The sequence below is a fragment of the Netta rufina genome, assembly GCF_964035555.1.
Source record: "Netta rufina genome assembly, chromosome: 3".
Taxonomy (NCBI): Eukaryota; Metazoa; Chordata; class Aves; order Anseriformes; family Anatidae; genus Netta; species Netta rufina.
This window is the reverse complement of record NC_140125.1, coordinates 106,064,859-106,122,359: the sequence shown is the minus strand read 5'-3', so window position 1 is coordinate 106,122,359 and position 57,501 is coordinate 106,064,859. Positions and strand designations below refer to the sequence as shown.

General features: G+C 50.3%; 1 protein-coding gene across 4 annotated transcripts; it reads right to left on the bottom strand.

The window, feature by feature from the left end:
• Positions 1 to 10,172: 10,172 nt before the first annotated feature.
• Positions 10,173 to 54,231, bottom strand: HPCAL1 (hippocalcin like 1). 4 transcript variants are annotated; one of them, XR_014618284.1, is made up of 6 exons: positions 54,112 to 54,231; positions 42,881 to 42,927; positions 13,727 to 14,129; positions 12,474 to 12,579; positions 10,916 to 11,396; positions 10,173 to 10,541 (listed from the first exon to the last, which is right to left on the bottom strand). XR_014618284.1 is itself a non-coding variant. In XM_084283923.1 (5 exons), exons 3-5 carry the CDS (start codon positions 14,102 to 14,104, stop codon positions 11,299 to 11,301), a joined length of 582 nt encoding a protein of 193 aa, XP_084140049.1. In that variant the 5' UTR covers positions 14,105 to 14,195; positions 42,881 to 42,927; positions 54,112 to 54,231; the 3' UTR covers positions 10,173 to 11,298. The 4 variants fall into 4 exon arrangements, 3 of the variants coding, with proteins under 3 accessions (XP_084140049.1, XP_084140048.1, XP_084140050.1); XM_084283923.1 differs by having other exon boundaries at positions 10,173 to 11,396; positions 13,727 to 14,195; XM_084283922.1 differs by having other exon boundaries at positions 10,173 to 11,396.
• Positions 54,232 to 57,501: the final 3,270 nt, after the last annotated feature.

The window sequence follows — 57,501 nt, the reverse complement described above, 5'->3', positions numbered from 1 at the left end:
ATACAGCCTGTGTCTGATGCCAACGAAACTCCCTGCAACCAAACCAGGGGTTTTCATTTTGGCTTCTACAGATTCACAGAAACTTGATGATTCCTAGTGTGAAAGCAGAAGTAATGAATGGTAACCAAAAGTCAGTACTGTAACAATTTCACATCTAAATCTTGCTCTGTAAGAGCTAAGTGTGCTTGAACTGGGGAGAAAAAACAGGACATACATAGTAAAAGTACTCCTGGAAGGTCTGCAGGTGTCTGAGGGAACTGTTGGTAAGCCTGTCAGTGGGAATGGGGACGGAAGAGCCAGCTGTAGGGCTGTTGTGAGACCCTAGGTGATAACATCTGCACCATCAGCCAGTGCCAGCACCGATTCTCCTGCCCCGATGGGCAGCCAGCACAATCTGGCTTCCTCCACTCTCAGCCAGTGGAGACTGTTCCCAGCAGGTAGTTTGAACACAATAGGGTGTGGAAGCTAATTAGTAAGCTGCCTGAGAGGAATTTGTCAGGCTGCCAATTAGTTTCTTGATCTGCACTTAACTTGATTAGTTGTTCTAGCTGTTTCAATGTCTTTTGTCTCAAAATTCCATCTGCTTCTCTCTGCTGGAGGCCGGAACAGTGGCAACACGCTAAGCATTTTGATGAGCTCGGTGATGTTCCCTAGAAGAGATGTAGCTGGCCTCAGCTCGCCACCTTCTACAACAGGTACATCGTAGCTTCAGCTGCAGCTCTGTAAGATGCGAGTAAGGAGAAGAATATCGAGTGCTTAAGAAGAATGTTGGTTTTCTTGTGCATCTTGTATGTAAAAATCAATGGGTTTTACTAGATTATTGCTAGTACTTGTAGGAATAATAAATCTTCACAGTAACAGTGGTGTGGTTTTAAGCAGGACACAACTTTGTCATCTTAATTTGGATTGTGTTGAGCAGATGTTCTAGAACTTCAGGTGTTGACTGTATAAACCTGATCTCACAGCAGCCATAGCCCGACTTCCATAGGATCTTAGTGCTCCATTTCCACTTTTTTTTATGGACATTTTATGGACAGAATACCTGAAGTGACAGCAATCTGTTGCATGCTAAATCAGACTGTCCTGACTGTGGGGATTACCTGTGTACCATCCACACTGGGAATATGTTTATTACAGCAAACTGGAGCACTGTGTAGTACAGCAAAGCTGTAACCAAATCAGCAGCCAACTGCTGTGGTTTATTTTTCTTTCCTTTCCCCAAGTCCTGGGCCATCAGAGCCTTTGCTCTGGTCAACACAGCTCTCCTGCTCCTAACGTTTCTGGTGGTCACTGCTCTCATTAACACCAGTAGTAACATTTGGGGTCACTCTTTGAAAGAAGGGGCAATACCTCAATGAAATACAAACCCATCGCCCTGAGATCAGGCTGTGGCTTCTCAGCTCCCCGTTCCTCACTGAGCGGTGAAGCTGCCTGAGGTCTGAAACAAATCTGAGACTCCTTCCATAAACCCACCTGTGGCTCTGCCTGGCCTGTACTGGAGTCAGCCACCATCCTTTGGTGCAAAAATGGTTTCATATAAAAAAAAAAGAAAAATAGTTGACAAACACTGATCCTCTAAAACTGCATCCTCCATCCTGGCAGCTGGAAAAGCAATGGTGGGAGCGTGTCAGCGAGGGTGGAGAGTACCGCAGCTGAGGGAGCAGATGGGGAGCAGGCTGTAAGAGACAAGCAGGTAGTGTGCTGTGGAGCAGACTTCCCTCATGCTATTGCACAAGCACTTAACTCACAATTAAGCTGCTAATTTGTGGGCTGCACATCAAAACCCTGGCCTTACGGACAAGCAGTGGGTGAGTGCAAGTCACCCTAGGCCTGCGGAGCTGCTCTGGGCACAGCTCCTGCAGGCTCCAGGACCAAAGCTGGGGCACAGCTCACCTCACAGACCTCCCCACCAGTGAATGTTACCATTTAAACTGGTCTTTCGTGGCTAAACACAGCATCAGTTTGCAGTGAGACTGAAAGGGAAAGATTTTCCCTACCAGATCAAAGCCCACCCTCTCCTCCATCCCCAATAAAATAAAATCATTACTCAAAAGTATTGTGTGAAGATCTTAGGTTAATACGTTATTTGACTGTCAAAAAGGAAAAGGACATCAGTAATTGCAATGGTAATAATTATTAATTTTCTCTTGAAATAAGCATTGGCTGGTGCCAGAAGAAGAAAGAGTGATTTGCTTAACAGAAGTGTCCCTGCTTTGGCCATGCCTCCTCATCTGGTATTGAAGGCAATTGGTGTCCTGTTGGCTCTGCTGTGGTTTCAGTACCATCATGGTTTTGGCTGGGACAGAGTTGATTTTCTCCATAGAGGCTTGCGTGGTGCTGTGCTTTGGGTTTAGGGTAAGAATGATGCTGCACACAGGTGGCTGAGCTGTGCAGAGCAGTGCTCACACTGCCCGTGGCTGTTCTGCTCCTCACTGCCCTGCCAGCGAGTACCTGAGGGGGCACCAGGAGCTGGGGGGCACACGGCCAGGACAGGTGGCCCAGGCTGGCCAAAGGGATGTCCCACACCACGGGGTGTGATGCTCAGCAACAGAACTGGGGTTTTGTCTTCCCCCGAAACCGTTCCACGCACTGAGCCCCGCTGGCCAGGCAGTGGCTGACACCTGCCTGCCGAGGGGAAGCAGCGAACGGGTTCCCTGGTTTGTTGGCTTGCACAGGCAGCTTCTGCTTGCCCCAGTAAGCTGTCTGTGTCTCAACCCATGAGTTCTCCCACTTTAACCTCTCCAATTCTCTCCCCATGGCACCTGGAGAGAATGAGCAAGAAGCTGGGTGGCGCTGAGCTGCCTGCTGAGGCCAACCCAGAAGTACCCACATCACAAATGCCTTCAGTATAAATTCATCCTTAGCTATTTAAAACACAGCATTTGGCTATACTGGAAACAGACTAAGAACAGAGAGCACATTTGGGGCTGGCACTTATATTTGGGCAAGTTTTGCTACTGGTTTTCAGCTGACTTTGTGGTCCTCTGTGCTGAAGCCAACCCTCTTCTTCCTTTCCCTCATTTCAGGGAGCTGTTCCCACAGTATTCCACAATAAAAAAAAAATAATAATAATGCTTCCCTTCATGGTTATAGCATTCAATTCACACTCAAGGGTATCATCTTATTACCACACAGTGGCCAGCTTCAGGAACAGAGCTGGATATGGGCACTTGGTGGGCTTCAGCATCACCCGTCTCTTTGGCTCCCAAGCTCGGAGTCTGGGAAGCAGCTTCGTGGTGGCAACAAGGTATTGGCCCTATGCTGGCACTCTTGCAGCAAATGGGGTAAATGGTTTGCCACAATAGTGTGGATGCAGTTTTCAATAAGGTAGTGGAGGTGCTGCTGCCTTTTCTGAGGACAAGAAGGAAAAAAAAAAAAGACATATATGATGTGGTTAAATAAAAAAATTCCTGCTTAGAAACTCCTCTTCCTCACTGTTAATTATAGTTCATAAGCACTTCGCTGTCCCATCCCAGTAACTATTTCTCAGCAATGACTCTTCCTTCCAGCTGAAACCCACATTAAACCATTCGAGCATCCGACCAAAGTGAAAAGCAGAAGAAAAACCCAAGTTGCCACCGAGACCTGCTGATTCTGGGGAGGGAAATTCCTCACTCAGCCTCCCAGGCTGGCTGGGGCCCGTGTGCCTGTGCCACGGGTGTTTTGTGCCCCCGCGGGGCAATGATGCCCAATAGAGAGCAAAGCAGGGGAATCTCTCCCTGAGATTTGGGAGATCCGCCCCGAGATAAGGCCGGGCTGAGGAATTTACCAAGCAAAAGCCCGCAAGATGGAGCTCGGCTCCAAAGGCATCAGAAAGTTTGTCTGATAGAGGCAGGGGAATGTGGAAAGCTTTCAGCCGACTCCCACACTCCCAATGCAAGACTGCACCACGAGCAAGAAGCATTAGAGGGAACAAACACAAATGAGAAAGTGCAAGGGAAAAGTGCACACAAAGGAGTCATTAAGCTAAAGTCATGGCTAAAAAGCAAAAACCCACGCAAAAATTCCCCATCTTTTAACAGAAACGGGAAACAGAGGGTTTGGGGACTTTTACTATCGGGACACTTCAGAAGTGGTGACTTTTATTTGTGTAAGGCTGTTACCTCAAATATCCCCTCATTTTCCAGCTTTCTGCTTGGAGTCCAGCCCAAGGCTTGGCTCTCCCAGTAGTTATTTCAGCGATGTTTTAATTTGCCTCTATTGCTCCTGGGCTTAATTTAGGCTCTCTGCTGTCAGGGTTTTTTGCTGGGGTAAGTACTGACTCATGCCATCTTCCTTAATGCAGCTTTGGGGAAACAGCTGATTTAACCAAGAGGCAGAAGACACAAGCTGGGACCATGGTGGTTAGGCTGGGTGGCAGAAGTCTCCACCACGAGGACACAATGCTCAAGAAGGTTCCTCACCCAGGAGTCCTGACCCTCACAAGGTGGAGATGAGCCCTCCTGAAGCACTTTCCATGGGGCTCTCCCCTGTCCCCAGCTGAATGTGCCACTCGTGAGATGTGGAAGCACCATTCCCACTCCCTCCTGGGCCAGACAGTGGCTACAGATGCTTCAGGGAGCAAAAGGCTTCAAAAGCAGAGACCCGACCTGAGCCTCAGGTTTAGGATGCTCGTGAGAGTGAGGTGCTGGGTGGAGGGATGCAGCTCAGCAAGCACAGCCCCAAAATTCTGGCTAGATCTGAGCCCATGGCCATGGGGAATGGGGGAAGAAGTGAATTCTCCTGCTCTGGTTTGCTGGCTGAGCACCCTGGTACGTTCACCATGAAACAGAACTGGAAGGGGGATGCCCAGAGGCACTTGAAGATTTAGGAAGCAGCCCATGAGCAGCATCTTCAGGACACCCCCTTTGAGGAGCTAAGCTAGGGAAACTCAAGCTCACAAGTTTAGCTTGTAATGGAGAGCTGGATCCAGGCACGTCACTACCTCATCCCTCTCCTCCTGCAAGGTAGCATCCATGGGAGCTTCTCTTAATGAGCATTTAAGATGACCACGTCCTGGCCCTAAGTACTGCAGCAAGCAAGGCAGCATCCTCAGAAAAGGAGGTGAAGAGAAAAAAAATTAGACCTTAATTATTTTCTTTCGGTGGCTGGGAAGAGGAAAGTTGCAGAAAACTGGCAATGTGAAGGGGAAAAGCAGCAGCAGGTGTGGGTGCGAGGGCTAGGTGGCAGCAGCAGCTCATGGGACCGCCTGCCTCGCCTCCCTGCTCACCAAATCCCGGGCAGCCCCAGCACAGGGAGGGAGTTTGGTGCTATCAGCACTGATCTCCTCTGGTCCTTACCTCTCCAGCTTTGGTGGTGGTGGGGAGGGAGGAGGAAGGCAGGGAGCACCAGGAGAGCTGGTACCCAAAAAGTGGCCTGGGAGAGGCTGGGCGCTTCCCCATTGCTGTCTGAGGGGGTGATGCCAGAAGGCCTGCAGCAAGGCTGAGCACATCTCCACCAACCTGGCTCTCCAGCACCATCCCCAAAAATGCCCAGGGGCACAGAAGTACCCTTTGCCACCCCCTACACTCCCCAAACCCCTCCATGAGCCTCCTGACGCTGGGGCTCCTGTGCCTGAGCAGCAAGTGCCAGCAGGAAGCGGGAAGGGATAAAAATCTTCCTTGACCCTGCTATTTCTGACCTAGAGTTTAAAGTACTACATTGCTAGTGCCTAGGGAGATGTTTTGTGCTGAGAAATGGCGGCGTGTTTATCTGTGGGAGAGGTGGAGCAGCCAAGGCGGTGTGGGCTGAAGAGAAAGGAGCCCTCACACACCACCAGCGGGTGTTTGGCGCCCTCAGGCCAAAGGTGCACAAATTCCCCAACTGGTGCCATCTGAAGGGGCAGATGGGCTGACCGAAATGTCCCCTGCCAGTGTGGAGCAGATGGGAAGCTCTTTGGCACGGGCGTGACACGACATGGCCATGGGTACCAGCTGCCGAGGCCTGGAGGCTCCGGGCCCAGGACACTGCCATGGGGGCAGGTCCGGCAGCCCTGGCTCTGCCCCAGCAGCTGAAGGAGGTTTTGGAGGCCACTGCAGCCCTGTGTGATGTTTGGTTCACAACTGAGTAACATCCCAAACCCAAAGGCACCCCAAAAGCCCAAAGCATGGTATAGATTGTAGGGGGCCTACAGTAAAGCTGGGGATTGACTCTTTGTCATGGGGTGTAGTGATAGGACAAGGACTATTGGCTTTAAACTACAAGAGGGTAGGTTTAGATTCGGTACTAGGAAGAAATTCTTCACTCAGAGGGTGGTGAGGCACTGGCACAGGCTGCCCAGAGAAGCTGTGGATGCCCCCATCATCCCTGGAGGTGTTCAAGGCCAGGCTAGAAGGCCTGTGGTTCTGTGACTGAGAATTTAGCTGATACTTTCAGATCTACCCAAAGTGATCCCAACATCATGCTTATTTGGCCTTCTTTATTGTTTCTGAACAGTTAGGACTTTCCTTTGTTTCTGACTACTTTTTTTTTTTTTTTTTTCTAGTCAATACTAGGCAATATAAGTTATATTTTCACTGTCCAGTCAGCAGCACCGAGAAGCACCAAGCTTTCCACCAGCTCTGGTTTTATCCCAGACAATTCTGTATCGCTGGAAAACTTTATCCCACTGCCTCTCTCCATCCCTTTCCAGATCATTTAACGATGCCTTACTGTAAAGACCGCTAACAGATTAATGAGGCAAGACCTTCATTTGTAAAAGCCCATTTTGTCTCTTCCCTAATAAATCAAATTTATCCCACGATCTGCAATGTCTGCACTTGGCTGCAGTTTCCACCAGCTTTTTCTGGTTCAGATATCAAGCTTAATGCTCTGGAGTTTCTGTGACTGTCCCTGGAGTCATTTTAAAAATATATATATAATAATCTGGTATCGTATTTGCCAAAAGCTGATAAAAATGAGAGGTTACACTTATCTTCCTGCACTTGTAGTGCACTCAGGTGGATACCACCTGATCCCAGCAATTTGCTGCAGTTCCTTTTAACGGGCTGCTGTAAAACCTTTCCTGTGGCATTTCAGGTTGGCACCGCTGCTCTGACATCCACAGTTGGGGGAAATCGTTGTTTCCACCTGGACGCCTGGTTAAAGAAATAATGAGTTTTTGCAACTCGGCTTCTCACTTCTACGCTGACTTCCTGAGGTGGCTCCTCACGTGCACTGCAGCAGGATTTGGTCCCTGCTGGAGGCGGGGGGCTACAAAGTCATCCAAAACGGAAAGTAAGGTTTTTCTGCAAGAGAGTGGAGAAGAAAGAATACCCTTTGGTCCTTTTTGGGTGTTGCCATGGCAACTGAGGCTGCCCCAGCCTGTGCTGCCTGGAGAGCATCACCTGGGTGCCAGGCGGTGGGCGCAGGAGGGGCCGTGCAGAGGCACAGAGTGGGCAGCAGCTCCCTTACAGGCATCACGGGAAGGCACCTCACTCCGATGAAATCAATTACAAAACCACACTTTTTCTGCTTTTCTTTTTCATTTTTTTTTCCATCACTCCTGCAGCTTTCAGTGGTGCAGCCTGTGATGCCTCGGCCCCAAGTGATATTGGGATTTCGGCAGGGGAGCGGGTGACCTGCTCAGGTCGTGGGGGGACACTGGGCTCGTGGCAGTGTGACTGCTGGCCAGCTGGTATCACCCGAACCTCAGGGAGGGATGGCTCTGAAATCTCCTTCCCCAGGTCCCCCAGCAGGCACCAGCCCTGCTTGCTGGCAAATATCAATAATTCAGAAGGGCAGCAAGCAGCACAGGAATACCCATGGCTGCGCAACACTAACATCTGAATTAGCCGAGTTTATTTTATTTTCTCCAAGGAAAGAGTGTGCAGTGTTTGTGTTTTGTTCCTGGTTATTAATGGCAGATTAATGCAGCTGCGTTGCGCTCACCTTTCCCCAAGGAGCGAGCTGCCAGCGCTGCGCCTGCTGCCAGCCACAGCCACTTGGATGTGGAATCGGTGATTTACCCCAAAACGGGTCCAGGGAAGTAGTGAAAAAAAAAGGAATAAAGAGAAGGAAGGAAACCTAAAGGTTTGGCAGCAACCTGGCTCGTGGCTGAGCGGGGCCAGGTGGGAGGAAGGCGTCCTGCGGGGAGAAGTTCCCAGCACGGGGTCCTGCCGAGGTGACATGTTTGCACTTTGAAAGAAAAGAGCAGGGGAGGTTTAGCTCGGACATCAGGATGAATTTATTCATGGAGAGGGTGGTGAAGCATTAAAAGGGGCTGTGCAGGGAAGTGGTGGAGTCCCCATGCCTGGAGATACTCACTTCTCACCTTCAGAGAAGAGACTGCTCCCTCCAGCTACATCCCAACCAACAAAGACTTCATTTAGGATAAACCACTTCTCCATCAGGACGAGCCCGACTGCTGTCCGTCTGTCCAAACACCCCACGCTGGCTGTGGACTTACCCCTTCCGAGCCTCCGGGACAGCTCCTCGCCTCCTCCTTGGGGCTGGTGGCTCCTGCCTTGTCCCCACACTTGGCAGGAACCCAAGGACCCCCAGGCTGGGACCTCCAGGAGAGCCTCTGTGGGTGCTAACTTCATTCGGGAGGCGATGGCATGATTTAGGATTAGCCTAACGGGGCCTGCGATTCCTACAGAAGAGCCTGAATTGATGTGGTAATTAGCCAGAGCTTTCAGAGGCAGTGCTGGGTATCTCCATGGTGAGAGAATAATTACGCAGCTTATTAAAGCGAGGTAAAAATGGACCTGTTGATGGGGTTTTATTTCTTTATTTTGAGCCAAATTCCACTTTTGCTAAGTTAAACTCACGGCCTCGGAGGGGCTCGTCCCAGCAGAGCCGAGATGTTCGAAATCAGCTAGCGGCCGTGGGTGCCCAGCTCCAGCATCTGGAGCAGGTCTGGTTAAAGGCTGGGAATGTGGTGGAAAAAGCAAGAAACAACCTAATAAAAAAAGAAACATGGGACCAGAACCTGCTTTGGCTGATCAGACACCTCCAGATGTCCCTTCCGACCTCAGCCCTGCTGTGATCCTGTGGTTCTGTGAGAGGCAGAAGGAGTTGGGCTGGGGGAGATGTTGGGGAGCATCACCATGTATGCTGTGGAGAGATGCGCAGGCAGATGGACCCAGCTGTAGGGCACGGTCCTATCTGCACATGGTGGCTGTCAACAAGCCTTCCCTCCAGGACATCTCAGCACATTTTAATACAAAAATTGCAAAGCCAAAGAAATAGGATTTTTTTTTTCTCACCACTAGAAGTCAGCTTTCGTTTGTTTCCCCCCAAACACATAAAATGGGCTTTTTGTAAGATTTTTTTTTTTTTTTGAATGAGAACAGTTTGGGTTTTGTCAGTTACTCAATCTTGCTATTCACCAAAGACAGAGGCGGAAACCAGGACAGATGTCAGAAAAACCTGAAAAAAGGACCTCCCAGACTCAGACAAACGACGAGAAAAAAGACTTGATGCATTTCTGAATGCTACATCGAGACAAATTTTAACATCCTCGCTACCCAGAGCAAGGGGACATGGTGCAGCACCCGAACAAAAACACGCCTGACTCATTTTAGGATCCCGCAGACCTGCCGCGATTCAAATGCTGCGGTCCCCTCGGGGGCACGGTCCCGCAGCAGGCACAGGGACGGTTCCGCACGCTCGCCCAAGTGTGGCTGCATGGCTGAGCCCGGGGTGGCCGCTGCACCTCTGCCGCAGCACCCTGGGGTCCCCTCGGGACCTCCATCCCCCAGCCACCCGTCCCCTGCGAGAAGAGCCTCTCGTGGAAGCTCATCTGTGGTGAATTCAGTGCTTTAGCACTTCCCTGCATGAGCAGCGAGGCTGCCGACGGGCTGAAAGCAACCACCAGACTCCGTGTGTTGTGTTTTTTTTTTCCCCAATACCTTTTTTTTAATTTTTCCTTGGCTTGCAGATTCCCAAATAGCTTCGGTTTCAGGGCTGCGTCCATCCGCAGGGCGTTGCAGGTGGAAGGCAGGTTGGTTTCACGGCTCAGCTCTGAATTTCTGCGGAAACAAAGTGATGAAGGCGCTCCTCAGCACTGACATGAGGCTGTATTTTGTGCTGTACTGACCTAACAGTGCAGTTCTATTTGGATTTAGTGCAAACACAACTTTTTTATTTATTTAATAGTGAAAGTCAAAGCAGCCAAAATGTTTCCAGGACAGGGCAGGGACGGGGAGCCACCTTCCACCAACTAGGTGACGACACAGATTTGCTGCGGGGGTGAAAAGAAGACAGCTATGGACAAGAAAAGTAGTCTTTTATTTCAATTGATATTTCTTGGCATTAGGCAGATATTAAATAACACTGGAATGCACGAGACTAGTAACGTATCGACAGCGAGAGGGAGGAGGAGGTGCAGCGAGGTCGGGAAGAGCGGTGCGAGTCACATCACCTCATGTCACTCAGAAGCCATTTCACGCAGCGACCACCATAAAGTAGGACTCCACTGAGAAATACAAAACGAGGATTGCTCCTTTCGGGGCTGCCGCTAGGACAGCAAGGCCGGAACAACCGACAGCGAGAACGAACGAAGATTGGCATTCAGTAATTAAACAGAGTGAGATATCCACGAACTGCGAGTCATGCATCTCTTCTGGAACGGCGGCGGGCTAATGCATAAATACCACGAGAAAACAATCATCTCCAAGAGCGGAATAAATCACAGACAACTAGAAGAAACAAAGCTTGAAGTCTATTGTATGCCTTAAATAGATGACCTAAATATTTAAAATTTTACTTCACCATATATATATAATTTATATATATATTAAAAGAAAGTAAAGACCATTAGATAAGTGCAAGCAATTTTCCTCAAAAAGAAAATTGGAACCATGCCCAGGAAAGCTGCGTTTTTGTTGTTTTATTTTTTTTTTCCTTTTTTTTTTTTTTTAAACTTTCTACTCCGTTCAGTCCACCTTTTTTTTTTTTTCTTTTTTCTTTTTTTTTTTTTCAACATAGTCATTTCCGAAGCAAAATAAATTACCTGCCATCTGCTACGTCGGGTCAAAGTCCTACCTAGCATCTTCCTGGGACGAGGGGAACAACCATCTTCCTTCCAGCAGGCTAAGCGAAGTGGTATCTGACGGGAGATCGGAACCCTTTGGATCTGCATGTAAACATACCTTCAATTTACCCTTAACACGTGCAGAGTGAACCAAAACATTACGGGAAAGCAGAAATGGAGCTGCCGAAGGAGAGCTGCACTGGTGTTAGTGAGGGGCGCGAGGGCTGTTTTCACTCAGACACACACAATCTGGCAATGGTATCTTATCCGCTAACTGTTGAGGAATGATTGAGAAGGCATCCATTTGCGAGCAAAGCTTGAAGGACAAGCCGAGATTCTGGTTGCAAACTGTCCGCTTTGTATCAGAATTGACTCGCGCTGCTGGGGTCGCACTGTAACAACCGCACGATGGAGGGATCGCTCTTGGCACCTTTGATGAACTCCTCCAGGGACAGTTTACCTTCAAAGGAGGACAGGCAAAACAGAAGAGAGGAAAAAAAAAGTCATTCGTTGCTGCCACTCACTGTAGATTAAAAAAAACCCTGCACAGAAGCAATGCACGTATATTTAATCTATTGCAAATGCATCTCGGGGAATTTAGTGCAATGCACGGCAGCCAAATCCTGCTCAAGCCCTTAAGCCTGGATGCATTTTTCTTCTGCAAAACAATCTAGCGTAAAAACCTGTCATTTCTCATTTAAAAAGACAGCGCCGAATTAAAAATGAAATAAAAAATACAACTGTTGTAGTATCAGCAGCTTTCTGTCCCAGCACTGGGCCGTACAAATGGCACAAAACAAGAACAGGAGGTGTGGTACCTGCCTGTGTGTGCGCTTTGCACGCAATGCTCCCAGTGCTGTGCTGTGTTCAACCTAACCGTGCCAAATCTCTCTGCTTTCACCGCTCGGTGTGAGCAGTGGCAGCCCCTGCTGCCCCTCCAAGCCCCTCGCTGCCTCCCTCCTGCTCCAAGAGCTCAGGGTTCAATCCTAGTTTCTGGCTAATGTCTCCAAAAACATTGTTTTCTTCACTTTTTGTAGTCTGAAAAAGAGCGCTCCTAACGATCAGGCAGCTTATTAGCATTTCCCTTTCCTTGCAGTGCTGAAAAGCAGCACACAAAGAAGCTTTTAGCCGTGTCCCACGGCCGAGTGGGGCAGAAGGAACATTTCAAGTCACCGAGAGGTGCAGCAGATCCATCCCTGGCTCCCCGGCAGGGAGCGAGCATTGCTAACGTGGGAGCCTGCACCAGCCTCTCTCCGTTACCTTTCCCCCCTGCAGATTTTGTTGTTTGGCAGCGCGTGGCTCACGGGGCGATATTTTACCAGGAACAAGCTGCCTTTATCTCAGCGACAAGGTGCAGCAGATGGAGGATGCATAGAGCAGCTTTCGCTGTACATTTTGTCATGAAATGCTCTAAAATCAGACACAGCCTTTCTAGATATAAAGCCGCATCGCTACAGGTCTCTGTGTCAGCACGAGAACCACATCCTCGCCCCGCTGAGCATCTCCCCCCTCGAGCAGGACGAGGCTGAGGCCGTACCGTCATTGTTCGTGTCCATCTGTCTGAAGATCTTGTCTGTCCGCTTCTCTGGAGTGGATTCGTCTTCTGGCATTTTCATTACCGATGAAACCATTTTGTAGATTGCCTGAGTATTAAAAAAAGAAAAAAAAAGGACATAGGAAAAACATGACCCGAACTACAAAGCATCAGGACTGAGAAAAATAATTTAAGCTTGCAGCAATAAAAAAAGGGCAGCTGACCCAGCAGGCAGCTGCGGGACTTTATAAACCAAAACAAATACGAATTTCTGACTGCGGGGTTTTTTATTTTTCTTTCCTGTGTTCAGTCGCACTTCAAAGAAGCACCCACGCTGCCGGGTCAGTTTAAGAGAAAGTCAGGGTTCGGGCTAACGTGCAAGTGGGTCTGAGCCAAAATACGGGAGCAAAGCACCAGTGCACGGCTCTGCTTTTGGAGATGAGACCTCCTTTATCCTCCTGGAATGCACTGGGGACTCCAAGCTGGTTTGGACCCACCTCAGCTAGGGGCTGGACCACAGGGTGATGGTGGCTGTGGTGGGAAGGGACCTCTGGAGGCAGCTGGTCCTACCTCTGCCCAAGCAGGGACACCTGCAGCAGGTTGCCCAGGACCATGCTTTAGTGATGGGACTCGGCAGGTCAGGTTGGATCTGATGACCCTGAAGATCTTTTCCAACCCAGACGATTCTATGATTCTATGCCCAAGAAGCTTCTGAGTATCTCCCGAGGAGGGAGACCCCAACACGTCTCTGGGAACCTGCTCCAGTGCTCGGCCACCTGCACAGAAGTGGCCCCTGGTGTTCAGAGGTACTCCGGTGTATCAGGATGGAGAGCATCCCGCTGCCAGGATGGATGTCACCAGCCCCAGAGCCAGCCGTAGGGCCATGCTCCCAGCCTTCAGGGGATGAGGGCATGATACAGTCCTCAATTTTGAGCTCACGTTGACTCCGATTTGATGTTTCAGAGCCTGTAGTATCAATTTTGAGGTTAACCAGGTGAGCAGAATCTGAATTTAGGTCTTTATGGCCCCACCAAAACCCCACCAAGGACTCCTCGGGGAGAGCCACAAGAGTTAGGCCTCAGGGTGGCCACAAGGAGCCTCGCTTGTCTCCCAGGACCATTTGCACCTCCTAGGTCCCACCGTGGCCCCAAAGTGCCCCTTGGGGACACGGCAGGGACCCATCCCCACACACCAAACACCGCCAGCCCCAAAGGTCTCGAGCTAAGCCCATCAGATTGGAGACGGAGCCTCCTCACCTGCACGATTTCCAGCATCTCCCCGCGGCTGATGTACCCGTTGCCGTCCAGGTCGTACATGCTGAAGGCCCACTTGAGCTTCTGCTCCAGCTTGCCCCGCGAGGTGACGCTCAGGGCGATGATGAATTCCCTGAAGTCGATGGTCCCGTCGCCGTTGGTGTCGAAGGTGCGGAACACGTGCTCGGCGAACTTGGAGGCGTCGCCGTAGGGGAAGAAGTTGGCGTAGATTTTTTTGAACTCCTCCACAGTCAAATGGCCCGTCGGGCAATCTTTTAGGAAGCCCTTGTACCACTCCTGCAGCTCGTGGTCCGTGAACTCGGTGTTCTCCCGCAGGTCCTGCAGCACCTCGGGGCGCAGCTTGCTGTTCTGCTTCCCCATCCTCGCCCGGAGCCCGGCTCAGCTGCTGCCAAGCGAGAGAGCACCCGCGTCAGCTCCAGCCCCGCGCGAGCCTGCCTGCCTGCTGCACAGCCTGTACGGGGCAAGGGGACAAGGGCAGAAGGAGCATGAGAGCACAGAAGGACAGGATTGGAGGGTTGGAAGGGACCGCCAGGCACCATCGGGTCCAACCCCCCTGCTAAGGCAGGTTCCCTAGAGCAGGCTGCCCAGGCAGACGTCCAGACGGGCCTTGAATATCTCCAGAGAAGGAGACCCCACAGCCTCCCTGGGCAGCCTGTCCCAGTGCTCCGTCACCCTCACAGTGAAGAAGTTCTTCCGCATGTTGGTGCGGAACTGCCTGGGCTCCATTTTGTGGCCATTGCCCCTTGTCTTGTCCCCACAAACCACTGAGAAGAGGTTGGCCAAATCCCTCTGTCTCCCACACCTCAGGTATTTGTAAACCTCGATAAGATCCCCTCTCAGCCTTCTCCAGGCTGCACAGCCCCAGGTCTCTCAGCCTCTCCTCACAGGGAAGATGCTCCAGGCCCCGTATCATCTCTGTGGCCCTCCGCTGGGCTTTCCAGATGCTGGATTTGCCTGTCCCACTAGGAAAGCACCCTATTTTGTTTAACCCCCTCAGTTAATGCGATCTGGGACCATCTCCTCCCTCCCCGTTCCTCCCTGAAGCAGTGTCACAGGACCCCAGTGAGACTGGGTTGGCACAGCAGCTCCTTCCACCTTTACTGGGGCTGCTGCACCTCTGTAAGCCTGTTCGGTAAGTTCAGTACTCCACAGCACGGGCAAAAGGAGAACATCACGCTTTTATTAGGGTTTTTAGGAGCGGGGAGGATTGTCCCCTGCTGTGACAGTGCCCGTGATGTGCGGGTGGCCTGCACAGGCCTAGCGACAAGCAAGAGCCTTCGACACAGCAAAAGACAGTCAGGGGGGACTTAGGAGAGGAAATAAAAGGATATCCCGATGGATTTTTGGATCTTATCCCTTCCAGGATAAGGCCTGGGAGGCCTTTTTTGTGGCCTCCCAGTAATTCCCAGGCTGAGCAGTGCTGCTGCCTCTCCGCAGATCCACGGAGAGGCTGAGGAGCATCTCCCACCCTGAGCCCAAAACACCCAGCACAACAGGACCACAGCCTGAGAGAGCCCCACTGGAGCAGCAAAACACGCAGAAACCAGCACCAGGGAAAAACGTAACGGGGCTGAGCGCTTCCCAAAGAGCAAAACATCCCAGGCATGCGTAAGAACCTAAAAAAATGTTAAAGGTCAGCACAAAATAAGTCGCAGTGCAGCGGAGGGCTTGTCACCAGCTGCGTTTAACCTTGTTTTATCTGCATCCCACTTGTGCTCTCTGTTGCCTCGGCAATGGGGAAAATCCCTGTCCTGCCCCGTGGCTTGATGCTCGGAGACAAAAACCAGCCAGCTGCTCATTAGTGCAATGCGTCGGGCGTCGCAGAAACCTCTGTTATCATCGGTGCTGCTGCTTTCTAGAAAGCTGCAGCTATTTCAGCTCCCAAGCTTTATTTCTGCTCCTTTCAGGGCAGTTTTCTGCAGGTCCCATACCTCTGCGTGCGGGGAAGCTGCGGCTCCTGGTCTCTGCCAGCATCCCCTGCAGGAATGCCCGGGACAGTTCCCCTTTTTCCTAAAATACTTTTATTATTCCATTCCCTTAAAAAGAGAGGCAAGAAGTTAACCTCATTTATCAGGCTTCAATACTCTTAATCACAGGAAGATGCATCCCGATATTTGGATGGATGCTTATTTAATATCAGCCTCGAAAGCTTTATACCCCAGCAGTCTTTGCATTCAACAAGTGACGCTTTATTTCCACCCTCCCTCCTCTTTTGGGTCACGTTATATCAGAAAAGTGATGTGCAACGACCTAAACACCTTTTTTTTTTGCATACGAGTTTTCTGAAAGGCTCGATAATGTGCTCAACCCAACTCCAACCCTGCCGTTGCTGCCAGCAATTTGCTAGGAATAATTAAACAACCAGCGTTAACATTAATTTATTAAAGCACGCCTAAAAAAACCACCTTCGACGTGGATCGAGCTTCAGGTAGCTGCTACAAAGCGAAACAGCCCATTAATGATGACAGCCGCTGGCCCCCAGCTGGCATTTCACTCGATTGCTGTGAAATGCTTTCATCAAATCACTTCCCAGAGGCTCGGCGGCTGCTTTAGCCGCGAGACCACTCGGAGGAGGGCTGCTGATGGAAACGGCAGGCAGCGGGCTCGGGACGCTGGGCTCAGCGCCGTGATGAGGGCTGCGGGTCGGCGTGGTGCTGGGTTCTTGTTCCTGCCAGGAGCAGGAGGTGTTCGGGGCTTCCAGCGCTGTTGTGCTGGCTGGATTGCCCAGAGGAGCAAAAAGAAGTAGAGAAATGCCCCTGAGTCCTACCTGAGCATGAATATCTTCTTCTTTCTGGGCTCACAGCAAAATCCCAGCGATGAGCAGGTCACCGAGGCCAAGCCAGAGAGCTCGGTGCTGCCCCTTTGCCACAAGCCCTATACCTACCACCAGTTACGGCCAGAAGTGATGTTCCTGGCACACACCACCCAAAAAAAGCAGAGAGCAACCCAGATTTTTCACTGCAAACCTGCTGAAGGCAACCCCCTGTGAGCAGTGCTCCTGAGGGGATGCTCTCAGAGCATCAGTGACGGCTGCAAGAGGAGGAACAACTCCCCAGAGATGCCCTGCCTGGTCCAAACCTCCTCGGGAATGGACTTGGTGTTAATAAACAGCCCCAGCACCCCACCGAGGGTACGCCGGCAAAAACCCCAAATTGCTGCAAAATGAATTAAAAACGGGCTCTGGGCAGGAAGGGAGACCTGCGCTAGGACCAGCGAATCTGGCAGCTCCTCGGGGAGCTCTCTGTAACGTTTTCCAGCTCAGAAAGGAGAGCTTATTACTGTAAAGGGCAGCTATTCCCCAACGCAAGAAGAAAAGCCCAGAAATATTTCGAGCAAATGAGGAAATTAGGTTAATTTGGGTGGGAGCAGTTCGGGCAGGGACACAGCTTGTTACTTGAGACAGGAAAAGAAAACCGTGAGTGGATTTTCCTCATCTCCTCCCTTTGCCCTTCTTTTTTTTTTCTTTTTACTGACACCAAGGGCGAAGCAGGCAGCCTCCTTCTGTCTTTAGGTGCTGTGCGAAGTTGGCAAGGCTTAAAAAAAAAACGAACAGTTTGTTTGCACAGGATTACACGGCGAGGAAAACGTGTCAGCACAGTGCCTGAGCGTACAAGGTCTGCTTCTTCTGAGCAGGTTGGGCTGCGCGGGGAAAAACCCAGGTCACGGTAAGGCAGGGAACAGTTGTGATAGCTGAAAGAAACCTCTGGGGGAGCAGGCTTATAGGAGAGGTGCCTGCCCCGAACCAGGAAACCAGGGCAATGTTGCAATTGCAATGTTCCCAATGTTCCCAAAGGTCAGGGAGGGAGGAAAAGCGGCAAAAACCTGTAGAGGGCAGGGCTGACGGAGAGATAAAATCCCAACCACGGACTTGGCATGGCTGGGCAGGCTGGTCACTGGGTTTTAGACATTTCACGCGAGGTGTTTGTTTAATTAATTAAGCTAAAGCACATCCTGCTCCGGTGCTGGCCACCAAGGATCAAATTCCTCCTTCTGCACCACCTGAATGAGCCGAAACGTGGCCGCGCCAAGTGCCTGAGCACCTGAGCAAAGCCCGTCACATCGGAGAGGAGATGAAGAGGTTGGGGACAGTGACACTTGCAAAAGAGATGGTGACAGGCGATAATCAGCCCTCAGAGATCATCATCGCTGCTAATGATGCTTAAATGGAAATAAAAGTGAGATCTGGCATCCTTCCTCTCCCTGGCCGCAGGTACCGTGCTGAGACAGTGGGCTCTGAGGAGCCCGGGGGGTCTCGGGGTAGCTGATCGGGGTTGTCTTCTTTCAAAGACTGGAAAGAAACTCTTATTTTTATTATTATTATTTTCTTTAATCCTTCCTTTATCTGACATCAGAGTTTTGCTTACTAAGACGACGATGAAAACTGTGGTTTTGGAGGCACGCCAACCGGCTACCTCGAACAACAATTCAGCTGACATTTGTTTAGATGCCTAATTAAAAACACCGAACCACTGGGGGGAAAAAAAAAAAAAAAAAAAAGAGAGAAATCCTGCTTGTCACTGAGGTTTTCCTTGACCAAGTAACACGGTTATTGCTGACAATTTCGACTACTCAGTGTTTGCTTCCCCAAACCTCTGATCTAATAACACCGCAGCCGTTTCTTTTATCCATCTGGCTTTCTAAACAAACTTGCTCTCCACTGCCATTTTTTTGGTGGTGCTGGGGTGTTTTTTGGGGGTTTTGTTTTTAATCCCCATTTGAATAGAGGACAAAAGCCGCTGGTTAACTTGCTTGCAAGGATACACTCCACGGTGAACAAATCCTGGCAGCCTGCAGGACAGGGAGAGCTCCAAACCCGAGGGATCGGCTGGAGACCCCCTTGTCCAGGCCCCTTCTGACATTTTTAGGGGGACAAAGAACACCCAGGTGAAAATCCCCTCTCTTCTCTGGCATTTCTGTGCAGAGTTCAATGGGGCTCATAAAGGAGTTACCCTCTAAGATCTCCCTTTCAGATAGCACTATCTTTGTTGTCCCATAGATAATTAACGTGTGTGGTTAGGTTTTACTGCATCAGGCCCTGGACGGCCAAGCTCTTCTGGGCCTGCCCCCTGCTGGTTTGGGATCCTCCCTTTATTATTCCGGCCTCTGCCGAGCCTCTGGGCTGTGCCTGATGTCAACCACCGGTCAGCTCCGCTTCTCACCCCGCCAAACCCAACCTTTTACCCACTTCTCCACTACCTTCCACAACCCAAGGCCCACCCTAGCCAGCGGGATGGCATTTTTTGGGAATCCCCCTTTTCCCAAGGGCGACATTTGTGTTTCCCTGGAAATCTGCAGCGACTTTTCTCCTGGGTGAGGAGCCGTGCCAACCAGGCCCTTCCGCGAGCGCCCCGTTTGCGCAACATCAACGCGATCGTTTCTCATCTATTTTTTCCTCTTCGGAGAAACAGGAAAAAACTGTTTAAAGGACGTGGCGGTGGTTGAAAGGAGGGGAAAGCTGGTGCAGGGCCGGGTACTGACTGGAAGTTTCTGAAGCCGTGCGCTCTCCCAGCCTCTGCAGACATCTCCTTTCAGCACACGCGAGCGAGGCTCCTTCCCTCAGCCTTGAAGCCTGCAAAGAGCTCTTTGCTTGTAGGATGCACGCTAAAAAGGCAAGGCCAGTGAATATCCAACCTCTGGGGCCAGGAAAATCAGCTGCAGGTTGATAGAAATATTTGGGGATGTGTAAGAACAGGCAATAATTTGAGAGCATTTTGGGTACTCATTCCCTCGTGGTCAATATTTTCTATTTTTCAGCTTCTTGACCCCGAGAAGACAGATCAGGGCTTGCCGAGTGTATCCGGAGACCTCCCTGTCCCCCCTCAAACATTCAGAGCTCCCACAAAGGGAAGGAGACAGCTCTCAGGACGGCCGGGGCGAACAATAGGGCGCTGCCCCGGCGCGCGGGGCTCTGGAGCGGCTCCAGGCAGGGTGGGGACTGCACGGAAGCAGACGAAAGCGTCTGCGGGGTTGGGAGAGAGATCTGCGTGGAGGAAGCGCTTCCTCCGTCCTGCAGCCCGCAGAGAGGGCGAGAGCTTTAAATAGCCCTCCTCCAGGGCGCTGCTGAAGGGTTGTCATCGAAAGAAAGTCCCATCTGGTGGCGTGCTGGCACCCAAAGGTCCAGAGCCCCAAGAACATCCTCTGTAGGACAAGGATAACCAGGGAATTGGGGCAGAAGCTGGAAAAAGCCCTATAGTTACCCTCAGCGATGCCATCCCAGCATCACACTGTTCCTCAGCCCCATTTATCCGAAGGCATGGATGCATCCCCTGCTCCACCTGCCCCTCTCGGAGCTCCTCACCACCCGTGGATCCATCAGCCTGGGGCACAGCAGACACAGGGACTGGTGCTGAGCAAAAACCCACCCCTTCCCCGATGAATATCCATGGAATATTTGCTTTTTGGGGGCACAACGGGATCACAGAGCACAGAAACGTGGATTTGCAGACCAGCCAGGTGTTTTCTCTGCATGTTATGGCACCGGGTATCGGAGCTGACCTGGAGCTAGAGGAGGTTTCCTCTGAATATCTGGGAGCTGGGTGGGTGATGGAGCCTGGGCACGGGGCTCTCAGTGCGTGTGCTTGGTTGTAGCACTGCTCGCGTGCCCTATTCTCCATCCAGAGCATCAGCTTATAGGAAGGGAGCCTGGTTTGCTGTTTTCCAGCACATTTAGTGTCCCAAAGCACACTCGCTGCCTGTTAGCCCAATAGGGGAGGGCTTGAGCTGTGCCCAAGTTGTTAAAATCGACTTCGCCGGCGCCTTGAGTGGGCTGCAAGATGTAATAATGGAAAACGAGGGAGAAACAGGAAGGAAACCGACGGTTTGGAAAACATCGGGCTAGACAAATTGAGGAGCAATGTGGGAAAAATCCAGTCCAAAATCTATTCAAGAAACAAAAACAAAGCTAGAGGCGGGTCAGAAGGAGCAGAGCTGCGCACGCAGCCCTGCCTGGCTCCCGGGGAAGGAAAGAACGAGGCTGCTCCGAAACGGGACTGAGCAAACAGCCGGCGGCTTCCCGGAGGAAAAAATGAGATCGTGAATGGCTTTGCACAGAGCAATTACCCACCGGCGTGGAACAGACGGCTGTGGTTTCAACCTGCCGAGATAGCCATCGAAGCTGCGCTCGTGCCAAAACCGGGGGAAATGGCTTATCTGCTCCTCCCCGCTTTTACAAGGGAGAGAAGGAGCCGAGCTATTTGTCACAGCAGTTACCTGCCTGGATCTGGGTTCACGGGACGGCAAAGTGAGCTCTGTAGAAGTGCAGAAGTTGTAAAACTCTCAGGTTATCTCCGGTAATTCGTATTAGTGTGAGCACTCGGCCGAGGAGGCAGCTTTGTTGTGCTGAAATTGGGCAAAGCGCAGCAAGGAACCGCCCGGGGCAACACCAAATTCATGGCCTGAGTGCCAAGGGCTAACCCACAGCCACCCCAGTCAGGCTTCCACGGGATCTGATCCCTCTAACAGCTCCAAATCACCTCCTAACACCCAGCCCAAAGGCACCCACTGCTTGTGGAAGGCTCCTCACCCCTTCCCAGGATGATATTTTCCTCTCTCCGTGTCCCCGGCCACCGAGACGGCACAGACTGCCCCCAAATTCTGTGCATCCTCTGACCCAGGGTCACCCACCTCTCTCAAAACATCCCGACCTTTTGTGTTGATGGCAACTCCGTGGCAGCAGACAGTGCAGCTACACTGATCCTCTGATAAGGTCTAAGGGAAGAGATGGGGAGCTCAGTGGAAGAAGAGTGTAAGAAATAACGTCCCGGCTGGCTGCTGGAACATCTCCACGTGCAGCACGAGTTGCACAAGGAGTTTCCAGTCCCTTCTCCAGCTCCAAGTGTCCCGCGACCAGGGAGGACCCCACTTGCCACCGCGAGGGCAGGCAATAGCGGCGCATTTGTTTAAAATAAATAATAAAATAAAAAGCCAACACCCGGGCTTGTAGGAAAACAAACAAACAAATCTAACCACAGCTTTCACTCCGGGAGACCACAATCGCTCTCTGTTTGCTGTTCGCTTGGATCTGTGGACTGGAAAACATCCTCAGCAAGTGCAGCTCCTCACACCCACGTATTTCTATTTTATACATAATCCAGCTGTTGTTGTGGTTGTGTTTTTTTTATTTCTTAAGTGGGAGATTCGGGCCTGACCTACCGGAGGAACAGCTGTAACGAGTGGAGAGGCCATCAGGCAGTTTGCTTGGGACATGAAAACGGCCCTTTGCTAGAGCAGCGAGCACCAGAAGAGGTGCCAAGGACAGCTGGGGAGCACCCCAGGGAGGTGCTCGATGCCTGGTGCCATCAGCAGCCCTCAGCAAGCTGCAGGCCCCCTCCAAATCCAGCCCGGGTGTCCCAGGAGAGGAGCCAGGGACAAAGAGGAGGTGCCTGAGAAAGAGCAGCATGTGGTAAGGCTAAACAACACCGTGCCTGCTTGCTCTGCCTCAAAAGGTTGCAGAAAATCGCCTCCCAGCCCATAAAACACCACCCAGTCTGTCCAGACTGAACACACTAGATGCCTTATGTCTGTAACTCGACGAACACTTTTCCCCCTGTGGACACAGGAATTCTGCTTACCTTCGTCACGCAGCAGCGCCAGAAGTTGCTTCGAGTGCACCACAAAGAGCAGCTAAGAAACATCACCGCCTTTGGCAACAAGCAAATGCAGATTTTTGGCACCGGGCCTCCCAGGAACGAGCTGAAGCACAGCACAGCAACCCACGAGGAGAAGCTGGTGACCTCCCGTGCTTCTGCAAGGACCGCAGCAGGCTGTACGCAGGCATGGCGAGGCCGACGCCTGATTTCTAGAAAATCACCTTCCCTGCTTTATTTTTATTTGACAAATTGAAACCCTAAGTGTCGATCTTCAGGCTCAGTCACAACTCTCCCGCGAACCAAATTGGCTGCTCGGATCATTAGTGCACTTGAGGCCAACTTCACATCCTTCTGTTTATGCTCTGCTAATCTCTGCATTTCTCTAGGTCTGATAATAATGTAAAAAAAAAAAAAAAAAATCCATTCCACTTTCAGTTTCTGGCTGGAGAAAGTTTCGAGAGTTCAAAAGCTACGGGGACTTTTTTAATTAGAAATGTTACTCTCCATCTATTTTTGGTAAATAATTCCACTGGGGTTAGGCAATTAAATAGATTGAAAAATTCAACGTGCAACAATTTAAAGCTACTATCTCTGCTTCTACCCGCTCCCAGCCTCGCCTAAGGAGCAGAACTGCAGGGAAAGTTGTTACCCGAAGAAACGCAGGGCCTGAGTGATGCCGAGGTGCTAAAGACACAGCAAGGAGAGCAGGGGAGGTAATGCCTAAGTCAGTTATGTAAGCGGGGAGGCGCGGGGTGAAAGGACAGGAGGACGCTGCGGGCCGGCCGGCCGAAAGCTGATAAAGAGCTTTGGCAGGAAGCAGCCGTCCCGCCGGAGCAGGCCCCAAAACGGCCATCGATGCTTTCCCTGCGCTCTGTTTTTTTCGTGCTGATGTATTTTTGTTTTCTTAGTTTGCTGCCGAAGTGCCCACGGACGGACAATGATGCCATTAAGCTCTTATTATAGCACGGGATTAGGCTGGGTTTCAGTTTCTGCTGAGCCAGCTCAGTTCCTTCTACATTCGTGGACAGGAACAGATGCTAAAACACAAACGGGCAGTCATCATCAGAGCATAAAAAAGAAGATTTCTTCATGTACCAGCAGTTAACATTTTTCTTTTTCAGTTTCAGCCACAACTGCTCAATAGCCTGCTCCACGTCTAATTACAGTGCGTGAAAGAGGTGCGGAGCAATTGCGTAGACTTTCCTTTAATAACAAAAACACACAACACACCCCAAAATATCAAAAAAACAACAACGAAACTGGCCCAACCAGGCAGATGAGAAGCCTCCAGAGAAACCAAATGGAAAAATGACCTTATCCCCCTGCCATCCTGTAAGTGTGACTGCGGCACTGGCTTCGCATGCCAAATTGGATTGCAATTAGCCACAGAAGTTCAGCACGAGTTAAAACCACTGGATGGACCTGAGAGCATCTCCCCCCCACCGGGGTTTGTCCCAAATGTCCCCCACCAAGCCACCGAGGGAGCATCTCCTCCCAGCACGCTGGCACCCAGTGCTGGTGGATGCACCCCTGCGAAGCACAGGGCCCGGCAGCACACGCAGCCACTTCTCAGGCTTTTTTGGGGGAAAACACGACAGAAGCTGGCGAGCTGTGAAGTAGAAACACACAATGTAAATATACAGCTGATATATATGCCAGCAGGAACCGAGTTATGCTGAGAAATCGTTGATAAAACTTAGAAGGGGGTTCCGAGCAATCTTTCCAAATCATTGGCTTCTGGATTTGAGGGAAGCAAGGCAGAGCAATGCGCAGAGTAAAATTCATTTATCTCCCAGGGATAAGAAAGAAAGGGTCCCTGCTGGCAGCTTGGACAGAGCCCTGTGCTGCCTGCATTTCTCTGTAACATCTCAGTGACCACAGGCACTGACTAAGCAAGGGAAGTTTCGATCCTGCGCATACGGGGCAGCCAAAACGATGCAACTTCCTATTGCATTCATCAGCCTATTCGTAAGCACTCGATTATTACAAACGTTTTCAAGCGCGTGTGTCCACTGTGATATTATTTCCTTAAAAAAAAATGAAGAAATAGACAAATAAATGAAGCAACACGTTAGGGGCTGGTGCGGTGTCACAACTGAAAGCGAAGCTCCTGGCATTCCCCACTGCATCACCTCTCACTTCCCTCCGGCAGCGGTTTCAAAGCCTCCGAGCTCTTGGGGTCAGCACACCCAGCTGCATGGGATCCCCTGCCACAAGGCCACGGTAGCACCGCAGGCTGCCGGCTCTTTGATTTTGGGTTCATTTCGGTGGATTTCCGATCGCAGCGCCGTTGCTGTGTTACTGACCTGCTCTGCTGGCCCCTCGCCTGTCCCCTCGGTGTCCCCGGGTCAGGAGGGGGCTTCTCGAGGCGGACGCAGGCGGCCCATGGCTCTGGCTGCCCCAGCCGCCACAGCCCTGCGCTCACCAGGAAGTGCAGGCTTGTGGGGAGCCTATTTTTAGCTTCTTCTTCTTTTTTTTTTTTTTTTTCTAATGTACAAAGCCACTTGTTCGTTCTCACTCCGCCCAGCGACGGGTTTCACATTTTCCTTTCTTACACTAGTCAGAATTTGGAAGGAACCGTAAGATCCCATATACCTACATCAGCACCTTTAGAAGCCCCATTGCCACCCAGGCAAAAGAGGAGCCTCTAAACACCAAGATAAGTCTTCTGTGAGGAAATGTAGAGAATACTGCACGCTGTGGTGCTGTGGAAACCTACCTCCTGGCTCCCACCTAGGACAAGACACAAAGCAAGGCCCAAGGAGGAACCCCAAACGTTTATTTCTGAGGTGCAGGATGAAGATTCCTGAGGTGATTGAGGACTTTGCTGCTGGCTGCTGCAATATGCTGAGTTGGAAGGGACCCACAAGGATCACTGAATCCAACTCTTGGCTCCTCACAGGACCACCCCACGATCAGACCATGTGTCTGAGAGCGTTGTCCAAACACTTCTTGAACACTGCCGGTCTCAGTGCTGTGCCCACTGCCCTGGGGAGCCTGTCCCAGTGCCCAACCACCCTCTGGGTGCAGAACCTTTCCCTAACACCATCCTGACCCTCCCCTGTCCCAGCTCCATGCCGTCCCCTCGGGTCCTGTCGCTGTCCCCAGAGAGCAGAGCTCAGCGCCTGCCCCTCCGCTCCCCTCTGAGGGAGCTGCAGGCCGCCATGAGGCCTCCCCTCAGCCTGCCCTGCTCTGGGCTGAACAAACCCAGGCACCTCAGCTGCTACCTACATCAGCAAGATGTCCGCATTAAAGAGAGCAAAACCCTCAAGGAAAAATAAACTTACTCAGTTTGTGCCCATGGACTGACGTGGCTACACTCCCAGGCTGTAACCGCAAAATCACCCATTTTACAGACAGCTTCAGCTTCACCTCAAAGAGAAGCCCCATGCCAGAAGCAGGCCACTTAGACAGGGACATTATAAAAGAGGAACGACTGTTTCAGAGCTCTGAAAGCCCCAGTAAATCAAGGCACTGTTTCTAAGACCAATGATTAACAAATGCTGTACTGGTTCCTCTACAGTTTGCCCTGACGTGCAGCACCAGCAACACACCCTCTGCTTGGTGGGCACGTGCTGCTTGGACAGCACTTGTCAGACAGCATTTGGATGACACTGAACTTGAAACATAAAACTGAGTCACTTAAAATTGCAAGAAGGTGTCTGCCTTGGTTTTAGTATCTCACTATTGTGTGTTTGTTTTTTTTTAACCTCCAAGACAAGAGAAATTCAGTAGCTGTCACTGTACCAGTGCTCTGGGAAGGACAGGGCACCTTCAAGTATACCAAGCGGCTGCCAGACACATAGGCATTGCTTCCAGAACCTTAACAATAGTAACGTGTTGAATTATGAATATCAATGAATATAAAATTAATGGATGCCTCTATTTAGTAATATAAATGTATGAATTTATATTCCTATTAAAAAGGGTGGAATCTAAGACAGTTGGGCCACTCCAGCCATTCAATGGTCCCCCACACTAGGACAAAACGTAGACTCACTGAAGCCATTTACATGTATATAACTTTAATAGTTCAGGAATCATAGAGAATCTTCTGTTAAAGCTGGCAAATATTTCTGTGCATTTGAAGCAGCAGAGCTGACTCACGAGTATCTTTTCGCAGCCCAGTCCAACAAATACATGGTGATACCCAGCATTTTATTTTATTTTATTCATTTAATATTTATTTTGATTTATTAATTTAAAAGTGTTATTTTATTGTAATTAAGAAAAAAAAAAAAAAGAGGATAGTGTCTAGAATGGCCCTGGGCTTTTGCTGTACTGAAGACATTTCACACAAATATCACAACAAGGCTGAAGGTGTCATTTAGTCACCTTGCCAGTATTTTATCAGCTTCTGCACACAGCCCATTCAACACCCCCTGGAAATGCAACAAGGCATCCCGTACCAAGGTCAGTCAAGAAGTTATATATCACCTTGCCTCAAAAAAATAATGTTATTTGATTTAGGGCAATGGGTGGCATATTTGCTGGCCAAAGGGGAAGCCTCATGCTGTGCCCCCGTGCTCCCTGCCCCTTGAATGCCCATGCGTTCAAGTGCTCTGGCATTCAAGCATCAAGCCCTGTCCTTTCCCACTTCCAACAAAGCCTACAGCCTTCTCCAGCAGCAGCCTAATGGACTGTGTTTATTGCTGCATCCTTCACTTTATAGGTCAACATATACCAGAGAGCTAGCAATTCTAAGCTAATCAGATTTCTGTGCAGACTGACAAATGGCTCCCAATAAGAATATAAAAAAAAGCCATAAAATAAACAATCCCTGTAATCAAGTAGCTCAGGGTAATGCAGTAAGTGTGCAGAAAGCTCTCACGCTTTATTAACGCATTTGTTTGCACTTTGCGGTAGCATCCTGGGGGCTGGTGGTGCTGGAGGGACCCCAATTTGAGCACAAGATGTCTGTCCATATTCTTGCTGGTCACTGCTCTCTGTGCTCCAGCAACAGTGTGATATTTTAAAACAGCATTAGTGACAGTTCTTTGACATACCATTAGCTCACTCACACAGTGCCAAAGCCTGAACTAAAAACAGTGTGAAGATGCTTGCAAAGAAGGTCTTTGCAGCTCTGCTACATTTGGTCCCTTTGAACTCCAGATCCTACGCACACAATCATACACCTTACTCCTAAACAACCTTCCTAGGGATGTGGTAGAAGCCCTATCACCAGAGGTCCTCAGGATGCAATTGGACAAGGTGATCGATAATTTCATCCAGGTTCCCTTTTCTAACAAAAGGTTGGACCTGATGATCTTTCAAGGTCCCTTCCAACACGGGCTGTTCTGTGTTCCGTGTTTCAGAGAGACCATTCATCACTTAAGAAGTTTAATGAGATCACTTCCATATATCCCATCTCTTCATCTCACCTCGGGAGCACTTGTGGTGGCTGTGGACACTGCACACTCCAAGAGCCAAACTGCTGAGCCCAGTGAGTAAGTGAGCCAGGAGAGGAGGAGATGCTGGACAAACAGGCAGGTAGAAAATCATGAGTCCCTGCTCCATGATGGCCCTCGGGTGGCTTTAAAGGATGACCAGGACTTCCAGCTAAAACACCAGTGTTCCTGGAGGTCTGACACCTGAACTGCTGCACAGGTAAAGGGGATGGCAGATTTCTGCCAAGGGCCCAGATTAGGAGTGAAAGAAAAGCCCTGTGTACACAATACTCTTAATGCAGCTATAAATACACCCCTCTGAACCAAAGTTTTATACGCTGCATTGACACTACTGCCTTAATAGGATTTGCTGGGTAGCCTGAACCAGTTCTGCCTGTGCAGAGCAGCCTTGTGGAGCACTGCAGCAGCATCTTCGCAACTCATGCACGTGGGCACAATTGCACATTTTTGGTGTCCCATTCACATTAAAGCAGGAGAATGCTGTGAGAAACTCCTGAAAGGGTCTTTGGGACCTTGCAGGTGGAGAAAACTTTCAAAGTAAGAAGCTTACCTCAAGGGTAAGTGACAGATTGGTCCATTTCTAACACAAATCCTGTTTCTTTCTGCTTTCTAGTTACCCTTTTCTATAATGGCAGAACAAGAAGGAAAACAAAAAAATATGCATTATAGAACCCTTTATATCATTTCAAGTAACTTAAAATACTAGATTGCTTCCCTGCTCCAGTTGATTATGTCATCTCGCTGCCTGTTAAGCAAACAAAACCAATTCTCCCCCTAATGAGTCATTATGTTGTCCAAACAACTGTGTAAGATAAGAATTCAAACCTCTCTTACATTCCTTGTACTCTCGATACAGAAATCCTCCCGTTTGGGTTCCCACCTGCTAACCTGAGTACCGGTAACCAAACAAATCATCTTTTACTCCGTATCACGCCTAGCACACTGCCTTTGAGCCTGAGGTGTTTCACAGCTGCTGGTGGTGCTGAGAACCATGCCCAGGTCTTGCCTTGACCCTTGGAGCACCTACAAGATGTACCCACCATCCCTGGGCCCGACGCTGAGCTGCGTGCCTTTCTGCACAGGACCGCAGCAATATTGGACACAAGCAGACCACGAGGATGTTTTCTGGTACCTCATCACGCTGTCAATCACAAATATCCATCCAGACATGTGCCACTGGCTCAGGACGAGCTCTCCAGCAAGCCTGTTGCTCCGAGCGTGCTGTGTCTCCCAGGCTTAGGGATGCTGCCCCTCCATGCAGCTCCTCCGTGCTTTTCTGGGATGAGGTTTGGCTACGGGGAGCACTGGGAATTTGTAACACAGAAGAAGCAATAATAAAGCTGACCTCAAGCCGGTTGGGTACATTCATTCTGAAACTGAAGTAGCAAAGACGTGATGCATCATTTTTTCCTACCACAGCCTCAACAGTTATGGAAAATGCATTAGTGAAGAAAGGGGCCGGCTCACGAGCTAACCTCACCTGTCTGCCCTGCTGCTTCAGCATGCACTGCACGGCACTCAAATCGTGTATCCAGTGTTTGCATGGATATTTAGAAACCCCAGGCAGAAGTGATTGTCAAAGAGACATGTAGTTTAAAATTTCATTAAAGAAATGACTATAATAAAATCACAAGTCACTCAATTCACTGGAGGCTGAGTGTTGCCAAGGAAAATTATGAGCCTCCCCCTGAAAATCTCCTTACCTACCCGCAGCAGCAGCTGGACATCTTTATTCAGCACATGCACTAGGCCAGAATAAGGTGATCGCTGAACAGCTTAAAACAAAGAGCCTGGCAACATTCAAGAAGCCTCAACAAAGCAAGTGAAATGGTGCTAACGGGCTCCCACAGCTACACCTCGTGCCTGGTCCTCTTCTCAGGAAACTTTCTGGAGGAGATGGATGGGCAATCTGCTCCCCAAGAGCTCCAGTCCGGATGGATGACAGACAGGTGGCTCCTTCTGCAAAACCCCTTTCCTTTATTCTTTATTCTTTATTCTTTATTCTTTATTTATGCACACGTGGTAATTCAGCGCAGGGGGAGGGGAAAACAAAACAGATTGGGAGGTAAGGAAAATGCTTGAATGTTAGATTAGGCAAAGTACTCGGCCAGAAAATCTAGATTAAATTAAGCATTCCTGCGAATTTGTAATAGAGGAACAAATGGCTTCCATCTGGAAGCTCAGCAAATTAACTTGGATCCTGGTTAAGAAAACAGCACCAGAGCCCGCTTCCAGAAACGTAAATATCCAGCGTGCATTTGCAATCCAATCACAGGCTAAAAATACGAGACAACGCGGAGTGGAAATCTGATTTTGTGTCTACCCTCTTAATGGGAAATAAAACAAGCGCTCTCTGTAGACACAGCAATCTGGCCCCACTCTTCCTGCTCGGCGACAAGCTGCAGGATGGGTTTGCACCAAGGAAGTCCTTCAGCTGCTCTGGATTGCAGAGCTCACGTGCTGGGGCTGACTTTCCTCCCTTGCACCCTGCTCCTCCATCTCCTTTTCCATCTCGTGCCCCTGGCTCCTCCACAGCACTGTTCTCAGCTCTCTGTTTATTTTCACCACTTTATCTGGTCCTTGTTATTGGAGTATTCAATCTCTTCCTTCTCCTAGAGGATCACTTTTGGCCCTCTGGCAGAATATGAAGTGCTCCTGCCCTCAGTGTGCAGATGGAGACCTCAGCCATGGGCTTAAAAATGGGGACACCCTCTGTGCCAGCGGGGAGGAGCAGACCAGGAGGGCAATCTGGAGCAGGAACCCGGCTGAGAAGCTCCCCAGAGGTGCCCACCTCCCTCCAGGCTGCAGGGGATGCCCGGGGAGACCGGGCTTGGCCTCCGAGCAGCATCCCCAGGGGCCTTCTCTCGCCCGTGCCAAAGGAAGGAAGAGCCATTATAAGCTAATGTCATCCATATGGTTCAAGAACTGATACTGCAAAGGAAGTTTTAGGATGTTCGTAATGCCCAGAAGGCATTCATGGAAAAAAGGACGTCTTGCAGCGGAGGAGATACGGCCGTCTGTGATCACAGCAGGCACAGCTGAGAGTTTTAAACTGAAGGGGAAAAAAAAAGCCTCCAGAGAGAGGATAATCAGGAAAATCAGTTAATTTCCACATCTGGTTTTAATAATCAGGAGGATTGGTAAATGTGGACAGACAAAAAAAGGCACACAGTGTCATCTGAACGTCGGAGAACAAAGGACGTATTAACATGGGCAGCGACGGGCAGACAGGGTGGCGGATAATCGGCCAGAAATTCACAGATGATGAGTAAGAAAGGAGAGCAAGTGTTAACACATGGATCCTGGGAGCCAGGGCAACACAGCGGAAGAGCCAGAAATGGAGAAGCCAGGAAGCAGGAGGAGATGGTGGAAGGAGAAGAAACCCCAGGGAGGGGAGCAGGGGTGGCACCGGTGCGGGGTGGCAGCTTCGGGGCAGCACCACAGAGCTGAAGGTTCACAGAGGAGCAAAAATGCTGGCAGGGGTCCTCTTACTGGGACTGGAACTGCCCAAAATATTAAACCAGAGAACCTAAGAGTAAGAACTGGCCGTGGATATTCTTGGAAGCAGCAGGGAGTGGATTTAATCCTCCAGCTGCTGAAGCAGAAAAGGGTGATGCGAACTTAAGACACTGTCAGTGCTCACAGAAAGAAACCCTGGAGATGATCACAAGCACGGAGTGATGGTTTAAGTAGAAGAATACTCTGAAATGTAACACAGAAGTTGGCATTTTCAGTTTTCCATAAGCTTTGAGGAATCAAAGGAACTCGGTATGGAAGTCAACTGGGCAGGAAGGGCTCAAGGACAAACTTGTAGGAAGCGGAGTGTCTCTTTTTGGCAAAGATGTTAAAAAAAGGAAATAGCTGGTACTTCCAGCCCCAAGCAAAGTGGGGGTGACTGGCTGGGACTGATTCCCAATCTGACTGGCTAAAAAAAAAAATCACCCAAAAAGGGCTAGTGGGACTCAGCAGAGTGCCTACAAGGAGTGGAATGAAAGGGCTGCTCAGCAGAGGCAGCTGCGTCGCGGAGGTCAGGAAGCAAAGGGGTAAAGAGAAATGGCCAAAGTCGAGCTGAATTAGATCACCCAAATAAAAATAAAGAGCAAAGTCCAAAATGTTCCTCAGCGACACACATGAAAAAAATAAAAGCGAGCAAGTAAGGAAAGTGGCAGTGCAGCAGAACGAGGCCGGTGCCTCTTAAAATGGAAGCAGAAGAAGGGAGAGGAGTTTGGGCTGGAAAAAAAAAAACCACAACACAATGCTGACCAAAAAAAAAACCCAAACTTATTAGAATTGCCTGTAAGTTACACTGAAAGTGGGGCAGTTTCTGATCAGGGAGGGAGGTGAAGGGTGGTGAAAAAGCCTCACGGGGCGTGGAGAAAAGCATCTTATGGATGAGATGAACTGAGGCTGATTGCCACCTGTGGCTCCATCACTCCGCACCCCTAGTCGAGCCTGCTGGCAGCGCACGGGGGCTCCACAGCGGGAGGGTTGGAGCAGGGCTGGGTGTTTATTTAGGACCAGCGATAATCCCATCCCTTTTGGGACGGGCTTGCAAGCAGGACCACAACAATCCCGGCTGTTGCTGGGTGGGGGCAGTCCGGCTTGTGGTTACTTACCAAACTTTGGCAGCAAATATGGCAAGGCTGCAACAGCCCTAATGTCACACAGCTGCTGCGTCCCCAGCAGCAGCAAAATGCATCATTTATAAGCACCGTCAGGGCTCTTCTCCGCATGAAATTAAGAAAAAAGGTGATTCGTTTACCTGAGAGCTCTTTCTTCTCGGGATGAAAACAAAAAGTGCAGGATGAAATGGTTTTTAAACCGCCTCTCTCACCAGCACACGTGTCACCATCAGAGCACGGGGCTGCTTTTAGGGCCAGAGAAGATATTCCCAGCAAGGAGACGCAGAGCCACGCACGCAGTCGCTGGCTCCGTGTCTGCAGCCCAGGGAGAGTTAAAGCCCGAGCAGCAAAATTCCCACCCCACAAGTCAGCACGGCAACCCTATGATTGTCCAGCTTACCAGGAAAAAAATAAAACAGAGACGGGTGTTGCTGGAACAATTGCGACCAGAATAACTTAAGGAAAGGGTAAAAGCGATGAGTAACTCCGTGTGTCATGCCCAGCCCCGCCACCTCCAACCGGGCGCACAGCCCAACATCACTGCTGCCCGAAGGACCGAGCCACGGCTTGGCCTCCAACCTGCAGAAATCCTCGGGGGACATCTCCCCGAACGAGACGAGGATTCAAAGCAGAACCATCCCACACGCACGTCCCCGGCGCGGCTGGTTTTTCCGTGCCAGGCGTCCCGAGGCAACGCCGTACGTAGCGCGGTGACTTGCAGCTGCAAAAATGTGAGAAATGGCCAAGTTTCCAGCTTCCCAAACCAGCCCGAAGCCTCCTCTGCAGCCTTTCGGTCCTGCCTTGCCTTTTCTCTCACAGATCGTTGCATTTTAGTGCGTTTAGTCATCTTCCTAAATTCGGCTGCGGATCGGACCGCTCTTAACTACGCGCTGGGAAGTTCTCCCCCTGCACCACGCAGGCACACTTCGGAAAGGAAAAGCAGGCCATAAGCAGGTATTCCCCTTATGAGGGCGATTCCAGGCCCTAAAACGACGATCAGTGAGTATTTTCACATGCTCTGCATGATGCCACCAGCTAACAACGAAGGGCACTTGTGACCTCAGATCAACAAAAGCTCTCAGAGCATCTTTTTTTTTTTGACTCAGATGAAGCACAGCATGAATAAATCCAGCCAACCCCGCGATCATTTAAGCATACGTCTAAAATGAAACACAGGATTGAACGTTCTTCTGGCTCAGGGCATACTTTAAACCCCTTTCATTATATGCTTTCCAGGGCAACACAGAACCATAACACCACAAAAAGCGGAGTAGACTGGAAGAGCACCAGGCTACAAATCACAATTTATGTCGTTGTCAGCGTCTTATCTTTAAACCATTCTTGCAGGGAAAGAGCAGCAGGGAAGAGGCTCAAAAATTATTTCCAAGGCACTACTGCACTGGCTGCCTGCTATCAGATTAATCATTCGCTGCCCGCTTAACATAAATGTAATTGTTTTGGAATATTGCAAAATTAGGAGAGCGCACGGTGACTCCAGTCGAATCCGGCTCTTCGTTTTACATCTGTTTTAGCCTTGTTATCTCTGCTGCAGGAAGAACCAACTTCAAGGAAAAAAAATGTCACGCAGCTGAAAGTTTATTGATTACCCAGACAACAGCTCCAGCCCAGCCACTTCGGATCTCTCCACGGGATGGAATTCACAGGAACGGCTTCTAATGAGGAAACCTTAAGGCAAGAAAGGCAAACCTGAGGGCAGCGAGCATCAATTTTTATGGATTACAAACAACTGCTTGCCCTTTTGCTTGTGTAATTGTGTTTCCCTTTATAACTGCGGTCCCTGCACTCCACCTTCTTCCACAAACACCCACGGCGAGGCTGTGGTAGCCAATTCTGGCTGCATGGCAGTAACTACGTGCAAAACACTTCAGCTTTGCACATGGTTACTCAGCTGGCTGCACCCAGGGCAGCGTAAAGTTTAGCAGCTCTGGAAAAACCTTGCAAAGGAGGGATGCTTCCTTCTCCCCCTGTGATTTGAACAGCTTTGCACAGTGCTCAAACTGCCCCCTGCACATCTTACCCTTCCTTTAGGCTCTCTTCAACACAACTGTGCCGTGCCAAGGGTGCTGAAAGCTTAACCACTTGGGGGATCCTTTTTTCCCTTTTGCTTTTTGATGGGCTGGTGCTACGCACGCCTTACAAACCATTTCTGGTTTTCCATTCATTTCTATTTTTCAGAAGACATGCGGCCCTGACCTAAACCCCTCCCCAGAGCACAGAAAACCTCTCACAGCCTGAAATAATCTGCTCTGACCGCTGATTTGCAGCTTTTTGGGGGGCGGTGGGACGGAGAAAACGCTCATTTTGTGGCACTTCTCTCCGGGCACTGAGGGCCCGCTTGTGCAGCTCGATGCAAGATTAGTTGGCTGGCTCAGGCAGACAAGGGTAGACCCTTAAGACGGTTAAGTGATTTGGGGCAGGATGATCAGCCGTCTCCTCCCTGGCCACAATTAACCATTCCCTGCCCCTCGCCTGGGCCAGGGCTGAGCTCTCAGGAGCATCCGAGCGGGAGCATCCCTCCTCCCGCAGCACCCAGGGCTTTGGTGCCATCGATGCTCCTGCAATGCACACCAAAAAAACAAAAAAAAAGAAAGCCACTTCTCCCTTTTGCTCATTCCCCACAAAGTTCAACCAGCAGGGAAATGAGGCGACAAAGCCTGGCGGTGGGCTAATAAATCGTATCGCACTCTGTCGGCTGCAAAGAGCCTGTCAAACTTCAAGCAGCCTGCAGATTGCTAAAACGGAACGGAGCTCGGTGCTGTAAAGGTCAGCCAGCTGCTCAAATGCTCATGCTACAGTTAATTTAACCTTTCTTCTTCCTCTCCTGCCTTGAACTTATTTCATGGGACGTGGAAAGGATCGCCCAAGCCACAGCAGCTGGCTCTCCTCTTCCACGAGGAGCTACCCCCCCAGAAGACACCTTTTTGGCTAGGGCAGGCTACAGAAGCCAAAAAAGACGAGGTGGTGGGAAGAAGCAGTATGTCACCCAGCCAAAACCCACAGGGAGCTGGGACTGCAGGTGACATCTGGGAACAAACCCATCAGGGGCTGGAAGCTGCACCCAGTGTCCTCCAGAGGACCTCCAGCATGCTTCCTGCTCATCCTTCTCAGCCTCTGCTTGGTCCTGCAGGGCTCCTGGAAAAACTAGGGGCTGTTACGATGTCCCACTCCAAAAGGTCATCTCCCAGCACGGAGAGCTTCCACGTGGAACACAGCTGGTCTCACTCACATGTGTTTCTAATCAAATGGTTTGCTTAAAGATATATATAAATATATAAATAAATACATGTATTTATGTCTTTCAAAGTAAAAATATCTGGAGTTGCTCAAGAAGCATGGCCAACCCAAGGCTTACATGGAGACAGCTGGGCTTGAGCTGTGCAGGATACGAAGAGAGCTGACACAAAACAACCAACTTCTGCTGTTGTCATCCCTTCACAGCCTGTATTATTGTGTCTTCTCCTCTACTCCTTGTAATAGAATATAGATATATATATAAAAGATGATTTTTGATCAAACTGAAGAACAAAGGGACGGGAAGACAGGGCCAAGACACGTTATTTTCAGGAAGGGACCAAGCCTGGGTAGGGGAAGGTGGTGAAAGCAGATGGCTGATAAGGGCTTGGCTTCCTGCAACCACCAAATGCTCCTGAGATGCCTCCTGAAGGAATTAGCCAAAATGCTTCAGAGCATGGGGAGCGCCACCCAGCAGGTCCTGTCCGGCACCAGGGAGGAGGCAATCCGTGCGTCCTAAACGCAGCCGAGTTCGGATGGAGAAAATTGCCCCCACACGGGCTTGAAAACCCAGCCAAGAACACGTGGGAATATTTGGTACTGCAGGTGGCTTCACGTGGGGGAAGGATGATGAATGAACTACCTAGAAATATCGACATCCATCATCTCCTAACACCTCCAGCTTAAAACCTAGCGAAAGCTCGTCGGCCTGACCTTTGGGATGAATGTAAAAGCACTGCTACAGCACCAAAACAAAATATTTCCCTGGTTCTGAAAGTCAACAGGACCTGTATAATTTGAAGAATGGTAGCCAGGGGGAATTGGTTTCACTGCAAAACTGTTTAGGCAGCTGCCATTAGTTTAAAAGCCCATTTTTGTTTAATGACTGCAGTTTCACATGCTCCCACTGCCATGCATCATAACTGCTGTCCCTAAACTGTGGATTTATGAAAGCATCTAGCGGCATCATTGTACTCAGGAGCCTGCTGACATCCCCATTATTAAACCACTTCTTGCAGGTTTTCACTTGCATTTAGGCGTAACAAACCCGGGATCCTGCCACGGAGGAGGATGCCCCCCTGCTCCCACCACACCATGGGGGGCCGGGGCTCCAGGCAGAGCCATCCCCACCCCGAGCACCTCACAGAGCACAGGAGGCTGCAGGGAGAAGGGTGCTGGAGAGGCAGTGAGAAATAAAAGCAAAATTTACCTTTGTTTAGCCAGAAACAGAACGGCTCCCTCACTAGGGAGGGAGTTTGGGAAGGATGGAGAACACGACCAAGCCCTCTGTCCTGTTCAGTCAGGGTGCAGAGAAAGCATTTGGCTGGAGGGGAATGCAACCACGGGGTTTGGAGCTGCCTGGAAAGAAGCGAAGAGCCAGCCAGCCTGGAAAATCAAACCCTTCCCCTTAGAGAGCCTGCCTGTGATCTTTAAAAGCCCGCTGACTCAAGAGGACAATCTGCAGTCATTTTGGAGGTACTCTGCGAAATTCAGCGTTTAGTGCCTGCCTCGAAACATCTCCTGTACACGCTATCATCCCTCGGTCCTCTGTGTAGCTGTCATTCTGCAGGTGAATTCATCTCCCGCTGCCTCTGGAGTGGAGCACGGGGAGCGCTCAATCCTCTTACCTGGCTGGCGGAGCGAGGAGCAGAGGCTGTCAAACACAGCTGGCCAAACTTCAAACAAAACCAACCCAAACCCAAACCCACGCAGAACAAAAAGGAAAAAGCTCTGTTCCTCGGATTCAACATCCTTAGGAAACACTCGGTGAAGGTCTCCTAGCGTCTTCTGCTCAAGGCTTTGAATTCGGAAGTTTCCGTTTTCATACTCCTGTATTCCTGTATCTATTGTGCTCCTTGATAGGGAGTTAAAATACTTCACTGTAATACAGAGAGAAGGGATTTTAACCTTGAAGGAGGCTTCAGAACAAACCTCCTTAGTGATTCAAGTATCAGTGATCAGGACTAGCTAATTACCTGTTGTGGTGCACGGGCAGTACTGGTACATAACAAACAATGAACCGTGATGCACACCACTTAACACGTGCCTCAATACTGACATGGCATGAAATAACCTGATGATGGCAAATCCCTAATGTGAAATTTCCCCGACAAATGACAAAAAAATGATTATTTTTTTCCCTAAATGAATCTTCTGGCCTTTCACAAGAAAATGCCAAGTCATATTCCTCCCCCTGCGAATTCAAGAATGACCAAATTCTTTTTTTTTTTTTTTTTTTTGTGTGTGTGTGTGTGTGAAATGAGAATGTCCCAGCCCTTTTGCAGGATCGGAGGCACCATCCGGGACCCACAGGCCAGTCCCCTTCCAGCTCTCTGCCCCGATGCTTCATCCCAGACCACAACACATCCCGCCAAGGGGCCAGCAAGCGCCATTGTTTTCCCTGGCACTCACACCCCGCCTGGAGCCCCACCTTGGAAAGGGCACGGCAATCCTCCAGCTGAAATACCCACGGCCAGGAAACTTGCAAAAATAGGTCAGTATTTTGATTGCTCAGAGACAATTAGAGGGAGGAGGAAACACCATCCCACTTCGCTCGTGCAAAGTCATACGGACTGCAGCGTGGCACCCGACTGGAGCTGGAGCTTCCCCAGGGCATCGTGCAGGGTAGCAGAGATGTCCCGACCCCACAGCCGTCAGTTTTGTTTTTAGAGAGGGAGAAAAAAAAGCCCAGAGCATGCATTTTGTAAAGCGACGGAGGCCAAGCCCCTGGCTGCAGCGGGAATGCAGCAATGAGGCTGCAGCAAAACGCTGAGCCCCGTGGGTCTGAGTGTGGTTAGCCAGCTAACTGGTTCACTTTGCTACTGAAAGCCTTAAATACAGCTGAAATATATATTAAAGGTGAAAGGGGTGTAAGGAACAGGGCGGGCGTTGTTCGTTTTGAAGAGATAAATACATCAGATAGATCAAAACCTCTCAATATAGGACGGGGTTTTCAGCCTTGGCTTCAAAAAAACCTTTCAATGAGTGCTAAGAAACTTCTCCTCACCTTCCAGCTTCGCTCTTCTCAAACCCAGGTGAAGGCTTGCAGGAGACAGAAACGCTTGGAGAACGTGGCACGAAGGGACAAGGTTTAGTGGCAGGGCTCAGGAGGTCAGGCTGATGGTCAGAAGTGATGACCCTGAAGGTCTTCTCCAGCCTGGCATCTTGGCAATCGATGCCTTTCCCAGCAAGGGCCATGAGCCAGGAGAGCCTCGTGTTTTATTCAGCTTGGTGGAGGCCACAGGAAAATTAAAAATGTAACGACGCACCGTAAAGGAAGAAATAACCATAATAATAAAAAGCAAGATGTGCTGAGCTCATGCCTAATCTTTGCAGCTCTTGGTACGGGCAGGATTTGTCCGGCCATGTTGATTTTTTATAAAAATAGTAAATCGTATTACCCCCCTGCTGCAAGACCAAAGATTCACAATGATACCTTAATGCAGATTAAATAAAAATAGCACCACCTGAGTCAATCTGAGGATGATAATGCTTCGTAATCCCGCGCTGTTAGAGGATGAACATTTGTATAGTAGTGAATCAACAGGAGATACTTGCATCAGGAGACGCTCGCTCTCCCTGGCTGCACAGCACCACTTCTACCAAGTGCAGAAGGCAGGTGGTGGTCGTAGGAGGTGCAGCACACGGCGGGGAAAGCAGCGCTATTATAGGATAACCCAAGCCCTGCACCCCGCTATCTTCCCGTTCTGAAATCCCGGCTGGTGACTCACGTTCTTAAAAGCAGGCCAGCTTTTCCATTTCCCCCATCGCTGCAAAGAATTGCCTCAAAAGTTTCCTTTTCAGCACTTCTCGCAGACCGGGCAGCCAGGAAGCCTGCGTGCACGCAGACAGCAGATTCATTCATAAAAGCGAAGGCAGACGAACAGCAGTGCTGCACATTCATTCTGTTGTTTTGTGTTGTGTGTTTTTTTAATATCCCTGAATGAGCAAACAGCATATATGGTACGCAAACAGGCAACACAGCGCTGAAATGCCTCAGCAGTGAAAATGCCCATAAAACCACTCTGTAATAAAAATGTATAAGACAAAAAAGCCTCAAATACCAGTTTTTAAAGCTGGTTACGGGAAAAGGAGAGAAATGTAAGCTTTGATTAGTGACATGTTTTAAACCGTAATAAATTCTTCTCAATTGCTTTGTTACATAAGCGACGCAGACAAGGCACTTCACTTGCTATTGTGCTCCCCATTTGTGCTTTTTAAGGCAGGTTTTCCAGTTCATTGCACTTTTTTTTTCCTTCCCCTGCTGCAGCATATTGGTGTGTACAACAGACACCTTGCAGCCTCCCCCAGAGGGTTTTATCAGACTGTGGGGAAAGGTAAAAAAACAAGGTAACACCACTGAAAGATCTCCCTTTCCCCAACGGGATTTGAGTCCTCAGACCGGGGAGCTTTTCAAGGCTGTAACACAGAGGATGCCCAGAAGAAGTGGAAAACAGCCATGATTTCCTCCTCACCTGCCCTGGTGCTCCAGCATGCGGACATCCAGGTGATGGAGGAGGTCCTGGTGATGGAGGAGGTCCCGGTGAGGGAGATCTCACATGCCAACAGGAGAAGGGTCAGCCCAGCCAGGACGTGGGGAGGTACCCATGGTCCTGCTCTCCTGTATGTGCAGGAGTATTCCCAAAACCACCCGGGCACCAACCACGAGAGTACTCACTGATTTCCATGACCAGCCACAGGTAATCACAGGCCCTCAATGCTCCATGCGACATCCCGCTTGATGGGAGCCACCTTCCCTCGGAAACAAACCTTGCACAGGCTTCAGCTCAAGTTTCCAGTTTAAGATACAATATTTCTCAAAGCCAGCTCCACAGCACAGATCTTTGGCTGCAACAGCTTTCCACTCCCTACTCTAGGATCCAAGTCCTGACGTCCCAGCAGTATGTGCTGATGCTGGACAAGAGCAAGGAACCTCGATTTGGCCCCGTGCCCGTGCAAGCAACAGGCAGCTTTGTCTGCTCCTCACCCCATCCCACACACATCCCTGCTCCCCTTTTGCAGCCACCCCATAGAAAAGCGCGTGGCTTTAGCCACCAAGTCCATGCCCTGTCCAGGGAAGGAGACACCCACACAGAGGCCACCCAGTGGCACCACTACACTCCCACCCAGGACCAGAGCTGCTCTCACTGCATCACCACACCTTCAGCCTCCCGCCACAGCCACCAGGGCCATGAGGGTGCCAATTCTGCCGTCCTGCCCACGGTGGCCCCAATTTGGGCACAATGTCCCATCACGTGAGGCCTCCACCAGCGTGCCTGTGCCCGGAGCTGCTTATCTGCTTATAGGCAGCACTACAGCTAAGTAGCTTGCTCCATCAGGAGAGCACCGAAGCATGTGTTGTCCCCAACCTGGATGAGGCCACCAGGCTCAAGCACCCAGCTGAAGATGAGGACCTCCCTGAACTTGAAAAGGCAAGGACAAAGACCACCAAAGCAGCAAAACCACGATGCACAAACACCCAACACCTCCACGTCCTGTTTGCACAACTCCACGTTTCACCACAAGACCTCGGGGCCTTCATGCCTTTCAGAGCACTGCCAAAGGGACTACACAGGAGAAAAACCATTCACTCTGGTAAGTCTATTTCAGAGTATTAGCAAGTTGTTTTTTTTTTTTACTTACAACCTATTTAAGTGCTACCTGAAACGACAACAAAAGAAAATCCAATTGCAAGTGCAATTTAAACCGACAGCTGGAAATTACCTGGCCTTTAAACGCACGGGGTTACAGCCACCAGCCCCATGTTCCCCTCTGCCCTCGGGAAGAGAGTTTGATTCATCTCTCAACATCTCAGAAAGATCAGCTGATGATTCAGGTCCCAATATAGCAATTATTAGTACAAATAGCGTGCAGGTTTCTAATAAAGATTCACGGCAGCTGCAGCAGTGGGGGAAGAGGAGAGGTTCATAAGCTATTACTCGCATGAACATTTGCAAAAGGCGCATGGGATTCACAACTTGGCCCTCACAGACTCCTGCTGTATGGATACACGCCTTAGTAGGACTGTCTGGGGGTTAACGGAGCTCTCATTATATAGAAAACGTGGATAACACCATTTATTAGGTAAGGAATATGTTCGTTGATGAAAGATATAATTGATAGCGAATACCCTGGAGGGAGAATTTAACTAAAGTAAGCATTTTCTGGCCAAAATGAAGACATACTTAGGTTGGACACACACTCAGGACAGTGTACCACTCCCCAGCACCCTCCCCTGCCACATTTCAGCCATAAGCTCTATGGACACTTCAAATTAACCTGGGATCATCTGTTCTGAAAGGCACCTTATCCATGGGAAATAGATTTATTTAAAAGATGGAGGAGTCCATTAAAGGCTTTGGGCACTCAGCTGTGGTTCATTAGTCAGTCTGAAGGCACAAGAGCTCTAATAGCTTGTATCCTGCGCACCAGGGAAATGCAACTAAAGAATAAACTTCCTGAGCAATTAATGTCTAATGATATAATTTTGTTAATCTCATTGGAAAGAAATCTAGGATCAAAAGAGGAAACAGAGTGTGTATTTCTCCAGAAGCAACAACAACAGCCTGCGAAGGGTGCTGCGGCCTGGCGGGCAGCGCCCAGAAGAGGCCGGCCCTGTGAGGCGCAGAGCCCGAGCTGATCGAGGCGGGTCGCTGGCTGCAGTGCCACAACACCAGTGTTTCTGAGCAATCCTATGCTCCTGCAGCCCCTGCCTGATTGAATGTTTCATTTCCTTACAAATAAGAAAGTAATGAAGTGCACACAAACACGAGCCTTGGGTACAGGCCAGCGCAGAACCCGCCACACGCAGCAGGGCCGAGCTCGAGTTACGCAGCTCAGCTGAACCTCTGGGAACCACATTCCTCTGGATTAACACAGATGGTCAGAACAAAAGGAGAAAAAAAAACTAAGCAGGTTGTTCCCTCGGATGGAAAACACTGCCCCACTGGGCCGTGTGGGCTTTCAGTACAAAATACAGCGTCATTACTACGGGTTTTCCCTCCTGAAGTCAACTACATTTTATATTTTTTTTAAGCATTTGACTAATCAACTCTCAGGAAGTCCATTCTGGCACAAAGGTGAAGCTTCACATGTGTATGGCGACCCCACACACTCGGGGATCAGCCTGCCAGCTCTAACGGGCAGCACAGGCTCAGATAATGCAAACCCCTGCACCAGCTGCCCAGCAAAGGGCAACACTTCATATTTTCTGTCATTCCCATTCAATGCGTGCCTTGAAAGAAGCAGGGTCTGGAAAGTACTCACCACCTATCTTGGAACCTCTTCAGGGAAAGTCCACAGGGCTCAAGTGCCTGAAAGGAGAAAACACAAAGCAAACGTTATACATTACGTTAGTTTTCTTCTAAAACAGCCTTCCCATCTCTTACCCTATTCTCTACAGACCAATTTTCCCTGCTGAAAAATAAATCAGAATTTGTCTACATGCAGAAGCTCTGGTTCAATTCTTGCTCTAAACCGAGCAGCAACTGCAACTTTACCACCTGCATTTGCATTTTAATATTCGTCCTCAAAAATGCATGGATTTCACTCAAATTTGGACAGCAAATTCTTCTGGCATTCAAAAATCTGCCAAAACCATCCTGCCTGCCTAACACTTTTTTGTAAAACTCCTCCTTCAAAATAGGCAAGAATCACCTTCAGATGATGTCAAAATGCCGCAGTAGAAAGGTTTGCTTGGCTTGTACCTCAAAATACTATCGTGCCAAGATGTGAGAACAGGAGAAAAAGAACTGAAACATGAGGAGGCCCGGTTCAGGATTTCCAGAGCCATTAAGCACTGCTCTAAAAGGGCAGGAATCAATTCTCTATCAGTTGAGTATGCTTCTCCCAAAAGCAGAGTAGTATCATTTGCATCCCTTCAGCATCTGCCAGCTACGAATGCTGTGGTTCATCAGCACTTAGCAAGTCACAGAGAAGAGCACCACGAGTGAGCTCACCCCCTCCTGCGATTTGTAATCTCCCCAAGTCTGTGGATCAGGCAACCAAAAACCGCTTCAAATCCCATAGAGACATCCACGATTTCCCCCACTACTCCTCCGGCCTGATGCCTCCAGCCCCACCACCTCTGGTGTTTCCTGTGAGACCCTTGTCTGACCCAGCAGCCCCACAACTTCTGCCAAAAAACCCCGCTGGGCTTGGGACCCTACTTCTGGCTGCTCCCTCCACCCCTAAGCAACACATTCGGTCTTCCCAACGCAAAACCCCAGCCACAGAGACCCGAAAAATCAACCAAGCCTCCTTCTTCAACAATGTGCCATCCCTACAAGTAGGAATTCCTTCCTTTTGTGGTACCACTACAGCCATGGGGCACTTCTTTGCACCAACCACAAGGCAAAAGGTTCACCAAAATTTCCCTCCCGTAGCTTCCTTCTGAGAATATCAGAGCAGTGGCAAAAACCCAGCTAGGATCAAAGCACATCACATCATCTGCTCTCCTGCTCTCCACACGAGCGGTTACCCTGCTGGAGAAGGCAATTAGCATGTCTGACATGATTTGTTCCAGACTAATCCATGCTGACTGTTACTCAGAAGCACCCAGAAGATGCTTAGGTAGGAAATAATTTATTAACTTCCAGGAAAATCCTGTAATAAAAATCGGGCTGTACTGTAATTCCATCTCTGCCTTTTTAAACATTGTAGCTCTGTGTTTTTGCTGTCTCGTACTTATGGGAACCTCACAAATTCTTTTCAGGTCTTCAGAAATAGTCACCACGAAGAAACTGAAATGCACTGAAGCCAGCTGAAATCAGGCTCCTTCCACAAACCATGAGAAAGAGACAATTGGCATGGCCACAAAGTCGGAGCATCCTGCAGGACCGAGGGCCACCAGCCACCTTTTGGACGCGCCCTCTGGCCCCATCACTGCTGGTGCTGGTTGCCCAGCTTCTGCTGAAGATCCCAACCCTCCCACACGTCCTCGCAGCAGCTGGAGGATCCTATTATAAAAATCCTTCCCTAAGGGCCAGAAAAGCTGGAAGGAAAAAAAAATATAATAATAAACCTTATGAGAGTGTTCCTTAAATGGTTCTTTTCCTATTTTATGCCCATATCTTCCTCCTTTCCGTGCAGATGCTAACTCCATCAGTCTTCTGCTCACAGGAAGGAAGAGCAGGACTTCACAAAAGTGTCCATTGCTCTTGAGATGGCCAGCAGGCACTCGCAGAGCATTTAAACCAAGAGTTTTAGCTTCAACGTCTCAGGAGGAAAACCTACTATCCTCATTTTTTACAGGAACGGATGTTAAAATCACCGCAAGCTGCTGACCCTATGAAACCCACAACAGGCCTCATGGAATAGTGCACCAAGATTATTTTGCTTCATTTATATGTTCAAAAAAATACCATTTCTCAGTCCTTATCTACATTTTTGCAGTCCAAAAGACTTTGGGGAAAAATAATAATAAAAAATAGGCTGCATATAATCACCCCAAACCTTTGTTCCTGCCGGGTGGAGTAGAGGCTAAGTGCCCACCACACGTTAATCTCTGTGTTAACAGCACAAGAAGTCTTTAAACCCACTGCCAATTAAAAGTAAGGTATAATTGAATTAGCAGAAGCAACTTATGGCAGAAATTCAATTACGAAGCAGAATTAAAGGAAGAGATGTCAGTAACTTTTGGAGGCTGGGCAGGAAGAGGCGAGTGCATCCATCTACTATTTTCAGAGCTGTCAGGAGAAAGCTTAAGGAGGAGGAGACGCAGAATCAGAGCGGTTTGGGTTGGAAGGGGCCTTAAAGGCCACCTAACTCCAACCCCTGCCATGGGCAGGGACACCTCCCACCAGCCCAGGTTGCCCAAAGCCCCATCCAGCCCTGCAGTGTGCTCGGACCTGCCTCAGCCTGCACCAACACGGCTGTACACATCTTTTTTTTTTTCCTTTTGGCCTCGTTTTCCAAGCTGAATGTAACCTTTTTCCATTCCTTCACTTCTCAGGCATTATATCCGGAGCAGGTTTCTTTCCACACAAGGGAGAAGCCTCAAGTGTTGCGGGTCCTTCTCCTCCTCTCACCCCACCACCCTCTCGCCCTGCTGGGTTCGAATTCCCCTTCATTTCCCCCTGCCCGATGCTGTTCTTGCTTAACCTCAGTGCCGATTGCTGGCGATGCCCGCCCACACCTCCAAAGTTCAGCTTTCGTAACTGCATTAATCAAAATCAACACTGACAGCAACGTTGCTGCGTTTGTGAGCGGTGTCACCCGCCTGCAAGCAGGCATGGAAATAACCCCCAGCACCGTGCTGTGCTCCCGGACTTACGATTTCTTTTTTCAACCAGAATCTGCTGTTTTATTAAAACGTGTTGTGTTTTTTTCCCTCTTTTTACAGCGTGAGGAAACTCCCGGAGGGCTCTCTCCTCCAGGTTGCTTTGTTTTCTTTGACGCCCGTAGATCAAATAAAGAGGAGCCTGTCGCTTCCCCCTGTCTGTCGGAGGATTTTCGCTCCCCAGGCTCATTTCCAACCCACCTCAATCCCGGGGATCACTCACACTGCTCGTAGTACTCACAGCTGGCCTGCTGCAGGCCGGCTCTCCTTGGCTCCTGGGCAGGTTTCGCAGCCTGGAGCAAGCTCCAGGCTGCTACGGCTACAGCTTTAGGCTCATTTGGAAGCTAATTCAGGAGTTCTCCTCAATATCCTGCCCTGACTGTGGCACAGATATACAGCCCTCTGCGTGTCCCCAGAGGGCTGGCGCTGCTCAGAGGAATTTCCGTCGTGTTGCAGCAGCCTGGAGTGCTGTCCCTCCTTGCTCTGCTTCGGATGCTGCTGCTGGCACCTCTCCCAGCACTGCTTCACCTATGCCATGTGCCTGCAATGGGCCCACACGAGCCTTGCAATGGGATAACTGATGTATGGAGACCCAGCAGCATCCCCTGGCACGCTGCAGGAGCGTGTGGTTAAGTTGGAGGTTGAGTTTCATGCACATTGGGCAAGCCAACAAGCCCTGAGAGCGGGGCAGAATCCACCTGCCTGCTTAGATGCCAGCTCTCCAGGTGAGGCCGAGACCCACCTCTCTGTCTGGAAGACCTTGCCTGCAGCTCGTGCTCCAACCCCACTGCAAAACGCTGCAGCTGGGAGCACAGCAGCCACAGAAGTCCTGTGAGGCGACCCCATCCATCTCCTTCACCTTTAGTGTGAAGTTTTAACAGCCCGAGCCACCCCACCACGCTCCACTGCACGCCTGCTGTGCTGGAGCACCCTTCACAGCGCGGGCACAAAAAGCTTGCACCTAAATTGGTAGAAAATGAGGTCCGGAGTGAGTTACTGCTGTCCCACCTCCAAAAAGCCACGCTCTGAGCATCCCCAAGGTTTATTTATTGAACACAGCTGCACTGGAGTGGTTCAAGCACGGAGTGAAGAACAGCCTGAAGCGTGCGCTACCTTATCTCGGGCCGATGCTATCGCAACACAAACACGTGTCCGTGCCAGGCTCGGGAGGACGACGGGGGAACCCAGGAGAACAGAAAGCCCGTGCAAAGGGAAAACCTGCCCTGCTGACAACCAGACTGCACTCATCTCACTGCAGGTGGCTGTGATTCCCCTGTCTCGGAGGAGTTTTGCTCACTTTAACCAGAAGGTGAAGACTGCATTTAATGTTACACCTCGTATTTGGCTCGCTTACGTCCTGCCAAGGCAACACTCACAACGTTGGCCACCAAGGATGACTGCACGCACTCTACAGAGCGAGGATGCTACACAGCCACCTCTCCAAGTCATCGAGCAATCAGTATTTGCAGCCCTCAGCCCGGTTTCACGCCAGAAAAACTGCTCAGCTCATTAAACACGTCCCGAAAAAGCCCAGGGGCATACAGAAGCTTTCCAAATTCAGAGGCAAGGAAGGCTTTTTCAGGGCAGCAGCAGTGCTGAGACTGGCAGCCAGGCTGGGTACGTTGATGTTACCCTGTACTGGATCCCCAAAGTGAGCTGGGTGAGTTCACAAACTGCACTCAATTCCCAGAGAAGCTGCGTGGACGTAAAAGGAGGGAAGGCAGGTAAGGAAATGCTAATACTCCACTGCGACTGAACACATGAAACTTTATTAAATCTAATTTGAAGTGTCAGAACAAGATGAATTGTTTGCAATTAAATATTTTTCTCTTTCTGAACTGCAGAGTTTCTTTCCTTTTTTTTTTGTTTTTTCCCCCCAAATACCACCGCTGACAGATGCCACGTACTGCCTGGTCATGCTTGGACACAAGAGCCCAGCCGATAACTACAAAGGATACGGGCAGCTGGGGACAGAACAGTGCCAATTACCCAATTATTGACCCTATTTCCTCTTCTCAACTTTTTCCCCATGCAGTTAACAGAATTATGTCACCGCGCATTCATTGCCCAGGAAGTTTATCTCTGTCTTCCCCTTCCAGTCTTGCTTTTCATTTGCATTTCCCTTCTTCGCAGGATGCTCTAAACTAAACATTACATGCAAGTTACACTACACAGGCTCGGGAGGAACGGAGCACATAGGGGAGGTCATGGGAAGGGAGGTAGCTGCTGAGCAAATCTGATTTTAGCAGACGCATGGGGCATGGTGTCAACTGAGTTTTATTAAAGGAGATGGCAAATTTGCATCAGCTAAGATATTGGGTGAGGAGATGCAGCACAGCAGTGGTTGAAAGAGTAACGAAGTTTCCAAGGACTGAACGAAGCATGAATTTATTCAAAAAAACAAATTAGAGTGATCGATGCCATTATGGTACAGGTGTGGTGCTGCATATAACCCTAATGGCCTCTGCATCCTCGGGCTGTTTTATGCTACATAAAAATGCAGATTCCCTGCTCTCCAGTTGTGGGATACGCCGCTGAGTTTAAATTGAGTTCATCACAAGCTAGTGCTCCTGGACAGATCATGTGTTCGTTTTAAAAATTACTCCTTCTTGCCTTTATAATTACAAGGGGATAACCGCCCTGAAAGCAAAGCAAAAAGCAGAGGCACTGGTGGCTTGCTAACCCTCCAGAGAGGATGCAAAGCAGCATTAAGAACAAAACTCCCTGTACGCCTCCATCATCACCTTACAGCCTGTAAAATACCAGCGGGAGGATGAGGACAAAGGGTTTCCCTGCTTGCCTGCTGCCCTCACCCCACAGCACACCTCGGCACAGTTTGTCCCACCTCCAGGTGCCTCGTTTGGGGATGTGGAGATGGGGCTCACCCAGCTGGGTGACACCTTCCCAGGAGCCACGGGGACACGCAGGTGACAGCACTGGAAGTGACAGTGGAGGAGAGCACTGGCAGGGCACAGGGCAATGGGAGGACTTGCTCCTTCTCCAGCAGCTACGGCAGCAGCTCCTCCACAAAGGGCACTGGGGCTCCAGGCAGCTGGTGTGGGATAAATAGCACGAAGTGGTGGCAGATGGGTGCCTCAGCCCTTCACGTCCTGCATCACAGAGTCACAGAACTATCCATGTTAGAAAAGACCTTTAATTTCATCAAGTCCAACCAGCAACCTGACCTACCGAGTCCCATCGCTGTCCCATGGTGCCATATCCACACGTCTCTTGAATACCTCCAGGGATGGGGACTCCACCACTTCCTCACGCAGCCCCTTCCAAGGCTTCACCACCCTCTCCGTGAAGAAATTCTTCCTGATATCCAACCTAAACACCCCCTGGTGCAACTGGAGACCACCTCGGCTGATGCTTTGTATTTCCATCTCACGGCTGTTACACCAGCCCACGCTCTACTCAAAAGCCCCCTGAGCAGCCCTAGCAAATAGCCCAGCCTACGTGCATACAGCTCAAGCTGCAGGAGAACAAGAACAGAACTTTTTGTAATGTTTCATGAACCCCTTGAGCAGGTAACAGGGAGCACTTTTGCCAGAAACGTGCCTCCCTACCCTTTTGTCAGGAGAGTCCCCACCCCATCAATTCTTGAGGGCCCAACAGCAGCCTTTGGCGACGGGCAGTGTCCTCCTGCAAAGTCTCCTCTGCTTCTCCTCTTGGAAACTCTTGAAACTGGAAACATCTGGAATGAAACCCCATTTCCATTTCAAAATAAATAAGTAAAACCCCTCTGAGCCACCTCCTGACAACCACGGAGAGCCCCGGCCTGGTGCCGAGGAGCGTGGCCTTCCTTCCCCACAGGCCACCAAAGCCCTTGCCCGTGCCCGGCTCTCCGGGGCTACCAAAGGCCTGAAGTCACCATTTCCAACCCCTTTTTTTATTTTGTCTGAGTGCTTTTTTAAAGATAAATTCCTACACGGAGGATCACTGGCTTTCCGGAAAGCTCCTCAGCATCCCTCAGAAGCAAACCTGACATCTATTAGCTCGAGAGCGACAAAACTCAGCCCAGCAGAAATCAAAGCAGCGGCTAATCACCGAGAGAGAGCCTTTTATGCTGATTCCACTTTCTTCATCCCTCTCCTCCGTGCAGCAACCGCAGCCACCTCTCCACAAGAGCATTACAAGGGCAGGTGCCAGGGAGAGGAAACTCAAACCAGGCGGTGGCACAAACCATTTCAGAAGACGCTCAAACTGGGATAAAGCCTTTTCCAGCGTCTTCTAATATATTTAGCAGATGTTGCTTGCAGGCCCTTTCCGAAGCACTGTGAAGCGTGCTCGCTCCCTGCTTGCCTTCTTGTGAGCTTCTTCGAGCTCGCATTTAATAACTGAGCTCCGTGCAGCTGGCTGTGCGTGCACAGCATCCTCCCCGCTGACTCCCACTCCCCTCTCGCACGCACGCAGCTCCTGCAATCAGCCCCGAACTGCTCCCCGGCCTCCAAGCTGGAGTTTGCTTCGCTCCCCCAGGATACGCTTTCTTCTGCGACACACAAAATGAGACCTTTCGAGAAATGCCATTTACCTGCTGATTAAAAACAAATGCGTGGATAAAGGGAAAAAGCAAAGGATGCCCTGCCAGCGAGAAGCGCTCCGACGGCGGCTAGCCGCAGCGCCACCAGCAGCAGCAGCAAGCTCTCTCCCTTCGCACAACGGGAGCGCTGCCAAGAAGAGAGAATCCTGCTCACAATGCCCTTTAGGAAAAAAAAAAATAGGGAAAAAAAAAAAGCCTGCTACCTCGGAGCAATGAGAAGCATCCATTCTGCGCAGACACGCCGGGCTGTGTGGAGCAGAGGTGAATGAGAGGCACGGCTCGCAGCACCCCCGTGCCGCCCGCTCCTGGCCCCCAGCTTTTTTTTCCTCACCCTCCTCCCACCTCTGCCACCCCCGCCTAGGCTCAAATGCCTCTGCAGGAGCCACGTGCTGACTTCCAAGCATCGGCGAGACATATTTCCTCAGCCCATGCCCGAGCTACACCATCCATCACAGTCAGCAGCACCGCTCCTAATTCCTGCAGACCACGAGGGTTTGGCGTTTGCACGAGGGCGCACACGGACTCGCTCCCTCTCCCCCGGCGTTCATGACAAAATGTTTCCTGCACTTCCACTTGTGGAATTATGTTCCCGCTGCTGGCATGGCTGGGGACTCAAAAACAAACACCTTTGCCACTCCGACTAGCACACGGGTCAGATAAACACGTTGTCTGAAACAAAAACACCCTCAAATTGCAAAAGCAGCTGCCCGTGTTCGGCCGTGGCTCCTGGCACAGCCGCCAGGATCTCGCTACGCCTCATTTCCAGCACGCATCTGTGAAGGTGCAAACCACGCTGCTGATACTCAGCCTCCCACCCTCTAAGTCTCCAGATGTCCCTGTCACCAAAACCAGTGTTCTCCAACCCGGACAGAGTTTTGAATCGTTGCCATCAGCCTCAAACACCTTTCTCAAGAGGTTAAGGCTACAGCAACCAAAATACGGGCAGGAGTCCATTGATCTGGCTGCGCCGCTTCCCATTCAGCCAGCCTCATCTCCGGTGGAAAGACCGGGCAGAAAAGAGGGCCTCCTAAAACTGTGGTTGTAGAAATCACCCCCCAAAAAATCAAAGCTCTCAAAAGATGGTGCACTGACTGCATTGATTGAACTCCTTGCTTCTTTTTTTTTTTGACTTTAAAAAGAAACACCCCTGCCAGGCGTGTGGATTGAATAGCCCCAAAGCACCATTTGCCATCTCTTTCACCACAGTTATCCCGCATACCTACAAACCCACCACGCTAGTTACGAGCACCATTTCTTACTGATAACAGCTTATTTCATGCCATGCAGTCCAGGAGAAGTGCAATATTTCTCAGATTACGAGCTGGATCCGGCCTCTCGGCTCCTGCCTTCTAATTCCAGCGCGGACAAGGCAAGGGAATGCATCATTCATTGCGCGGTGGATCCTACGGGTCTCCAAGTCACTGACACTGAACTTCCAGAAAGCTAATGTTTCCAGGAGATTCAGCTGAAGAATTTAGCCTCCTCACTGCTAAAAGAAGCAGGAGCTCCTTGGTGGAGTGTTTGACCCCATTGTTTAAAGATTCAGGGTGGCTTTGCCACTGGAGCGTGACAACGGGCAGATATTTATCTGGGAAAGCCAAGAAATGCAGAAATCAATGAGTTAATTAGGAGGTTAGCACAACACAACCGACCCATGAAGGCTTTTATTCACCAAAAGGCTGATAAGGTGAAGATAATTGTTTGCATTCGTTGTACTCTCGGGGTTGGCAGAGGGTTATTGGAATGATGGAAATTTCAGACATTGATTTAAAACATTTTCTGCTCATTAAAGCTAAAACCCAACAATTTCGCAAGAAACGCATGGTGTAGGATCCCACCCAACACAGTCAACATGAGCTGCGATAAATCACCTCTTGCCAACAGAAATTAACTTCGGGTTGAATTAAGCCCCACAAAGATCCTCAAGTTGGGCACCGCAAGTATTTTCTAACACGGACAGTGAACAAAGAAACGGGTCCCACACACAAACGCTACAGGAAGCATAGTAGAAACAAGAGAAAAAAAAGCATATTAAGAAAAAAAAAAAAAGTCTGTTTTTCTTAAATTCACTGGAAAACACATTGCATTTGTTACTGGTTCTGACCTAGGAGTCATGTCTGAAGGGAAGCCCAGGTGTGAGCGATCCTCTTCCCGTGAGTATCAGCGCATCTCGCACGCACAGACAGCACAACCTCATTCCTTACTGCCTCGTGTCACTACAGGCAAGAGAAGCAGCCTATCATATAGAATTTTAAATCAGATCGCCCACTTGGTCTACCAGCATTCCCGTCTCACTCGAGGCAGGGCAATCAGCACTGAAAAGAGTATTGTCTCGCTTGGGAAACACGATAAATCATGATCATGCAGCGTGAACACTTCTCATCGCAACCATTTCTAAGCACAGATCGCATGCTTTTTTTTTTTTTTTTTCCCTTTTTGCCCCTGAATTTGGGCAGCAGCAGCTGCCTGCCCTGCCAGCCCAAGCAGAGATGTTCCTCTAGGCTGACAAGTTAGGAGCATCCCCCCGCTGCAGCTGGGCGAACTCTTCCCAGCGCTGCCTCCATCGCCTCCCCGAGCAGACCGCGCCGTGCCAACAAAAAGCACTTTTTTGGCTGGCACAGCTGACACCAGAGCAGGGCTGCTGCCAGCATTGCGACACCCGTCCTGTCGTGGCACACCCCCCCCAGGTTTCCTACAGTTCTACGCAGAGCCCAACGTTGCATTTAGGGCAAAAACAAAGAGGAGAAGAAAACAGGTGGCGCAAAGAGGCGGCGGGCTGGCCGCTCTCTCTCCATCTAACCTCAGCGAAGCTGTGGACGGATCACCTCCCTTTTTTCCGAGCCTCACAGCACAGGGGGGGATGAAAGGCAGGCAGCTGCTGTCGGACCCGATCCTCTGATGGGGTCCCGAGGAGGAGCGAGGTGCGATGCCATCCCCGACCCCACTGCGGGATGCACGGCACCGTGCTGGGCTCCCCACCCAGCGCAGGGCTTTCGGGGCAACCAACACGTCCCCAAGGCGAGAGGAGCTCAGGAACCCAGCAAACGGCTCCAAGTGGGAAAACTGCAGAATATTTTGGGGAAGGAACAACCGCTTCCTGCTCCGTTTTCCCCGCAGAGAGCACTCCACGTCCCTACCGCGCTTGCATTTGTGAATGGGACTACGGCATCGCGCTCGGCTCTGGCGCTCACCTCTACGTATTGCTGCAGAAAAATAATCATAAAAAAAAAAGGATTTTGCCGTAAAGGAGCAGATTATCCAGCTGCCAGCAGGAGACACAGAGCAGCCAGCTGCTCCCCCCAGCAGCCCTTTCACTTTGGGGTGCTGCGTTTCGCCTCCTTTTCCCCCAAAAACCCTACAGAAAGTTCTCCGGGCGCCAAGTCGCTCGCAAATCCTTGGGGTGCAGAGCCCGTCCAGGGCAAGGGGGGGCCCCGGGGTGCCCCCAGCCTCCCTCCAGCACCCAGGGGAGCAGGCAGGGAGCACCGCAGCCTCTTCCCAAGGGCTGCCGAGCTTTTATTTTCCGGAGGGGCCGCCCAAGGAGGAGGCACATAGGAAGGGCGGCTTTCGGGGAGCTGGCTCCAAAGGGGCGAGAGCAAAGCGGGACCCAAACCCCAAACCCACCCCCACCCCAAAAAAATAAAATAAACAAAACCCAAACCCACCCCACTGCCTTACCCGGGGGTCCCCCTCGGCGGCTGCCGGCCGGCTCCTCCCGGGCGAAAGAGGAAATGAGCGGGAGGCGCTCGGCGGGGAGGGACGGCGGAGGAGGAGGAGGAGGAGGAGGAGGAGGAGGAGGAGGAGGAGGAGGAGGGACGGGGAGGAAGGAGCCGCCGAGGGGCCGCGGGGAGCCAGCCGCGGGGCTCCGCTTCCCCGCCGGGGCAGCGGCTCCTCAGCGCCGGGGCGGGGCGCGAGGGGCCCCTCGGGGCCGCCCGCCCGCGGCCGCCGCCATTTGGGGCCGGGCCCGGCCGCCGCCCGCCCCCCCCCCCCAGCCCCGGGCAGGAAGCGCGGGGGGTGCGGGGGGCACGGCCGGGAGAAAGTTTGGGGGGCTCGACCCCTTCTTGCTCCGTGCTGCTTCTCGCCTTCATCTTTTTTTTTTCCCTTTTCTGTACCTCTTCTGTCCTTCTTCTTTCGGTTTTTTTTTTTTTTTTTTTTTTTTTGTTTTGTTTTGTTTTGTTTTGTTGTTTTTTTTCTTTCGTTTTCTTTCCTTTTTTCCCCTTCCTTTTCCCCTCCCTTCCTCTCCCTTTTTCTTTTTCTTTTTCTTTTTCTTTTTCTTTTTCTTTTTCTTTTTCTTTTTCTTTTTCTTTTTCTTTTTCTTTCTTTTCCTTTTCCTTTTCCTTTTCCTTTTCCTTTTCCTTTTCCTTTTTCTTTTTCTTTCTTTTCTCTTTTCACCTTTTCCCCTCCCTTTCCTTTCCTTTCCTTTCCTTTCCTTTCCTTTCCTTTCCTTTCCTTTCCTTTCCTTTCCTTTCCTTTCCTTTCCTTTCCTTTCCTTTCCTTTCCTTTCCTTTCCTTTCCTTTCCTTTCCTTTCCTTTCCTTTCCTCCCCTTTCCTTTCCTTTCCTTTCCTCCCCTTTCCTTTCCTTTCCTTTCCTCCCCTTTCCTTTCCTTTCCTCCCCTTTCCTCCCCTTTCCTCCCCTTTCCTCCCCTTTCCCCCCCCTTTCCTCCCCTTTCCTTCCTCCCTTTTCCTTTCCCCTTTTTACCCCTTCCCTTCCCTTCCCTTCCCTTCCCTTCCCTTCCCTTCCCTTCCCTTCCCTTCCCTTCCCTTCCCTTCCCTTCCCTTCCCTTCCCTTCCCTTCCCTTCCCTTCCCTTCCCTTCCCTTCCCTTCCCTTCCCTTCCCTTCCCCTTCCTCTTCCCTTTCCCTTTTTCCTTCCCTTCCCATCCCATCCCATCCCCTATTTTCAACCCCCAAACAAACAAACAGCCACCCCACCATGGCACCATCTCTCACTAGGCCCTACACTCCCCACCACCAAATTTTCTGGAGTGGAGGAAGGCGAGGGCTGCAGCCCCACACCACACACCTCACCACCAAGCAGGCGATGCCGGCATGCACCCATACCCCTCAAAGTGTCCCCAGTGTCCTAGCCGTGCCCCCAAAAGGCTGGTGGCCCTGCAGGTGAATTCGGTACAGGTGCCAGCAGAGGCAGTGAATGGGGACTCTGCCACCCGGCCAGAGGCAGGTGCTGAGCTCTCAGCAGACCCCATGGCAAAATGGAGAGGATTTAGGGACTGATGCTAATCTGCTTCCCAAGAGAGGTGACTGCGCAGAAATAGCAGTCAAAGCCGAGCAGACAAAGGAATGAATCCTCCTTTTTGGATTTTTTTATTTTCTCCCCAGCTCCTGCCCAGCGCATTTTCAAGTCAGAAATGTATGGAGAATGTAACGCAGTTGCCAGTATGCCTTATCAGCAGCTCTCACTCTGCCTCCCTGTACGGGAGACTAAGTGAGCACGTTCGGTGCAGTCGCAAGATAAGAACCAAACAGAGCTGAAATCAAGGCCACACCAGGAAAAGAAAAAAAAAAAAAAGATATTTAGAGATTTTAGCAACAATCCTTGTGAGGCAAGTGGGGGAACAAAGAGAAAAAGCCCACCACCACCAAACCAGCAGGTTTTCAAAGCTTATCTCTGCACGAAATCCAGCAGATACTTTTTTAAGGACAGGAAAAAATTAAAACACCTTTCACACGTACTGCAAAGCTGGGATACATTGAAATTATTGATGTAAAGCTGAAAATGTTACTAAACAATGACTATTTTCTCCACCCCCTTTCAGAGTAGTTCAACTGTTTTGCCAGCTTAAAATAAATAAATAAATAAAATAAGAGCAATAAAAGTCAGCCCAAGGCAAAAAACAAGCTCGGAAACTAAAGAATGTGCACGGTTAAACCAGAATGGGAAGGCAGAGTGGAAAACTGTACGCAAGCACTGCCGCTGCCAACCTCACGTGCTCGAAGCCCTCTTCTCCTGGCGGGAGATGATTTGGGGTGAGTGACCCTCTCGATTTCCCCGCCAGCCCTTGGGTGACACAGGTGACAGCAGCAGCCTCTGCCCAGCCCTTGGTGGCAACCAAGCAAGTACCTGCTTGAGGGATTTACAGCTCTCAGGGCCCCGTGCCTGTGCTGGGAGAATTGGGGACATTTTATAGTCAGTGGGTAATTACTTCGAGAAATACCCAGGCTGCTCAGTCCAATACAAAACTCATCTCTTCAAGCTGTCCAGCATTCAGCATCCTATCCTGTCATTAGTCACAGAAATATTTTAAATAATTTTGGATTCAGCTATTCCACGCAACAAGAACCAAACAAGACATTACACCCAGCTTCTGCTTTCAAGAAGTGCACCCTGCCAGTTGTGACCTGAAACAAGATGCCAGTCAAATCACTGCCACCAAGATTTCAGGTGATTTTCACAGAATCACGGAATCACCTAGGTTGGAAGAGACCTCCAAGATCACCGAATCCAACCTCTGACCTAACACTAACAAGTTCTTCACTAAACCATATCAGTAAACTCTACATGTAAATGTCTTTTAAAGACCTCCAGGGATGGTGACTCCACCACTTCCCTGGGCAGCCCATTCCAATGCCTCACAACCCTCTCAGTTCTTCCTAACACCTAACCTAAAACTCCCCTGGTGCAACTTAAGCCCATTCCCCTTGTCCTGTCACCAGGCACGTGGGAGAACAGACCAACCCCCACCTCGCTACAGCCTCCCTTGAGGTACCTATAGAGAGCGATAAGGTCGCCCCTGAGCCTCCTCTTCTCCAGGCTGAACAAGCCCAGCTCCCTCAGCCGCTCCTCGTAGGACTTGTTCTCCAGGCCTCTCACCAGCTTCGTCGCCCTTCTCTGGACCCGCTCAAGCACCTCGATGTCCTTCTTGTAGCGAGGGGCCCAAAACTGAACACAGTACTCGAGGTGCGGCCTCACCAGAGCCGAGTACAGGGGGACTTCTGCTCAGGTTCATTCCTTCTTGGTTCTTCACCGCACTGCATGGCTGTCCTCACACACCAAGAGGCCTGCCTTGCTCTCCTGGTCTCCTTCCTGCCACACGAGCTGGCAGTCAGAG

What these genes read in the sequence shown, in the direction of transcription:
- HPCAL1 (XM_084283923.1), bottom strand. Translation starts at nt 14,104, where the DNA reads ATGGGGAAGCAGAACAGCAAGCTGCGCCCCGAGGTGCTGCAGGACCTG. An exon ending in AGATGCTGGAAATCGTGCAG is followed by an intron (nt 12,580 to 13,726) that starts GTGAGGAGGCTC and finishes TTTAATACTCAG; the next exon opens with GCAATCTACAAAATGGTTTC. An exon ending in GATGGACACGAACAATGACG is followed by an intron (nt 11,397 to 12,473) that starts GTACGGCCTCAG and finishes CCTCCTTTGAAG; the next exon opens with GTAAACTGTCCCTGGAGGAG.